This window comes from Lathyrus oleraceus, chromosome 7 (genome assembly GCF_024323335.1).
Source record: "Lathyrus oleraceus cultivar Zhongwan6 chromosome 7, CAAS_Psat_ZW6_1.0, whole genome shotgun sequence".
NCBI lineage: Eukaryota > Viridiplantae > Streptophyta > Magnoliopsida > Fabales > Fabaceae > Lathyrus > Lathyrus oleraceus.
Genome location: NC_066585.1, coordinates 253000298 through 253072386, shown reverse-complemented (window position 1 = coordinate 253072386; position 72089 = coordinate 253000298). Strand labels below are relative to the sequence as shown.

General features: G+C 37.4%; 2 protein-coding genes across 2 annotated transcripts; both read left to right on the top strand.

The window, feature by feature from the left end:
• The first annotated feature begins 26950 nt into the window (after positions 1-26950).
• LOC127105638 (protein ECERIFERUM 16) lies at positions 26951-33432 on the top strand. Its single transcript, XM_051042834.1, has 5 exons — positions 26951-27561; positions 27725-27837; positions 29869-29979; positions 32561-32774; positions 32865-33432. The coding sequence occupies exons 1-5, from the start codon at positions 27174-27176 to the stop codon at positions 33194-33196; spliced, it is 1158 nt and encodes a 385-aa protein (XP_050898791.1). The 5' UTR covers positions 26951-27173; the 3' UTR covers positions 33197-33432.
• A 2146-nt stretch (positions 33433-35578) lies between these two features.
• LOC127103272 (uncharacterized) lies at positions 35579-36189 on the top strand. The gene is made up of 2 exons (XM_051040544.1): positions 35579-36018; positions 36162-36189. Exons 1-2 carry the CDS (start codon positions 35579-35581, stop codon positions 36187-36189), a joined length of 468 nt encoding a protein of 155 aa, XP_050896501.1.
• Positions 36190-72089: the final 35900 nt, after the last annotated feature.

Sequence of the window (72089 nt, the reverse complement as noted above, 5' to 3'; positions counted from 1 at the left end):
CAACCTTTTTCTATCGTTAGAGCGTGGATCCCGTCGAGTACGATAGATGCGTAGGGGTGCTAATACCTTCCCTTCGCATAACCGACTCCCGATCCCATTCTCTTTGGTCGCGAGACCATGCTTTTCCCAGGTTTACTTCGAGCGTTTCCTTTCCCTCTTTGGGATAAATAACGCACGGTGGCGGCTCTGTGTTGTTTTTTTGTTTTAGCCCGCCGGTTGTTTTTCGCGGATGCGACAGTTAGCAAGTACAGCGGGAGGGTCTCGCGGAGTGATCAACTTTCTATTGATCAGGGATGGATAGAGTTCAGCATAAGTCATCAGAATTGGATCGAAAGTGACCTTCTTCCTCTCAAAGCTAGCACTGGCATTGTTGTTGTTGTTTCGAGGCTGGTAGGCCTGCTGTTGCGGACGCGGTTGTTGTTGATATTGCTGAGTTTGTGGTTGTTGATAATGTTGGGCTTCCCTGAAAACAGGTGCTATATGAGCCACCTGATGCTGATTGTTGACTGGGTGAGCAACCTTCCTCTTCATAGAGGGTCTTCTCTTGATATGGGAAGACACGGCATGCGCCTCTCCCTCCTTCTTCTTCGCAAAGCTTCCATATCTCTTTGCTGAAGAACCTTCATCTCTGGTTAAACGTACTTCACGGACCCCCTCTTCCAATCTCATCCCCATATTCACCATCTCGGTGAAGTCTGAGCGAGCACTGGTTATCATCCTCTCGTAGTAAAATGAGCTCAAGGTCTTCAAGAAGATCTTGTTCATCTCTTTCTCCTCAAGGGGAGGCACTATCTGAGCTGCCAATTCTCGCCACCTCCGGGCGTACTCTTTGAAGGTCTCTTTATCCTTCTGCGACATTGCTCTCAATTGATCTCTATCCGGAGCCATATCCACATTATACTTATACTGCTTGACGAAAGCCTCACCAAGATCGTTGAAAGATTGGATGTTCGAACTCTCCAAACCCATGTACCACCGGAGAGAGGCACCGGACAGATTGTCCTGGAAATAGTGGATGAGTAGTTGGTCATTATCAGTTTACGTTGACATCTTGCGAGCATACATCACAAGATGGCTGAGTGGGCAGGTGTTTCCCTTATATTTCTCAAAGTCAGGCACTTTGTATTTAATAGGGATCTTCATGTTGGGCACAAGGCACAACTCAGCAGCACTCTTACCAAAGAGGTCTTTCCCCCTTAGAGTCTTCAGTTCCTTGCGAAGCTCAAGGAATTGGTCTTTCATATTATCCATTTTCTCATAAACATCTGGGCCCTCAGATGGCTCAGAGTGATAAATGGTATCTTCAACCCTCGGTAACGTGTGCACAACGGGAGGTGGCACTGAAAGGACCGGGCTAGATTCCGGCAAGGAAGCAAGAGTAGGGGCGAAACCCTCTGGCATGAAATTAGCAGGCATTCCCCACGGGAACCCGGCTGGCATAGACGGCGCAAAATGAGCAGTTGCAGCAGGCACAATAGAAGTTATGATCTCAGAAATGACTGTCCTCTGGGGAGGAGTTGATGGCGTTGGAGAAGACTGGCTCTGAGCGACCAAGAATGACTCCATCAAGGCAGTCAACCTGGCTACCTCCTCTTTCAGCTCGCGGTTCTCTTGCTCTAGATGATCCATCAGTCTCGAAGAGTTGGCTCTGGTGTAGTACCGGTGAGTCAGCTTGTCTTTGAAATAAATGAAGAACACAGAGTTAGACCATAGGACAAGAAGCCTGGAACAAAACCTGCTTATGCACATGATGCATGCAATGCTTGTGCATATGATTTGTTTTTTATTTCAAAGGAACTTTTAGAGTTCTATTTGCAAATTCGGGAAATATTACACTTGTATCACATATGGAAATGTCTCAATCAATAATATCTGGAAAATAATTTTACACCAAAGAAGTACAACATTGGTATCCAGGTTACATGAGAAAAGGAAAATGATCATTCTATGGATCCCTAGAAACAATCATCTAAAGCTCGGGACACAGGAAGATAAGATGCACGAAGCCTCTTCACCTCCTCTTCGTAGGCTGCCTCCATACCTGCTTTCTCCTTGGCGAGTCGATCATACTTCCTCTTCCAGAACCTAGAAGACTGAGGAAGTAGAGAAGTCCATGCATCATAAGGATCATCAATAACTTGATGCTCGAGAAACTCAATCAAATCATCCTTCTCCTTAATCTACTAAAGCAACTCTTCTCGTTCACGGATCCAAGCACGTGAACGGTCTTCATCTCTCAACTCCCCTACTCCTTGATTAAGGAGGGTTAAAGGTCCAGCCATAATCATAGGTGTAGGTCTCGGATACTCGTAAGGAATGAGATACTCAGAAGCTCTCTTCCTAACCCAAGCAGTATAAGGCTCAAAAGCGATACAATTCTTAGGACCCAACTCCTTCCTTCCTTTCTTGTGAATCTTGCGCCAAGCGTAGACCATCCTAGATTTCAAGCCTTGGGGATCTTTACCCTCCTGAAAGAATACACCCTCTAACAGAATGTTATTGGGTTTATCCTTTAGGGGGAACCCAAGCTGACGACGTGCCAAAACAGGGTTGTAGTTAATCCCACCGTCTGTACCAAGAAGAGGTACATTGGAGAATTCACCACAAGAGTTGATAATCTGCACACCATCATACACACGGTTATACCAAAAGATATCATCATTAGTGAGAGACATAAGTCTCGTGGACCACCGTAGACATCCCTTGTTCTCCTTGAAAGCGACCGTCTGCGGTAAGTGAGAAATAAACCACTTATACAACAGAGGCAAATAGCACACAATGGCACCACCACCCTTTGTATTCCTCAGATGCAAGGAAAAATAAGTGTCACCCAACAGAGTCGGAACAGGATTAAGAGTAGAGAAGATCCTAATGGCGTTCACATCCACAAACTTGTCGATGTTGGGGAATAACACTAACCCATAGATGAGAAGTACAAATATGGCCTCAAAGGCGTCCACACTCATGGCCTTCCCATACATAGTAGCTTGAGTAATGAGGAACTCAGAAGGGAGACCCTGAATTCCACCTTTGGTAGTCATATAAGCACCAACCAGAGATTCATCCATATGCAATATATCAGCTATCTCTTGAGAAGTAGGAATACTCTCCAAGCCACTGAACGACAACTGATCCAGAATAGGTATACCCACAAGATAAGCATATTCCTCAAGCGTAGGCAAAAGCTGAAAGTCCAGAAAAGTGAAGCAACGATACAAAGGATCATAAAACTGCACCAATACGCTCATCAATCCTTCATCCACCTGAGTAGTCAGAAGAGGAAGAAGCTTCCCAAAACGAGCTTTGAAACCCAAGGGATCTAGTACATAGGATGTCAAATTCCTTAACTCTTTCAAGTTTGGTTGCCTGAAGTTGTACTTCTTTGTATTCCTTCTTTGTCTTTCCATGTCTGAAAATTTTGCAAATAGACCTCTTAAGTTCCTTGAAAATTTTCTTATTATTTTGATGATATGGATGCAAATGGGTGCATGAATGCATGAATACAACAATCACACTCAAGGATCAAGCAAAGCACACCAAACAAAGGTCATGGGATGGATCATATTATCCTTAATATCAATCATCCATTTTGGTGGATTATGGTTTACACCTTATCAACACCCAAGTTCCATTGATATTAAGGATACATGAACGGATCAACCATGAATCAAGGGTTTGTTATAAGTCACGAGCATGGAGTCTTGGTTAAGAACCACCCAAAGGGAATGTACTAGGGTTTAAACCTGGCAAATATGTTCTACAAGAGGTTCCCATAGTCATTATCCCATCTTTCGGATATTATCGGAGAAAAGACTACTCGTATTCCAAAAATATTCTCAAGAGAGACTCTATGAGTGTAGTATCGTGTAACAATCGTATCAAATCTTACACTTGAACGACTTTCACACTACATCCTAAGAATAGGCCAAGATGGGCTTGGTAAACTAAGGTCCTTGGCTTCTAAGGTCTATATTGGAAAGAGTAATGTTTAACCACAACTACTTGTGTGACATTATTGATCCCAACATGACCTCCACCAAGTGAATGGGCTTGCAAGTTAACTTGCTAAGGAATAACTCCACGCAAGTCAACAAGACTATGCCATTCTCCTATCCTAAGTGCACTCGAGTTCGGGTATAGAACTCATCTCACAAAGATCACCAAGCATACAAGGAATTAATATTCAAGTAATTCAATCATTACATACAATACAGTAATCCCAAATTGCACAAAAATATGTCACAAAAATAATATACAATACAATACAACAAACATGAAAAGTAGGCAAAACCCACTAGGCATTTATCCCCGGCAGAGTCGCCACTTTTTTGTAGCGGGGTATTCGTTACCATTAGAGATATTGACTAAATCCAAGGTAAACCATACAAGTCGAGTCGCCACCGCACTTCTATTTATCCAAAGGAATGGTTAGAAAGCGAACAAAAACCTAAAAGTTTTATCGAATCAAAAACTAGTAAAAATGTCAGAGATCTGGGTAAGGGGGTTGGTTATGCAATGGGAAGGTTTTAAGCACCCAAAACATCCTAGGTACTCCTAGGGAGCCCTTTTCACATTTGTTGTAAGGTTGGTATTTTGTGAAAATGTATTTGTGCAAACATGATTGAAGAGATGAGAAAATAGTATACAAGTTTATTTATATTTTGTGTTTGAATGGATGAACCCATTGCCTACGTACCATCTTAAAAAAGATTAGGATCAAAACCTCGTAGTTCGGGGTAAAAATCTCAAAATGAGTTGGTGAATTGATTGGTCCAAAAGCCTTAAAGGTCTTTTGTTATCCAAGGGAGAAAACTCAACCTAGAACCACAAATCCACCATGTGAGGATAACTTCAACATTCTAGGGAGGGGTTAACCCTATAATAAGCATGGAAGACTCATTGTCCATCACTAAGGATAAAGGTGAGTATTATATCTACCTCAAGGATAACTCAAACCTAATAGCTAAAGGTTATGAAAATTTTGATTAGGAGAGTGGTCATTGAAACCACAAAAAGACATTTGAATGGGTTATATTTACCAATGAAAAGTATTTACAAAAATGGTCAAAGTTGATTTAGATTCAATTCAAAATAAGTGTTATGAAAAGAAAGTTTGAAAATCAAAAGCCTAAGGCTTAGGTTTCTAATGTTGAAAACAAGTGTTAAATGTTTGCACAAAAGTTTTGGCTTGGGTTAGAGTGGAGAGAAGAAGAAGAATGGCTAAGATCCTAAGCATACAAGAGGTAAGGAATAAGAATCAAAACCACAAAAGGAGTTCCTCTCTTGAGATCATATTGATGATCCAAGTAGCTCTCATCCTTTGGAATAAGCAATCACAAGCATAACTCAAATAATCAACAATCAATAAATTCTTGGACAAGGCTCCTCAAGGTGTTTTGGATCTCTCTCTTAGAAGCTCATGGTAATGGTTCCTCAATTTGGCTCAAGTTAGAATTCCTAGCACAAAGAAACACACACATCAAAAAGTTCTATTAACAATCAAAGAATGGACAAGAGGGAGTTTAGAATATGGTCCTTTTAATGTTCATCCTTAAGCTTTAAGAATTCTAAAGGCATGAGGCCTAGTTGCTCTTTGACATTTAAGAACTCTAAAGGCATGAGGCCTAGTTGCTCTTCAAACTCCATTTTGCTTGGGTAAGGTCCTAAAGTCTAAGTCCATTTTGTCCAATTCTTTGCATTTGGTTTACAACAAACAGACAAACACAAGCACAAAAGATATATACACAATTATATGCTCAAGTGAGCAAAAGGCAAATGGCATTAGCATAAACATGTGCTCCAATGAGCAAAGGAAAAAGCAAATGAATAATATGTACAAAAATGATAAATTGCATAATAGTAAAGTGCAAAAAGTAAATGTTAATAGTTAGTGGTTAATAGTTAGTGTGCCATAAGGCAAATTTAGCGCTATGTTAAGCAATCGTAATTGGACTTATGTAGAAGTCACAACTATCTGAGGCCGGTCAATAATAATGTAGGCAACAAACACAAGTTAGAAGTCTTGATTAGTGAACCAAGTTCCAACAGCTTGCCATGCCAAAAGAAAAAGAGAATTGATCTTGTATTGGTTTAAGCCTTTTGCATGATTTAGGGAACAACCTATCCTTAATGCAAAGCCATTCACTTGATCAAATGATCAAGATGAATTAGATTTGGATCAAGGAAGATTAAGTCTCCCTAATCAATGCTAACTTATCAACCTTCAACTCATTGATCAAAAAGAAAAAAAGAAGAAGAAGAAGGAGATGAATGATGGAAAATGGAAATAAAAGGAATAAAGTGCATTAAATGAAATAGAATGTACCAATCCATGAATGTTGACCAATGATATTGAGGATCAAGGTCAAACTCTCAAAAACAGAAGTGAGATGAAGATTGGAAGTCAAGAAATAAACAAAATATTTTTTGGCATTTTTAATATTTAAAATTAAACTTGAATTAAAATAAAAAGAAAGGTCAAACTTCAAAATCACTTCAAATCAACTTTGAAAAGTCCAAGTGATTTATCCTAAGTTCACCAAGGTCAAACAAATCTTGACAAAAAATTTCAGCATTTTTAAAAAGTCAGAAACTATTTTTAAACAATTAAAAATGAATAAAAATAACCTAATTGAACTAAAATCTCAAATAAATCTCAAATCAATTAAAAAGTTGATGAGAATATTTTTCATAGATCCATCATCATTCAAATAGGTTAAGAAAATATTTTTGTATTTTTTGAATATCAAAAACTATTTAAAATGAATTAAAAATAACCAGAAAAGAGAAAATTCACAAAAAATATCAAATGAGAAAAAAAAATTAAAAATCATTTTTAGAAACTAGAAATTATTTGGAGAAGAATGCAATTGGTCCCATATTTTTTGGATTTAAAATGAAGAAGATATGAATTTTTGAAAATAATGGAAATAAAAGAAATTAAATCAGAAAATAGAAAATTCAAAAAAACAAGGAGCGTCTGATCAAGCCTCATTAATTGACGTGGCTGATCAGACGCTCCAGAAGCGCGCGCTCATGGTAGGCTTCAGTCCACGCGTAACACAATGAATTATTAAAAGTCATAAGATCCAAAGGCTGAGATACAAACTGGAGATCTGATCCAATGGTCCACAATCCATCTGGCAAAGGGACGGTGACCGGAGCCACCTTCTTCTCCGGTGAGCATGAAGATTCCGGCCAAAGTTGCAGGTAATAAAAACTTAACCAAATGAAGCGATCCTCATATCATTGGAAAGTTGGGATGATGTACATCATCCCTGTACCATTGGTTTCTCCTCTAGATCCTCATAGAGAGAGAAATCAGAGAGAGAAAATCATGGTGTTCATACTGAACTTCATGGATTTCAACAATTGAGCACTCAAAACAATTGCCTCTATGAAGAGGACTTCAGCCAACACAATATCCAAGCAAATAGATCAATAAATAGTGAGTTTCAAAGAAAAAACCAGTTGGAGAGAACCTTTGAATTCTGGTGATCTGAGCTTGCTTCCTTGCTTCCTTTGGCCAAACAGAAGATCAAGGGGCTATGAGAGAGAGGTCTAGGAACTTTAGATCTAGAAATTCAACCAGATTTAGTTGAATTTCAGATCTGAGAAATTTGAATGAAAATGAAATAGTTCCTTTGGTGAGAGGTTTGGATTTCAATTCAGCAGCATTTCAGGTTGATTCATGGATGGAAAATGAATGGAATGATGCTTCTATTTATAGCCAAGCATGAAGCAAGCAATGAGAAATCCGTGTGTGCATGGCAAGTGGATACTCTTTGCATGGGCTTGCATGATTATGTAGAAGGCCCAAATTCAATGCCAAATGCAATCTGAAGTATAATTGAGCTGAAATGGACGTGTAATTGGCAATGCATAGGCTTGTGTAATGAGTTTCAACATGTTATGCACAATTATGCCTAAAACTTCTTCTTTTCGAAAATTCCATTTGCCAAATCCAAACATGATCATGTGAGTAATGGTTGTAAAGGTCTTGATGCAAGGAACAAATGTTATGTTGGGAAAAAATCCATTTGAATTGTGGAAATTAGTGAATTTTGAGTTTAAAGTGTAAGGTGCAAAACATGTAAAGGCAAGGTTTCCAAAATTGGCCAATGTTCAAGCCCCTCTGTTTTAATGATGAAAGCTTCAAATTAAAAAACCTTCAACATCAAAGTTGTATATCTTTTCAAGAAAATCAAAATGGACTCAAATTTTGCATCATTTTGATTTTTTATGAAAGAGTTATGGGCACTTGAAGTTGGACTTTTTTGCCTTTCAATGCATTTGGTCCAAAGTGACCTATAATGTTTTGCATTATCACATGTATTTTCTTTGATATTTTGAAATTTTGTTCAACATAACATTTGAATTAGACATCTTAATATTTCCAATGCATTTTATCCCACCTCAAAATCATAAAAAATGAATGAGTTATGTCCTTGGGAAGATGACCTAAAATTAGGGTTTCAGTCAAAATGACCTATAATGTCTTGGAATGGATGATGACCTTCCAAGCTTCAAATAAATTTTTGATGAACATGAAAGTTGTTCATATTGTCCTTAAGAGAATATTTTCTTTTGGAATCATTTCCATTTGACCAACACATAAAAATTTAGGTCTCAGTGCATTTCAAAATAGTCAGATGAATTGACTGATCAGCTTCTCAAGTCCACAACTCATATCTTGATGAATTGATGATTGAGGACACTCAAACAAGTTCAAATATGCATGAAATTATGAATTAAAGGACTTCCCTTGATTGTATTTTATCATGGGCTGAGGTTGCTTCATGAGCAAGGCATTGTGGTGCACAGATGAATTAGGGTTTCCTTGAGGAACAACATTCAAACCCTTTGAGTTGCTTTGATCAAAAATGATGAATTGAGATACTTGAGAGGCATATTTGATGAATGAGAGCTTTGGGAACCATTACCATGCTTGCTTTCATCTTCTCTTGGCCATATTTCCACACAAAGGATCTCCTTGAAGCTCTTGACCTTGTGATTGCTCAAGCTACAAACAAGAAATGTTAGTGACATATTTTTGTGCTTTTGGTTAGTAAACAAAAATAAGAAAAGCAATGATATACAATTCAAGCATGCTTGGTGATCTCAAACCACTCACAAAGGAGTCCCACCCAAAGGCAAAGGGAAACAAGATGCTCATGATCCTTGAGGCTTTGCAAATGCAATGTTATGATGCCATGAGGGATCTTAGGGACAAAATTGGGGTCTTACAAGGTCAAAGATGAAAATCCATGGTATTTTGATATCAAGAGTTCCCTCCAAAGTCAGATTTACCCGCCTGGAGCATCTTTGAAATATAAGAAGACTTTGAGGAGATTAGCTGGCAATTTCTACCTAAATGGTGATGTGCTTTACAAGAGAAACTTCGATATGGTTTTGCTCAGATGCGTGGATAGACACGAAGCAAACTTATTGGTAACTGAAGTCCATGAAGGTTCCTTTGGTACTCATTCCAATGGACATGTTATGGCTAAGAAGATGTTGAGAGCAGGTTACTATTAGCTGACAATGGAATTCGACTGTTGCAAGTTTGTGAAGAAATGCCACAAGCGTCAAGTATATGCAGATAAAATTCATGTCCCTCCGAAACTATTGAATGTCATTTCCTCTCCATGGCCTTTCTCCATGTGGGGAATTGATATGATTGGTATGATTGAGCCAAAAGCGTCAAATGGACATCGTTTCATTCTAGTGGCTATTGACTACTTCACAAAGTAGGTTGAAGTGGCATCATATGCAAATGTAACCAAGCAAGTTGTTGTGAGGTTTATCAAGAACCATATTATATGTCGTTATGGTGTGCCAAGTAAGATCATTACTGATAATGGATCTAACTTGAACAATAATATGGTGGAAGCTTTTTGCAAAGACTTCAAGATTGCACATCATAATTCTTCTCCCTACAGACCTAAGATGAATGAGGCTGTTAAAGCTATAAATAAGAACATCAAGAAGATCATTCATAAAATGGTTGTAACCTACAAGGATTGGCATGAAATGTTCCAATTTGCTTTGCATGGGTATCGTACATTCGTCCGCACTTCAACAGGGGAAACCCATTTCTCTCTTGTATATGGCATGCAATACGTGCTCCTAGTAAAGGTTGAGATCCCATCATTGTGTGTCTTGATGGAAGCCAAGTTGACAGAAGCTGAATGGTGTCAGAACAAATATGATCAGCTGAATTTGATTGAAGAAAAGAGATTGACCGCCATATGTCATGGTCATCTCTATCAGCAGAGAATGAAGAAAGCATTTGATAAGAGGGTCAGACCTCGTGTATTTAGAGAAGGTGACCTTGTGCTCAAGAAGATTTTATCTTTCAAACCAGATGCCAGGGGAAAATGGACCCCTACCTATGAAGGCTCATATGTTGTTAAGAGAGCCTTTTCACGCGATTCTTTGATTCTTACAACTATGGATGGTGAAGAGTTCACTCGTCTTGTGAATGTCGATGTAGTCAAGAAATACTTCGCCTAAAAAAGAAAAGAACAATAAGTTGAAAACCCGAAAGGGCGACTTAGGCAAAAATGAGCGTCTCGGCGGATTGAAAACCCGAAAGGGCGATCCAGGAAAAAGTTAAAGACGTAAAATAGAAAATTCCTCCGGATGGGTTGAGTACCCCACCCTGCGGCAATCTATGCAAAAATTAAGGACTATGGCAACTAACTGCAGTCGATTGATTCCCCAGTTATGAGAGTAGTTTTGAGCTAGTTAGTCGTTCCTGATTCATCATTCTCAACTGTAGCGGGGTATTCGTTACCATTAGAGATATTGACTAAATCCAAGGTAAGCCATACAAGTCGAGTCGCCACCGCACTTCTATTTATCCAAAGGAATGGTTAGAAAGCGAACAAAAACCTAAAAGTTTTATCGAATCAAAAACTAGTAAAAATGTCAGAGATCTGGGTAAGGGGGTTGGTTATGCAATGGGAAGGTTTTAAGCACCCAAAACATCCTAGGTACTCCTAGGGAGCCCTTTTCATAAGTGTTGTTCTAGTCTAAAGGGTGTAGGTATATCTAAAGTACTATTTATCCATGCATTGTTTAAATGCTCCTCAACGTGGCCATCAATTCCTCCGTTCGCGCACTCGCGACGGCGACCTTAACATGAATGTGATTCCGGTCGTTCGCGTACTCGCCACGGCGACCCCAACGCAAACGCGACCCTGGCCGCATCCAATCTTCATCAATGTCAATGTTCACTCACAAAGTCACGACCTCAAACACAACGAAAATCGACATTGCTCAGATTCACTTGTGGAAAGATAACCAAGACAACCAGCAGACTACTCAATGAAACGACATCAATCACACACAGAGGTTAAAATAGATATATTATGAAGACACAGGGAAACTCACAAGTGGAAACCCGGGTAATCTGATTTCTCTTGCTTTCCATTGTTTCTGGATTTTGTATCAAACGTGTGAACCAACAACAACTTATGTTTTTTTTTGTGAAAAATGATGCTGTAAAAAATAAAATGGTTGTTGTGAATAAATTTTTTGCTGTGAAAAATTGTTAGTTCTGAAAAAATTATTCTTGTGGTTTTCAAAAAGTTTATGTTGATGTGAATATTTTGGTCTTAATTTCGATTGCTTCCCCCTATTTTTGAAAAATCAATTCCCTCTAATATTGATTTTTAGGGTTTGTGCCTTGCTGTATGTTAGTGAAAAGGGAAAGATGCAGAGGAATCAAATTTATGATGTACTGTTTATATGTTTTTTAATGAACAATCAGTGTTGTTGTGCTAAAGTTCCTGCTGTAGTAAGTGCAGAGTTGTCTGCACTATGCTACATTATCAAATGGCCATTTTAGTGTAATTTTCGAAAGTACTTGCAGCAACTTTTTTCAATAGAATTTTTTAACCCCTGTAACTTAAACATTTCTGAATTCTTGTCCTGATTTGGTTATTTGGTTCCAAAGTGCTTATATCCAATTGTACCTTTGTGTTGTTAACCAATCTTGAAGATTTTGAAATGATATGGTAAAAATTTGCTATGCACCTATTTTTTTAACATTTTCCTTGTTTATTGTTTGAACATAACAGGACAGAGCATGCTGCCATAAAATCCTAATAGCAATATCAATTTATTTTCTTATCCTTTTTTATTTTTGACACTATTTGATTTGTTTTTGTATAATATTACTCTAAAGTAGAATAAAAGAATGTAAAGATGTAATTTATTTGCACTTTTTATGTAAATATAATATTATTGTAAAGTAGAAAAAATGTAATTTATTTATACTTTTTCATGTAAATATAATATTACTGTAAAGCAGAAAAAAAAGTAATTTATTTGCACTTTTTAATGTAAATATAATGTTACTGTAAAGTAGAAAAAAAACCGTAATTTATCTGTATTTTTTAATGTAAATATAATATTAATGTAAAGTAGAGAAAAAAATTTGTAATTTTAATGTAAATATAATATTATGATTATGTGATACAATTTATTTAATCCAAATTAAGAACCTAATTTTTTATAACTCTATGTAGTGTACCATAGAAAACTTATGAAAAAACAAATGTATGAATGACATAGTAAATGAAGATCTTATTTTTTTTTATGTGAATTGGTAAATAAAAGAAAATTATAATAAAAATTAAATAAATGCCATTAAAACGAAATTAAAATGGAATAATTTATGAATATGAATGCAATGAAGATCTTATTTTTTTATGTGAATTGGTAAAAAAAAAACTTAATGAAAATTAAATAAATGTCATTCAAATGAAATTAAAAAATGGAATGATTTATGAATATGAATGCTTATGAATGAAGGTGTTTCTTATGTGAATTGATAAATAGAAAAAAATTCTAATGAAAATTAAATAAATTCCACTAAAATAAAATAAAAAAATGGAATGATTTATGAATATGAATGCTTATGAATGAAGGTCATGTTTTTTTATGTGAATTGGTAAATCAAAAAAATTGTAATGAAAATTAAATAAATGCCATTAAAATGAAATTAAAAAAATGGAATGATTTATGAATGCTTATGAATGAAGGTCATGTTTTTTATGTGAATTGGTAAATAGAAAAAATTCTAATGAAAATTAAATAAATGTCAGTGAAATAAAATTTTAAAAAAATGGAATAATTTATGTCAATTAGTGGATGCGAATTGATAAATACAAATGCTTGAAATGTAAATGAATGCCTTTAGGCGGGGCAAAATTTAGGGTATGACAGTCTTCATTGATATAATCTTAAAAATGCAAAGGTGGTCTTACAAAATAGTCTTATAACTTTGGGTATAACTATGGATTTTTGAAAACAACAAATTATTTTGACAAAGGAAACATCTATGGGATTTCAATCGCCTTCCAATTGTTCAAAGCCACATCACACCGGTACACCAGGTTGCTCAAATCTTCATCTTCAAGATCTTCATCAATAACATTGACTTGATATCCAACGCTGACAAACACTTATTGGATAGTCTTCAGACATTCTTTGATGGAGGTTGATGCTCCCTTCTTGGCATTAGTTGGTTTGTAACTCAACCGATAACAATCCAACTTTATTTTGATATCAATAACATCTCCCTAACCTTCGGGACTTCCTTCCTCAATGGTTGATCTTGCTTTCTTCCATGATGTAAAAGATGGAATACATTTCCCCTTTGGTTCTTCGACTTCCATAAGGACAACGTTGGCTATTTCAAGAGCTTGGAAAGAAGTTTCCAAAGCGTCCTCATCAACCTCAATGTAACTGACTGAAGAGAGGTGGCTTACCATAAGATCTTCCTCTCCGGACACAATCACCAGCTTATCATTAATAACAAATTTCCTTTTTTGGTGCAAGGTGGAAATCATTGCCCCAGCGGCATGAATCCACGACCTTCCAAGCAAACAACTATAATTTGGATTGATGTCCATAACCAGTAATTTCAAACACATGTGGATCAATTAAGATTGGCAGCTCTACTTCCCCTATGATGGTCCTCCTCGATCCATCAAATGCCTTGACAATTAATGTGTTTGGCCTCATCTCAGCCCCTTGATATGCCAACTTAGCGAGTGTCCTCTTAGGTACAACATTCAGAGAGGAGTCAGTGTCCACAAGGACTCTTGTTAGGGTATCTTCTTGGCATTTCACAGATATGTGTAAAGCACGGTTATGGTCTTGGCCATCCTTCGACAAATCTTATCTACTGAAGTTGAGATTGTTGCATGATGTAATGTTGGCAAATCAAATTGATCAATAGTAATGTCGTGAGTGACATGAGCCTAAGTTGACAATTTCTGTAAGGCACTCCTATGATTTGGAGAACTCGTGAGAAGAAACAAAATGAGTATCTTTGAAGGAGTTTGATGTAACTGATCAATAATCTTGTAATCACTTTTCTTGATAATCCTCAGAAATTCAGTTTCTTCATTAGTTGTGATCACCCATTTGCCTTTATCAGTACAGTGGTGATGGTTTCTTTCAGTGGAATTGGCGGAGCCAAGTTGAACTGAGGGGTATAAATGCGACCACTACGGGTCATTCTTCTTCCCCCTACTATATCAGTGCTTGCGATCTTTAGAACTTCTTTTTGACCTACTTTCTCAGACCTTTGGTTAACCACAGTCGTATCATACTTCCAAGAAACTGCTTTAGTATTCTAAAAAGGAAAAGGACTAGGCCTTTGGACAACCACTGGCTTAGGCCTATTGAAGACCGGTTCAACTGATTCTGGAATGTTCAAAATTGGTTGAACAACAATAGAATCCGGAATGTTGAATACCGGCTCTGGCATGTTAAAGACTGGTGTTATAGTACTTGAATCAGATAGATTGAAGATGGGTTCAATCACTGCTACCTCATCCTTTTTCATACGATTTTTTACTTGCAACAGACCTTGGTTAATCAATTATTGAATATCCTTTCGGACCATTTCACATCCTTTAGGACCAACAATACATTCTTCACAACTCTTGTGGCAATTGTTCAACAAACCTGCCTCCACTAAGTTTGCATGAAAATATCTTAGCGGGGTCTTGATTTTTGTTGCATCAAAAATCATACTTTCATCAGGCTCATCATCAATATCATCTACAGACCCATGAGCGGAAAAAGGATTATTTTTGACATTCGAACCGGTATCCCCAAATGAAAGAATCTTTTTCTCAATCAATTCCCTCACAATATGCTTTAAGGCATAACAACCTTCCAAATCATGCCATGGGGCGCCTTCATGGAACAGACAATGTGCATTGGGATTGTAATATGGTGGGAGAGGATCTGGTAGAGGTCCCAAAAGTCTTAGAACAACTAACCCTTTCTTCATTAATGACGAGTATAATTCAGTGTAAGACATAAGAAGCTGCGGAATTGGAGGTTTCCCACCATGTCTTCTTTTTTGAAATGGAGCATTTTGGTGCGTAGCTGGAGTCCTTTGTTAATAAGCTGGAGCATTGGGCGCTTGTTGATAAGTTGTAGCGTAGGGTGTTGTTTGAAAGATCATAACTGCTTGAGTCGACTGATACATTGGGACTTGTTGATTAAAAGTTAGTGTAATAGCATCTACATACGGCTGTTGAGCAAACTGTGGTTGTTGAACATACTGTTGTCGAGCCAAAGATTATTGCTTTTTCCAAGACTGATTCTTTCTTCTACTACCCATCACTACATTTGTTTCTCCTTCCTTTTTCTTATTGAAACTGCTAGAGAATTTCTTGGTATTGTTGTTGTTGTTGAAATTACTAGTTGCATTAATCATGTTGCCATTTTAAGCCAAGTTCCACTTTGACACCCACGGCCACCAAGTCAGAAAAACTTGTGGTCACGCTTCCTACAATCCTTTCAAAAAAATTTGGTCACACTGTGTCGACGAACCAATATGCCAATTCTTTTTCAATTAATGGAGGTCCCACTTGAGATGCAGTCTCTCTCCACCTTTGTCCATACTCTTTAAAGGATTCATAATCTTTTGGGGAGATGCTCAACAATTGCCTTCTATCAGGAGCTAGATACATGTTGTACTTGTATTGTTTGATGAAAGCATCAGATAGATCTTGGAAACAATGGATGCGAGTCTGATCAAGGGTCAAGTACCATTTGGAAAAGGCACATTTCAAATTATCTTGGAAATAGTTGATCATAAGTTTGTCATTGTCCACGTGAGTTGTCATCTTTCTATAGTACATGACAAGATGACTTTTGGGACAAGTAGCTCCTTCATATTGATTAAAGTTGGGTGTCTTGAATTTTTCAGGAATCACCAATCCAGACACAAGGCATATTTCTCTGCAGCAACACCAAAGATCTGATCACCTTCCATTGCTCTCAGCCTTTTCTAAATAGTTTCAACATGTTCTCTCAGATTTTCATGTCTTTCATCACCTTCTTCAGACATATCGGGTATATCATACACTTGTTGATGATCATCGAAGTACGGTTGAACTCGAGTGTGCACGACAGTGGTGCAAAAGTGGGAATCACTTGATTAACTTCAGTAGTTAGTGGAACTGTGTGCCGAGTAGATTATCTCTGAGGAGGAGGAACAAAACCATGAGGAAGACCAAAGGGAGGCCAAGTTGCTGGAGTAGTAACTGATGGCTAAGGATTAATCACCGGATTGATGATCTCAGAAACAATTGTGGGTTGAGTATCCATCTTTACACGTTTTACTTGCAACATCTCCATGATTTGACCTATATTCTAACGTAGATTTGTAAGCTCTTCATTGGCTCTTCCCATCTCTTGCTCTTATTCGGCCATTCTACGTTGGGCTTGAGCTCTGGTGTTGTACTGGTGTGAGGGACTCAGTGTGGAAACTGGAGAGGAGATGACGGGAATGAGTTTTTATTTTGAGAAAAAATGCAAGTGTGATGACATATGCATGAATGCAATGAAAATGAAAATTTTAAAAGTTTCAAGGAACTCAAGAGATAATTTCAACCATCAAAAAGCAAATAATAATGGCCAAAAGAAACTCATTTCATTAATCAAAGAGAGTTACAAAGTTTTAGTACACTTTCAAAAGTTCTAAACAAAGCTAAATAAAAGATAAAGAAATTCCTAAAACATTCCCTTAGTAGACTTAAGTCGAGCTTCTTAATTTGTTCTTCCATCTCAGCCTTCTCGAGCATAAGCTTGTCCATGATCAACTTCCAAGGAATATCTGACTGAACACCAGAGGAAAATAAATCCTCTTGCACCTTCCTTTTCTTGTTGGAAATCTCTTCTTCATCTTCAACCGCCTTTGAAGTTCTTCATCCTCATTGTTGATGACTTGATACCTGTTCTTCCAAGCTTCCATTTCTCGATGCGCTTTGGTCAAAGCAATCTTCAACTTCTTTGCATCAGTCATGAAGATATAGGTAGGTCCTTTGCCAGCTAAAGGCAAAGGCTCTTGGCGAGGATAAGGCATTTTCAAGCTGATGGCCCTATCTTGCACCCATTTAAGATAAGGTTCTAAGGAGACATAATTTGTCTTCCCTAAAACTCTCTTTTCTAGCTTATGAACATGGCGCCAAGCGTGCACAATCTTCTCTTTGAGCGCTTTGCAATCTTCACCTTCCTTAAAGAACAAACCCTCCAAGTGAATATTCTTTGGCTTATCTTTCATTGGATAACCGAGTTGATGACGAGTTAGGATTGGGTTGTAACTAATGCCTCCTTTTGTACCAAGAAGAGGTGCATTAGAAAACCATGCACAACTATCAATGATACTAACTCCATCATAGTCACGACTATACCAAACAATGTCTGAATGTGTGAGCGACATAATCTTCTGTGACCATAAAAGACCATCCTTAAGATCCCAAAAAGCATGAGACTAGGCAAGTGAGAAATAAGCCACTTGTACAACATAGGCATGCAACATGTAATCATTCATCCGTTATAAGAATTCCTCAGATGAACAGAATGATAGGCATCAACAAGCAAAGTAGGAACGTGATTCCTATTAAGAAGATCTTGATGGCATCCATGGCAACAAAGTCATCAAAACTAGGAAAGAGGAATAATCCATAGATAAGTAGAGCAAAAATAGTCTCAAACGCATCCACACTCCTTATTCTAGCAAAATACTGAGCTTTGTTCATTAGAGACTTAGCTGTCAAACCAAGCATTTTTCCTTTTGTGGTCATGTGATACCCGATCTCTGACATCTTCAAGTGAGTGGCCTTTGCAATGTCTTGATCTTTGGGATCTTCCTCCAAACCAGAAAATGGAGCTTGACTAGAAATAGGCACATCAAGAAAATGAGAGTATTCTTCAAGTGTTGGCATAAGCTAATAGTCGGGGAAAGTGAAACAGTGATACACGAGATCATAAAACTGAATCAAAGTAGAAACAAGTTCATGTTCCATGTTGATCTTCAAAAGAGATAGAAAATGTCCATATCTTTTGCTGAAAGCTTCAGTGTCAACAATCAAAGATCCCAATCTCCTTAGGTCTTCTAACTTAGGACTCTTGAAAGTGTACTTTTGAGTCTTTTTCCTTCCAAAATCCATGATAAACCTAATGTTTGCAACAAAAGTCCATAAGTTCCTTGAAAACTTTGTTAGAAAAATGATGTTTATGATGCACGAATGCGTGAATATGCAAACACACAAACAAGGGTCACACACAAATAGGGTTCAAAGGTTCGACGTCACGAGCATGAGGCCATGGGTCTAACCATCCTAAATAGGTATGTACTATTGGTTTATTTTGCACTTGTACAATGAGTTCTACAAAGGTTCCCAAAAATCATTAACCCATCTTTCGGATATTATCAACACGCCAATTACTCGAGAATTAATAATATTCTCAAGAGAATCTCATTTGAGTGTAGTATCGCGTATCAACTATTTCAGAGTTACACCCTCATAGTCATCACATTACATCCTAAAGGCCATGTGGGGTAAAGGGGTTACTAAGGCCCTCAGCTTCTCAGGTTACCCAAATCAATATAGTATGTGTTTTCACAATTGCTTGATCAAGAATACTAATTGTAAAGGGAACTTCCACATGAGTGGTGGATTCTCAAGTCAACTTGTTCGGGATTAAACTCCCTATAAGCCTTCTTGGCTATACCACATCCTATCTTATTTATGTACACTCAAGTCCAAGTTAGGACTTACCTCACCATACAATGGATCACCCAAAGCAAAGAATCCAAACAAACAAGGCAAACAACTAATAATAATAACACAAATGTAACCAAAATAGGCTTAACTCTCTTACAACGCTATCCCTAGTGACGTCGCCATTTCTGTCGCAGTGAGAATCGGATATCAAGCTATTGTATTAACTTGAATCATAAAATATTGAATGTTCACCATCAAACTTTAAATTATCCAAGGGAAAGGGAAAAGATAGAACAAAACCCTAATTATGAAATGTAAAAACAATGCGAAGAGATCTAAGGTTCGGGGGTTGGTTATATTAAGGGAAGGTATTACCATCCTAAGTATCTATAGTATCCTATAGGAACCTTTTAAAAGTATTGGTGTTATGTTATTGTTTGTTTTTATTGTTTGGAAATGTTTTACTAGGAAGGACCTAAAGGTTTTATTAAGTTTTCTCCCAAAAACTTCGCGGTCATGTGCCTACGTATCCTTATAAGGATGGAATTAGAACAACCGTAGTTCACCTAACTAAATGTGAAAGGACACTTGATAGTGATCAAGGTTCCAAAGGGGGGAGTAAGTGTTCATAACAAAAACACTTACAAGAGTTACAAACTCTTACTTAAATCTAAGTTGAAAGTGAAAATGACTCTAACAAGTTCAAAAGGGGACTAAGGATTGTTAAACTACCTATAACATTAAGTCAATAAAGAGTTCTTTCCCTTGGATTTGGTAAAAAAGATAAATAAAAGATAATCAAGATGTTCAAGCATGACATCCACAAAGGTAAGAAAATGATAAATAAATATGTTCAAGCATGACATCAAAGGTAAGCAAATGGTAAAGAAAGATGTTTAAGCATGGCATCCACAAAGTTAAGTAAATGAAGAAGATGTTCAAGCATGACATCAACAAAGATAAGCACAGGATAAAGAAGATGTTCAAGCATGACATTAAAGGTAAACAAATATGTTCAAGCATGACATCCACAAAATAATAAAATGAAGAAGATGTTCAAGCATGACATCATCAAAGATAAGCACATGATAAATAAGATGTTCAAGCATGACATCAACAAAGATAAACAAATGGTAAGGAAGATATTCAAGCATTACATCAACAAGGACAAACAAGGATGAAGAATATGTTCAAGCATGACATCCACAAAGGTAAACACATGATAAAGAAGATGTTCAAGCATGACATCTACAAAGATAAGCAAGTGGTAAAGAAGATGTTCAAGCATGACATCAACAAGCATAAATAAGGATGAAGAAGATGTTCAAGCATGACATCTACAAAGGTAAACACATGATAAAGAAGATGTTCAAGCATGAAGTCTACAAAGATAAACAAATGAAGAAGATGTTCATACATGACATAAATACAAAGATATGGAAGCATGATCATAACAATATCAAGCATGGTATGTAAACACATATGTACAAGATATGAAGATGAACAAAGATAAAACAACATCAATCAAAGATGTATAAAGTTAACATGAATATGAATGACATGGATATATCATCATGAAGAAATAAATATGAATGACATAACATTGCATGAACATGTATATGGATGTCATAATAAGTATGAATAAACATGTATATGCACGAAGTAAGACATGGTTTAGACATAACATCAACTTAATCATGAAAACAAGTTAAGGTATTCAAGACATGCATGTTAAGGTTTAATATGATCACAATCAAAGGTTCAACATCATACAAAAGATTTGAACATGTAAGCATACAAGTCATACAAAGACATATTATCACAAGTTTAAAGCATTTTCAAACACATAAACAAAGACAAACACAAGGGCATACATGCATACAAAGGTTCAACAAGACATGAAAGAAAAACATACGAATCATGGATGAATGGCAAATTAAACACACAAAAGTTAATGGCATAGTAACAAAGTTCAAAGTACATAAACATGTAAACATACATTAAAGTATGTCAAAACTAGGTCAAAAACCAAGAGGCATATATTAACAATATGATGCACAACATTCATACAAGTCATGGTGATCAAGAAAATTTAAATTAATAACCAAAGAAGGTCATATGAAACCCTAAAACACTCCTAAAAAGGTACCAACTTTGGACAAGCATAAGTATGTGAAAATAAATCAATTCTGGAATTTCTTTTCACCATCATAAAATAGACAAAATTATGAACACATAGCAAAAAGAGTGGCTCAAAAAGGCTTAGGGATCATTAAGTTATGAGCCTTTGAAGTTATGAAAAACAACAAAAATAAATAGGCAAAAAAATAAAATGAATAAAATGGGTCTGGGGCAAGGGGGATTCAAACCCCAAACCTTTGGCACACACAAAGGCTTAACATGCATGCTTCAGCCACTGGGGTGGTTATATATCTACTAATTTATTTGAAAATAATTAAATAAGTAATAAATCAAGTTCCAGAAATTTGAAAATGGCGCCATCATCATCTTCTTTAATCTCACGACCACACTTGCATGCCCAAAACTCAACTTGCTAATTTCTCAACCAAATGCAATGAAGTAAACATGAAAGTTTCTTAGACTTTTACCAGGAATTCAAACATGGGCTTATCATTAATTTATTTAAATTGTATCTCACAAATTTAAATCAAAACCAAAAGAACCCTAAAAATTCAAAATGAAATTAAATATCTATGAACAACAATCAATGCCCAAAATGTTAGGGCTTTCATTCCTCACATCCAAACAAGCATTGTGGTATCCAGAAATGTTCAAAAATGATGCATGAATATAGGAATTCGAATTTGTAGAAACCTTACCTATTGGAGAAGGTCCAATGCCTCTTCTACTAGTTAAATATGAGAACTAATGATCCGGTGACCTTGCTTGGACCCTAGGGAAGCCGTTTGAATGCTCACTTGTGCTTGAGAACCCCTGGATTCTTCTGACCAACTCAACTTGCAAGTGTGTAAAGTGAGAGTTGGAAAATGATGATGGAGGTGTTACAGTGATGAATCTTTGTATTGGTTAAGTTCTAATGGATGTATGGAAGTTGTTTGGATGGTTGGTTTGCAAAGAAATTGCAAGGAGAAGGGATTTTTGAAAAAAAAAGAGACTTTGAAGCTTTTATGGAGTTTCAAACTGCCACTATGAGTTTCTCTGAGCTTTGGGGTGAATTGAGGTGTTTTAATGGTTTGAAAAACTTCTATTTGATGTTTAGAAGGTGTTTAGATGGCTGGTTTGAAGAATGTTCAACAGAAATGGAATTTGGAAGTTTGAGGTTTGGAAGTTGCAACAATGGAGTTTTAGATGAAATTCTTGGTGTCTTGAGTTCGGAGTCTTGTCCCTATATTTATATAAGCTCTAAAGGGATCAAGTAACTTGCAGAAATTGATCTTAGTTCAATTTGAATGCTGGTTTGGATGTTTGGTTTCATTTTGCACAAAAATGCATCTTGGCTTCATGATGAAAAGGTGGAGTGAATCAAGGATCTTTGCCATGCTTTTCTGAAGTCTAGGAGGTTGATTCTAGCTTTAGAGGTTAAGAGTGATCATAGGAAACAATTTAGAGGCTTAATGCAAGAGTTGTTGGCAAAAGTGATCCTTTACGCAAATGGATATCAAGCTTTATGCAAAATGTTCCAAAAATGGCATGGTGAAATGGATAAAGGCTCAATTCTTTGTGTTATGCACCAAAGACTTATATAAATTTCTGATTATGGAGATATTTGTACACAAAAGGACTTGCAATCAATGGATTTGGATATTTGAAATAGTTTTCCTCTAAGAATTCATCATGAAGATGACTTGAAATTCAAGTTTGGAACCCTAACTTCCCATTTTCGAAACTCATAGCTCATGCATGGGAAAAAAATTACTTGTACTTTTTGGAAAGCCCAAGACATGCTCTGAAAATTTCATGTTTTGAGTTCTTGCTGAATCAAAGTAGATCATAATGAAAACTAGCTCCAAAGTTTATTATTTTTTAGGGAATAAAGTTGACTTGAAAATTTCCTAAGTGTTTCAACTTGAGACACCAACTTGATGACCTCATAACTCAAAATACGTGAACTTTTAGGGAATCAACCGACAAAGTTGAAGTATGGAACAAGAACTTTCATTTTTACTTTAGATAAAACAAAATGGATGCTTGGATTAGAAGTTATGGATTTGGGAAGTTTGCCACTTTTGACATGAAATTTGGATACCAGGTGAACTTTTCAATGTCTTCAAGATTTCCCTTTTTGAAAGTAACCTCAATTATCTTGAATTTTCTTGATTAAATTCATCAATTAAACATATCTTCATGAAATTTAACTTGGGAAGTTCATATTTGATCATAAATCTCAAAAGTCAAAGGTTTGACTTTGTAGTGCATTGGTTGTGTATCAAATGAATTTAAATTTCTTGATCATTAATGAATTCAAACTCTTGAGTCAATTGAACATAATGGATGGGCTCTAAGGATGTACTTGAGTGTGTTGAGTCATGTCTCAAGGCTTGAGATCATGTCTTGATCAAAATTCTCAGATGAAATTGAATATCGTTCAGAAGCCCTAATTGGTGAGCCAAATAAAAGTGAAGCTTAATGCACTTGTGATTAGGCCATAATACACTTATTTATTGATGGAGAGAGATCTCTTAAGTGTATGCGAACTTGGTTTATTGATGATCATCCCAAAACTTTGACTGATAAATCCTTTGAGCTATTTGAGGGAAACATTAATTCACAGATGAAACAAAACTAGGCATATCTTGATCTTGAGGTTAGCTATGCATGAATGATGTCTAGGATGCAAATGATTATGAAATATAGGGGTAAAATTTGATGTGTGACAGACGGTAACCAATATATGGTGTGGCCCTAGAGGAAAAAGAGTATGGCAGTAACCAAGAAGTGGTGTGGCTCTAGAGAAAAAAAGGTATGGCGATAACCAAGAAGTGGTGTGCCCATAGAGAAAAATAGGTATGACGATAACCAATAAGTGGTGTGGCCAACAGATTATGGTTCAGTGAGGTGATTAACCCCAAAAAAGCATGGAAGTCGAAAGAACGTATTGTTTGATCCAAACAGTAAGTGTATTGTTGATGTGTTGAAGAATATGAAGTTCAAAGATAGAGAAAATGGAGGAAGAGGAGGTGTGTCACCAACCTGCAGTATCGAGATTCGTCTTGGGAGATGTTGAAAAATCTGGAATTGAGTATGAAAGTGTAAATATAAGAGGAAAATGCTCCAGATAGATTTGAACTCCTTAGCTCTATTCATAATAGTTTCTTCTTCTTCTACTTCTTCAAAGACCTAGCCCGTAGGATCCTGTTATTGCTCTGTGATTGTTGATTGTGATTGTGAGTGTGTGGAGTATGCTTGATAGTTGCAGAGAGATTGAAAGGGAGAGGATTTTAAGAGGTGATTGTATGGTGAGTGATGAGTGTAATGATTGAAGATTGGTCAAATCTCCCCTTGAATATGAGAGTGATGAATGATTATATAAGCGCCTGAGCTTGTAACCGGTTAGGGCATCTCCAGTCAGGAACTTAGAAAATGTTGGGTAATTAAATTCTGTTAATCTTCACAATGTAAGTTGGTTAAATGCTAGAAACTCTGTTAGAAACTAGTTAAAATCTGTTATGAGTTCAGTTTAGTTTGTTGAGTTAGTTAGTTTGTTGTAACTTCAATTAAATTGGATTTTTGCCGATTAAAAACTATGTTATGTTAATTGGGTCCTTGAATTGAGTTAGTTAAAGTCTTCTATAATGTTGATTTATCTTGATTTAATTAGTTAGCAAGTGAAATAGTTGGTGTTTCTGTCAGTTTAGTCATGTTAAGGTAAATTAGGATGAAAATTGATTATGATGCTTGAACTAAAAATTAACTAAATGTTAACTATTATTTGCATTGTGGCTAAGAATTGGATGATGTTAGATACTTTTCATTGAAGATTCAGTTAATGAAATTAGCTCTTGTCAATTTCGGTTATGTACTTGAATTTGAAATTTAGTTATTTAGTTGCTTGCGCAATTTAGAATTAAGCTAGGTTATTAACCTGATTGATCCCTAGGGTTTTCAAGTCCTTATCTCCTTTGTGCATAAATTATCAACTAATTTTCCCCCAATTGATTTAGTTGATAAAAGTTTGCTTTGATCAATTAAATCCTTTGATTGTGCTCAATTCCCCAATCTTAGTCAAGTGATTAAAACACCCTTGATCACTTAATAAGGCAAGTCCCTTGTGTTCAAGATGTACTGGATATACTGGATCTCAAGATCTGTACAAGACCTCAAGATTCAAGAATTCAATTCAAGTCAGTACAAGGCAGACTAGACTACTGATCAAGCACAACAAAGGTGGATTCAACATTTATTAATCATAAGTCAAATTGTGTGCCATGAGCCTTAATCAATGGAGAAGGGGTGAGAGTGGAGAATTCCCTTTTGTTTCTTTCTCAATAAAACCAAAACCATTTTGTAAATAAACTCAAAAAATAATTAACAATACGATTAGAATTGTTCGCTACGAGCCTTAGGCAATGCAGAAGGGTGAGAGTGGAGAATTCCTATCCTCATTTTGAATATCTTTGGGTACGAGACGAGTGACCCAGTTGCTCACTGTATTCATCTCCATTCATAGACTTTAGTATGATTTAAATCAAGACTTCCTTTTTCAGAATATAAACAAACTCACCTCATCAAACTCAGTTTTTCCTTTGAGCTTCGTTTTCAGTTTAAAACTTTTTCAGAAAGGACGTGTTACTTTCGTTCTACCGTGAACGAAGCTTAAGCCTCCATGTGTGGGCAAACAATGTTTAACTACTAGAGTGAAATTCGAGTACATCCATTTTATCGCAAACAAACAGACGCTTAAGTCTCCCGTGCCCGAGCATACAAGCAAGTTGACAGTAGAATGCGAACGTTAATAATGTTCATTAAAAACAACTAACACACCCGTCTTAGTTCAACGAACTACAAAGCTCTAATTTCCTTATTGCACAATTGAGGATACGTAGGCACAAGGGTTCGAAGCCTTGGCGAGCACAACTATTTATTACTTCCGTTTTCACACTAATCATTAACCTTTCATCCTTTCGCGAGTAATCTTTAGATAGTAACACCCATTCTTGCAAAGAACATTCAAAACGGTTTAAGTTGAGTACAACGGATGTGATGGATGTTAATACCTCCCCCTTGCATAACCAACTTCCTCGCCCTTTTCTCATCTCCCGGGTTTTATCGATGTTTTCTCTTTCATTCGAGAATAAATAAAGTTCGATGATGACTCTGTTGTATTTTTGAGCGTGTGATGCGCTCAGGTATATTTTACGTAGCTTCAGTAGGTATTATGACCTTAATATCAATGTGGAAAAATATCATAAATAGATAATTGTTTCCGGTTGATAAAATATCTGAGATAAATAACATCAACATAAATCACACATTTGTCCACAAAAATGTACGTGTCAATCAAAACTAAGAGGCATGACCTCAATGTACACGCTCTGTGGTATGCAACTTGTGCATCATCACCACCAGCCTCCATAGCTGCAACCAAGTGGTGCTCATATAGATCCACTAAGAATGAAAATCTAACATGACATCCAAAGATGTCATCTAATTCTTGCTTAATTTTTTTACGAGCCAACTCTCGTATAAGTCACCATTATATCTAGTACCTCAGGTATATATTGATCCTTAATTAGTTTAATAAACAAAAATGGTCCAGATTTCAATCTCCGAATTAAATCTGAATTTTGGAATCTAAATCAATTTTAAAATTGTGTACTATTAATTTCAATATGGTTAGACACATCCAAATTTCAATACCCAGTGTTTTAAATATATTGAATATTAAAATTGGAGTTAAATGTTATTTTTAGAATTGCATAAGGTGGAGTGAGTATTGGGGAAGAATAACCCTTTAAACAAATACATACGGTGAAAGCCCAGTTTTTGAAACTGAAAGCACAGCAAAACGACAGCGTTCGAACTCCCGCGGCAACCTTTAAATTCTCGCCCTCTGTGTAACCTAACTCAGTTCAATTCAATTCCGATAAAGCTTCAAGCTATCACAATCAAACAAATCCCAAACACCTTTATCGAAATTCATCAATGGACGTAAAATCTTTAGCAAAATCAAAGCGAAATCACACACGACAACACAACAAAAAGTATCACGGAAATCAGAAGCTCAAAGTTCAATCACAATCTTCGGTTTCTTCTTCAGTCCCAAACCAAAACGACGACACAAAAGAGCCATTTGCAAAGCAACAAGTAGGTGAGAAGAAAACCAATCGCTCTCGTTCTCAGGGCTCTTCTTTACTTCCCGGAAATTGGGACCGATATGAAGAAGAGGATTCGGATTCTGTTCCTGAAAGTTCAAGCAAAACCCTAGATGTTGTTGTCCCCAGAAGTAAGGGCGCTGATTTTCGCCATCTTGTTGCTGAGGCTCAGTCTCATGCAGATAAAACCCTCGACGACTTCAACGAACTTCTTCCTTGTATGTGTTTATTGTTTGATTCACTGTTAATTATCTTTCATTAGCACCACTGTGATTTGTGTGATTAATGTTGGATTATGATGGTAATTGAGAATTTGTGATCAATTAATTCGTCAGTGATACTTTTTTTTAGGATTGATGTTGTTGAGATTATTTTTTGCAGGGGAGTTTGGTGTGGGATTAAGCTCTATACTTTCAGTTAGAGGAGAAGGCATTGTATCATGGGATGGAGATGATAATTTTGTTGTACAGGATAAGACTATTGGAAATCAGGAGGTAATTTGTTTATTTCATTAACTAGTATTGATATGATTATATGATAATATGATAAGATCACACATGTTTACCAATTCCTTTTGAATGTGGTAGAGATAGTTATCGTCGTGTATGGTTTTAAGCATACTACTAGAACTAGTACTGAGTGCTTCTTAGAACATAAGTATCTTTAATAAATCAATAGATATTGTCAATCTGTGAGGCTTGTGGCTATTTACTTTCCAATAGTTGTCACCTAATAAATTGTGTAGTTAATATATTTAGTAAGCCGTAATAATATTAGGAAGCACTTTTTTGGTTAGAAAAACAGATACTCCTTTCCAATACCAATAACCCTCAGGTGGCGGAGGATTGTGCTAAATTTGGTCAAACTCTCTCTCAGACACCTCCATGCCTCGGCAACTTTAGCAACTACATTACCCTACTCACTATTTTAGAAACCACTACATTTGTTTGAGATTGTGATTACTTTGTTGATGAATTAGCATCTTTGACTTTCAAGCTGGCGGCTTGTTAGAATAGAGATCAACTATTTCATCATCATTAATCTCATCCATCCACATAAGCAACATGTCCTCCTTCATTATCACTTTCTATAGCTTTAGAGACATCAATTTCATCTAAAATTGCAGCTGAATTAGCACTAGTACAGTCACTTTGATCAATATGCATCGATTCTTCATCTAGATTAATCATGTTTACATGGCTAACACTTGCATTTTCTTCCTCACCTACATACCACCAATCATCATCATGGTTAGATCTCGTTTTTTTCTTTCAACCTTCTTCTAAGTTAATCTTGTATACCATATCATACACAAGATGATTCGTAGTCTTTTGCTTCAATGAATTTCCTGTTTTTGGTATGGACGTAAAGAGATAAAATATTAAATTTAAATGTATAACACATAGTAACTATAAAAATTATATATGATGAATTTAAAAACATATCATCTCAAAGGCACTACAACTTCTCTAAGAGCCAGAAAAACTGTAAGTCAAGCTCAACATTCATACGGTGGATACACACCCAAAGTTGCAAAAATTTGTTATTCGCGATTTGTTATGGTTCCTCTAGTTGTGAGAGGAATTGAAGTGCATTTGAGATGATATGTTTTGAAATTCATCAAATATAATTTTTTATAACTAATATGTGTTATGCATTACAATTTAATAATTCATCTCTTTAGGTCTATAGCAAGAAAAGAAATTGGTTGAATCAAAAGACTGAACGATCTTGTGTATGTGATGATAAATACAAGACTGACCAAGAAGAAGGTTAAAAGGCATGTGTTAGCCATGTAAATGTGGTTGATCTATATGAAGATTTGATGTATATTGATTAAACTGGTGTTACTAGTGCTAAATTAGTTGCACCTTTTGATGAATTTGATGAAACTAGAGCAATAGAAAGTGACGATGAAGGAGGAAATGATGATGGAGGACATGTTGCTTCTATTGATGATGATGGAAGAGGCGATGAGATTAATGAAGATGAACGAGTTTATATTAGGGGGATGATTTAGATTATTGGGGCACTTGTGGACTTACGCACTATTTAATAATATTTAGTATTAAATATTTTATTTTTAGTCTTTTATTTTGTTTTGTGGACTAAGTTGTTTTATGTTTAAGATTTGAGACATGGTGGTTTTATGTTTAAGATGTGAACTTATGCTTTGGTAGAACCTTGTTACCCCATCTCGATCCTATTAATTGGGTAGGATCTTCTGATTTTAGTTACGATCTTGTTGTCCGCCTCCCGATCTTATGCAAGATCTCGATTCTGATAACCTTGGATCTAAAGGTTAGTAGTATAATCCCATGGTGTACCGTGGAGAGTCTATATGAGGAAAAGTAAGAGGAAGATAATGATGTGGCATAATATATTTCTGTAATTTTTACCATAATACTTTTATCCATATATGTTCCGTTCTCTTGCTAATTAATGATGTAGAGATTCTGGTTTCTAACGAGTTATATTCCAACTTTGTTATATTTTTCCTTACCATAAAATGGGTTTTCATGCAGATGCAGGCATCGTTGATTTCCTTGAATTTGCATGCTATTGCTCAAAAGCTTGCAAAAGTTGACTTATCTAAGAGATTATTCATTGAGCCTGACCTGTTGCCCTCTGAGTTGGTATGTCTATCCTCTAAATTGATCTTGAAAATTATGTGTCTTCTTCTTCTTCGCAAATCTCTTTACATTCAAGTTAAATCTTACTCGTATTTCATAATATTTCTTTTTTACATTCCTCATCTTTTCTTAATTTTGTCTTCCAATTTTTATCTGCTTGCACCACAGAGATTTTTTCCTTCATGTTTTGTTTACCTAAGAGTTTATTTCTATTATCTGATTGAAACCATACGGTGTTATAATACACACCGACACAAATGATAACTAAATTAGAGCAATAGAAAGATTTACTCAGGTCCACTTAAGTATGTTTTGTGCTCTGGTGTTTCCCTACACATGGGAAGTTTAGAATTCTAATATGCCTTTTCTTTGCAAATGTTTTGACTACTTTCACGAATAATTACAAAAACATTTCATTTTATTCATTTTTCTTGTACAAGTTTTTGAATTCTGTAAACAGAAGTAAAAACATTGCAGCATTTTAGTTATTATTATTATTAGTTTAATGGTCTTGCTAATGACTGTCCTAAGGACACTCTTTAAGGATTCCAAATAAAGAAGTTATTCTTTAAAAAAAACTTACTCTTATAAGCCCTTAAAGAGTGCTCTTAGGGCACTTGCTAGCATTTCCCTTAGTTTAAATGGAAAATGTTTTGGTTGTTGTACTTGTAACTGTTGTTTTTGATGAAATAAAATACTTGTGCAGAATAATTTATGCAAACCAAATTTAGCCTCAATGTTTTTCTAGTTTGAAAGACCATTTTTGTACAATCTGTGATACAAAGCGCTACATATGAAACGTTGTTCCTCTGTAACATGAAAATACAATTGTGAATTGGAGTTATCTGTTGATAAGGGATAAATCAGTGTAGTACACCTAGTGTATGTAGAATCTTATAGAAACCGGTACCAAATTACAAATTAATGGTAGAAACTGACTTTTATTTATGGCAGAATATGTTTACAATAGACACATAATTACAAACACTATAGTGAATACATAGTGCACACATAAACTAATCCAAGAAATTCGAGAATCTTGGTCTCTCCCTCCAAGAAATTCGAGAGTCTTGGTCTCTCCCTCCAAGAATTAGAGAGCTTGGTCTCTCCTTCCAAGAATTAGAGAGCTTGTTCTCTCCCACCCAAAACCATTCAATAACTATACCATAATCTGTTTCTCCTATCCTTTCCCTATTTATTTCTAAAATTAAATAATATAATTACCATAATAACTTCTCATAACCGCCCATAACTGCAACTGGCCATAACTGCAAGTCTAACAGAATCATGAGTGAAGGTGTAGGATTTCACGATCTTACGTTTCAAACCCAGGCTTCTGTGGTACGATGTGAATTGGATTGGAGAAAACTCTAATCTTGTTTGCTGAATTGTTTAGTGTTTTGCTGAATTAGGTTGGTTATTTGGAAGAAAAAAGCCCTATTTTTTTAATAAAATGGATCTGGGTCTTTTTTTGAAAGGTTCTTGAGGCTTCTCAATTCTGCTATGTTTCTTCTCCTCTTCTCTTGACCTTATCGTTCCCAAACGGCAACCATTTACGAAGGATGTCAATTCTCTCCTGACAACTGCCTTTGTGACACCACGCCTTTGCTTCTCGCCGCCTGTGACACAGCATCCTCCTTCCTTTTTCTGCTTCTGACCATTCATCTTTTCTCTACCGTACAGCTTGGTTTGGTTAATTTCACCTCAATTGGGATTTAGGGTTTAAGTAAGAATTGCTCCAAATGGACCCTGAAGTTTTTTCCCCCTTTTTTCTTTTGTTAAACCTAGTCTTTGTATCATCAATTCACCTTGTTTTTTTAACTGCCATTTTATCTTATTTAACTAATGTAAAAAACACTTACCAAACTACACACACACTAATGTAAAAAACTAAATAATAACAATATAACTAAACTACACATACACACACACACTAATGTAAAAAACTAAATAATAATAACAATATAATGAAACTACACACACAAATTGTAATTTAATATCTCTTTTGATTATTATTTTTTTAGTTTAGTTTGATGCTATGATTAGAGATCTATTTTTCTCAGCTATATGATTTTCATGCATATATAGATATATAATTTGTAATTTAGGTAGGGTCATACGATCCATGTTACGATCATTGAATTATGATCTTTTAACCTCATCCCGATCTTGCATAGATCTCGGTTTTTAAAATATTGATTACACCTCATTTCTCTGTCATCTATATACTGAAACATGACCATATGTGCTTTTATAAGACTGACTATATGATCTTCTATCTGTTGATATTGGTGCACGCATGACTATGTTCATGCAGGGCTATAATGGTAAAAGCAACCATGTTTTATGAAGTCAAATATTTCACTTTCCTTCTGGGTAGAAATAGCTATGATGTCGATGGAGCACTAATACTAATAAGAGTGGCATGTAACTGTTGACATTTGGAATTTTAAGTTAAGAACCATTTTACAAATTCAATAAATTGCCCCGTAAAGTCCCTAATAAGTTGGAGGATAGATTTATTTTTATTTTTAATGTAGTCTTCAAATTTATATTTGCTGTATTAATGTAGTCGTTTTTACAGCGTGTGGAAGACTTGGCAGTAGGCAGCAATGAAGAACCTGAACCCGACAAACAGGAAACTGCAGTAGACCATGAACTAGCTAAGAGGGTGTCAAAAGAATTAACCTTAGATGATTCTGCAGCAGATCAGTTTACATCATCTAGTTCATGTAGTAGCAGCCATACTGCTTATATATCTGCCTTGTCCGATGACACTCTCACTCCTGTGAACAACGGTAATTTTGATTTTCAGCATGTTGGCAGTTGTGTTAAAAATAAAGAGTTGCAGAGTGCAGAAACTAACTTACATTCATTGAAATATACAGTAGGGAAACACACAACATTTGAGGCAGCTGCTGAATTAGAACTGGATATGCTTCTAGATACGCTTGATGAGTCCAAGTCCAATGCTTCATTTACTGCTCCATTCGGAGTCTCTTCAATTAAAGAACCAGTTTCAACCAGAATTGCATCAATTACTGCTAGTCTAGATGATGCACTTGACGACTTGCTAGAGGAAACATCCACTTTGATGAAGCCAAATGTTTTACCAAGGCCACAAGAAGAAAAGACTGTCAACCCCAGTATGCCCTCTTCACCATCCCAAAACATGTCAAAAGTTGCAGATGATTTTGATTCATGGTTTGATACACTTTGATTAGTCAAGTGCCATAATTCTTGCTGATGTATAATGTGATGTGTTCATTGCTGGTTTTGAGAGTGGCCTGGTGAATGAAAAATGGCTTTCGTTTTTACCTTCTACTCTGAAATCTGATCCAATTTGGTAGAGGATTAAAACAGAACGCACTTGCAACTCTAACCATCGTGTACAGAATTTAATGCATGAAACCCTTCAACTCTTTTGTCAAATTTATTTATTCATTGTTCAGTCTAGTCAACAATATCTTCATGCAAAGAAAGGATTCCCTGACGATCACACTTTTACAATACAGCCTACCATCGGCTTTAAAACCCTTGTTAGGCATATAGTTGTTACTTAGCCAGAAATGAGGAAGATATTCAAAGTTCAAACTTTCTGATGGCTAGAGTCATGTTAGGATATAGTTTCAAATCATGGTTTGTTTTGACAGAAAAATATTCTTACTTTTGCTTTAATGTGATTTTGTCAAATACATTATGTGGTAGAAAGAAATCCAATTTATACGGTTTATACTATACTATGATTTGGGAGGAGCAAATCACAATTTAAGCATGGCATAGTTAATGATATGTTGCTGACTTAGTAACTGATACCTTTATTTTAGCTAACTTATTAAGGTTATTGATAATTTGATAGTCAATAAGTTTACAAATTAAAACATCTATATTCACACCATATATATATATATATATTAGGGGTGTTCAAAAATTTGGTTAACTGATCCAAATACCTAATCTGAACTGAATTGAACTATAAAAAACTTAAACCATTTAAATGGTTAATAAATTGAATTGTTTATTTTAACCAATTCAATTAATCTAATTGAATTTAAAAACCAGTTTAAACTCTTATAAACTCTTTCCACAATTTTATCTAAAATATAAATATTATTTCACAAATTCAATAAATTTAATAAATCATTATATTAAAATAATAAATATTTTAATTATAATTTTTTAATATTTTTTAATCAGTTATTATTATCATGACATTTTCATTTTCACATTACGTGTTCTTCCCCAAATATGAAATATGAACCCTAAATCATCTTCTCTCCAATTCAAACTCAACATCAATTTCAATTTCACCTTCTATTTGTTTTGAATCGATTTCGATTTCAATTGATTTCAAATTTCACTCGATTTCATTTTCGATATGTTCCATTTTCACTGGGTTTCGATTTAACTCGGTTTCGATTTCACCAGATTTCACCTTCTCTACTCGGATCTTGTTCGTAGAAACTCTTGTCTCGACTCTTTTTGAGGTAAACCTGTTATTTTCTGCTCTCAATTTCACTTTGAATTGAAATAATATCTGAAAATTGCTTTTAGTCTTGAGAGAATTTTATTTGAATTTTAATCTACTGGTTGATTTGTGTTCTCCTGAAAATGATGGTTCGGTTCCAGTAATTTTAGTCTTGATAGGATTTTTTTAATCTGTGTTCTCCTGAAACTGCCCTAATCCTGAAGATGCGATAGTCATACATAATTGCAAAACCAATCCTAACCAGCACACATTGTTTAATCAAAATATATCATGGTTGTAAGTCTCATTTGATTGGATATATGCTAGTCTTAGATAGGAAAACCATTCATAACCAGCACACACAATATTTTACCAGAATATAGCAGGGTTGTAAGTCTTAAATCATTGTTTGTATATATGCTAGTCTTAATCCTTCTGAGAATTTATTTTTATTTTAAATTCTGTAGAGTTAGAATGATAAATCATGAAACTTCAGAATCTTGTAATCCTCCTACAATTCAATTCAATTTATCTTACAACAATAAGTATTTTACTTTAAAAAGCTATATTAGGCCTCAGTTACTATAATCCGAACATAAACATGGTATGTAAAAATGTCCTGATATGATTCATTATTAGTACATTCTGTTATACACTTATAGTATATGATACTACTTTAACATTATTAATACATTCTGTTATACACTTATAGTATATGATACCCATGATTGTTGATATGATCCAAACTTTGTCAATTGGTGCACAAATTATGCCACTAATTGAACCATGCCATTTTTCATTTCCTGTTTCTATAGATATGAATTAATGTTAAAGTAGTATCATATACTATACGTGTATAACAGAATGTACTAATAATGAATCATATCAGGACATTTTTACATACCATGTTTATGTTTGGATTATAGTAACTGAGGCCTAATATAGCTTTTTAAAGTAAAATACTTATTGTTGGAAAAAACCATGCTGGAAATTGCTTCTAATTTACATAACAAAAGAAGATTATTGTAAGAATATAAGTGAATAACAATTTATCTTATGGCTTTTGCAGCTAGCTTCTCCTTATAGATCGGACGAATGCTTAAAACTTTTCAGCAAAATTCTAGCAACTTCGATATGGATGGTCATGACAGTGTTATGGACTTTGAGACAGAAGAACATATTGGTTCTACACCTCCAGTTTCTAATAATGCTGGTTTGTTGCCTCAAAAGCGTAAAAATCGGTCAGAATCATGGAATCATTTTACACCGATGCCGTCGAACACAAAAATGTCAAAGTCAGCAAAATGCAAGCATTGTGGCTCCTTAGTCAAGTATAATGGTGGAACAAGTGCTATGCTAGCTCATTTGAGAAGATGTAGTGATAATCCAGATAATGCGGTGAATGTGACGATGCATGAACCATCTTCAAGTTCAATGGAAAATAGGGAAGCAATTGTTAATTCATCTCCTTCGGCTCCCAAATTTGACCAAGAAGTTAGCCGAATGGACTTGACAAAAATGTTTGTAGCCATGGAACTTCCGTTTCAAAAGGTAGAGCATCCATATTTACATAGGTTCATTTATGGCTTACAACCAAAATTTAAGTTCCCATCACGCAATACACTAGCACGTGATATTTTGAAGAATTGGGACGTGGAGAAAGCGAAGATGAAGACTATTTTGTCACAAAATTGTTGCCGAGTTTGTATCACTACAGACACATGGACATCTACCCAAGACTCTAATTACATGTGTCTCACAGGGCATTACATTGATAACAATTGGAAGCTACAAAAAAATATTTTGAATTTTACTCAAGTCACAGACTACACAGGAGAGATTATGGCCAAAACAGTTAAGAAGTGCTTAAATGGTTGGGAACTAAATCGTGTGCTTAGTGTTACCGTGGACAATGCATCTTCAAATGACGTTGGAATTCAACATCTCAAAAGATGGCTTCACTCTCAGAATGACATAGTTTTGAATGGAGAATATCTTCATACACGTTGTTGTGCCCACATATTAAACCTTATTGTAAAGGATAGGATGAAAGAATTTGATGATTCTATTGTAAGAATTCGTGCAGCGGTGAGGCATGTGAGGCGTACTCCTTCGAGGTTTCAGAGATTTAAGAAATGTATTGATCATGAAACAATTGGATATAAAGGTTATGTTGGGAGAGATTGTGAGACTCGGTGGAACTCAACATATCTAATGTTAAAGGGTGCATTAAAACATAATAAGACCTTTACAGAGTTAGAATTCAGAGATCGGAAATATTTTAATGAAATGAGTAAGGACAAAGGAGTGCCTAGACCGGAAGATTGGGAGCATGTTGAGTTAATCCTTCCATTTCTACAGATATTTCATGAAGCTACAGAGCGTATTTCAGGATCTTCTTATGTGACAAGCAACATGTATATGCTTGATGTTAAAGTAGTATCATATACTATAAGTACATAACGAAATGTACTAATAATGAATCATATCAGGACATTTTTACATACCATGTTTATGTTCGGATTATAGTAACTGAGGCCTAATATAGCTTTTTAAAGTAAAATACTTATTGTTGTAAGATAAATTGAATTGAATTGTAGGAGGATTACAAGATTCTGAAGTTTCAGGATTTATCATTCTAACTCTACAGAATTTAAAATAAAAACAAATTCTAAGAAGGATTAAGACTAGCATATATACAAACAATGATTTAAGACTTACAACCCTGCTATATTCTGGTAAAATATTGTGTGTGCTGGTTAGGAATGGTTTTCCTATCTAAGACTAGCATGTATCTAATCAATTGAGACTTACAACCATGATATATTTTGATTAAATACTGTGTGTTGGTTAGGATTGGTTTTGCAATTATGTATGACTATCGCATCTTCAGGATTAGGGCAGTTTCAGGAGAACACAGATTAAAAAAATCCTATCAAGACTAAAATTATTGGAACCGAACCATCATTTTCAGGAGAACACAAATCAACCCGTAGATTAAAATTCAAATAAAATTCTCTCAAGACTAAAAGCAATTTTCAGATATTATTTCAATTCAAAGTGAAATTGAGAGCAGAAAATAACAGGTTTACCTCAAAAAGAGTCGAGACAAGAGTTTCTACGAACAAAATCCGAGTAGAGAAGGTGAAATCTGGTTAAATCGAAACCGAGTTAAATCGAAACCCAGTGAAAATGGAACATATCGAAAATAAAATCGAGTGAAATTTGAAATCAATTGAAATCGAAATCGATTCAAAACAAATAGAAGGTGAAATTGAAATTGATGTTGAGTTTGAATTGGAGAGAAGATGATTTAGGGTTCATATTTCATATTTGGGGAAGAACACGTAATGTGAAAATGAAAATGTCATGATAATAGTAACTGACTAAAAAATATTAAAAGATTATAATTAAAATATTTATCATTTTAATATAATGATTTATTAAGTTTATTGAATTTGTGAAATAATATTTAGATTTTAGATAAAATTGTGGAAGAGTTTATAAGAGTTTAAACTGGTTTTTAAATTCAATTAGATTAATTGAATTGGTTAAAATAAACAATTCAATTTATTAACCATTTAAATGGTTTAAGTTTTTTATGGTTCAATTCAGTTCAGATTAGGTATTTGGATCGGTTAACCAAATTTTTGAACAACCCTAGTAATAGGCACATGGACTGACATTTGAGTTGCTTGTGGCGCCGAAGTTCACGTAGGACCGCTATCAGTTATATGATTCCAACAAAAAAACTTGGCACGTTTTAAATTGTTTAAGAAATTATTATTATTACTTTTGAAAATATAAGTTAAAATTAAAAGGTTAAAATAGTATGTTGATCTAGGTAAGTTAATGAGTTTTTTTATTTTGGTTTTTGTAGTTTTTTTTTTGTCTGAGTTCTTATATTTATTTTTGTGTTGATTTTAGCCCTAAAATCAAAAGTCGTAAGAAAATCAGCTAGGAAATAAAATCAGTGCAAAAGTGAGATATATGGACTCAGAAAAAAAAATGATAGGAACCAAAATAAAAAATTCGTTAATTTATTAGGACCAAGAAATTATTTAAGCTTAATTAAAAAAATATAATTTTATATGCAAAATTTATCTCTTTTTGATTACATAAAGATAATTTCAAATTTTATTTATTTATTTATTTTCGATTTACTACACAGATAGACAAATATAATAAAACTCATTTATTAAAATTACATCTCAATTCAGGGAGATTAATTCCTACCCTGACTAAAGCATCAACACAATAAAATTGACCTCATAAATATGTCTCCACAAAAGTTATATATAACGCTTGTTAATTACTCCCTCCGTTCCTTTATAAGTGTCATTTTTATATAAAAAATTTGTTTCTTTTTAATTGTCACTTGCAAAGTTCAAGGTAGTATTAAGTGTAATTTTGTCAAAATTACCCCTAGATAATGATTGGAGAGAGAAAAAAAGTAAAGTGAATGTAATAAATAATTAAGGGTATTATAGGTAAAAGAAGAATTAGTGTTTGAAAAGTAACAATAATGATTAACTTCCTTGGTATATGTAAAAAGTCAAAAATGACATTTAAAAAGAAACGGAGGGAGTAGTAATCTATCATAGCATTAGAGCCAAGTAAAACAACGAATCCTCTTAGGAACTTGGAGTTGCCAAACTTTCTTCCACAAAATTGCATTAAAAAGTTGTAGGCTCTTCTAACTAAGTACCTGACATATTTCTTTTTTCCTCATTTAAACTTCTTTTAATTTTTTAACAAACATTATGAGGGATTCGCTCTATTAATAAACTAACATGACTTATTTTAATAAGTAAATTTTATTATCATGTCTATCGCTTTAGTAAGTAGAAAATAAACGAAAAGTTAAATATTTTGTTGTCCCACCAAATGAAAAGAAAAATATTTTATAAATTAATTAATCATTCATTAACACGTGATACAATTAATTATTTAATAAATATTGTTTAATTTTTTAATTATTAATATATTAAATAATATTATAAAATTAATTTTGTTAAATTTTTTAAGAGAGAGAGAGAGAGATTTGCATCTTATACATTTATACAAAAGTTACATTAAGATTGGGAGCCAAAATAACCAAATGAAATAACAAAAAAGTACAAAAATCGGGTTCGTAACCGATTACACATTTGGTTAACCTATTACAGCTGACATGAATTACATTGCCATTCAATGGTAATCAGTTAATGCCACATGTTAACCGGTTACAACTGCAGAGTCTTCACTTTTCTACTACTTGGAAGTGCTACTGACCTTGTCATCAAGCTTCTTTCTAAGTTGTCCTGGAATAACTCAAAATCATCGACTTAGTTGTCTAAGAACAACTCAAAATCTTAGAGTCTTTGAGGAAAACCTCTTTGCCTTGTTGACCTTCTAACCTCTCCTTCATTTCGGGCTTCGACGATGGGTTGTTCTGCATTTCCCATCTATGCAGAACTTCAAATTTTGAAGTTGTAACCGATTACAACTTTCTGATAACCGATTAATGTATGCTTGTAACCGGTTAATGATTGCTCATAATTGATTAGCAACTTCTTTGCTTGCTTCATTCATCGAACACAATGTCCTGACTAATCATTGTCCTCCTAGTTACAACATCAAAAAGTTTGTAACCACTGGTAGAGTGATACCTTACAAGTATCATCACTTCTCCCTTGTTATAAAGCTTATTTCTAAGTTGTCCCGGAACATGTCGGTATGCAACGGAACCAAAAACTCTCAAATGGTTTAGATTTGATTTGAATCCCAACCATGTTTCCTCCGGTGTTACTTTCTCAAGCTTATTTGTGGGACACCTATTCGACAAATAGGCAGTTGTGGATACCGCTTCTCCCCATAAATCTTTCGACAAGTTGTTCCACTTTAACATGTTTCTCACTATGTTCATGATCGATTGATTCTTCCTTTCGGCTATACCATTTTGTTGTGGTCTATATGGTGGTACTACCTCATGTACAATCCCTTCTTGATCACAAAACCTCCCAAAGTCATTTGAGACATATTCGCCTCCACAATCCGTTTTGAGCACTTTGAGTTTTTGACCATTTTGCCTCTCAACCATGGACTTGAACTTCTTAAAAATTTCAAATACCTCATCATTTTTCTTGATTAGATATGTCCATAGCTTTCTACTATGATCGTCGATAAATGTGACAAAGCACCTATTGCCACCAATGGAATCTACTTGCATCGGTCCACACATATCCGAATACACCATCTCAAGGTGATTCTTGGTTCTACAACCTGCATCCTTGATGAGTTTACCCTTATGTTTCTTCGCTTGCACACATTCTTCACAAATTTCAGCCGGTATGTTGATCAATGACATCTCTGTTACCATTTCGTTCTTTTGCAAATCTTTGAGATCTCTAAAATTGAGATGCCCAAGACGATAGTTCCATATCCACTCTTCTTTACTTGTTGCAGTAGCAAGACATCTATGCTCCATAACCTTTAGCTCAACCTTAAAGGTTCTATTGGAAGCCATAAGCGCTTTAAGGACCAAAGCTCATTTTGCATCCATAACACGTAACCCCTTATTTTCCATGTGAATCTTGTAACCCTTCTCAAGTAATTGGCAAATACTTAGAAGGTAACATTTGATTCCTGGAATGTGCAAGACATATTTGATCAAGTAATGTCCATCATCCCTTCTCATGATCAAAACATCACCGATCCCATTGGCCACTAGAGTGGTGTCATTCGCGAACTTCACTTTGTTCTTCATGGCACGATTGATTTTAACAAACCAATCCTTCTTCATCGTCATATGAGTTGAACAAACCGAGTCCGACTACCATCCTCTTTGCATTGAACTCCTTTCATACTCATCATGGCGTTTTCTTCTGCATGTAACCGGTTAACCGTATCATTCAACCGATCACAACTCAATTTTAAAGAATTCCCAAAATTGTTGTTGTTGATGTCCTACAACTTGCTGTTGTATTTTCCTTCCATGATCATGACCAAGAATGTATTCTCTTTATCAAACTCTTGTCTTGCAACCTTGGATTCATCCCCTCAAGGTTCCTTCTTGTTCGTATTTCACTCTCTTTCAAAATGACCAAACCTTTGACACTTATAGCATTGCTCCTTGCTCTTGTCAAACCTCTTCTTTTCACCTCTAAAGTTGCACTGACCATCATTTTTGTTGCAGCTTCTCTCACCCCTTTGACAAGTCGAATTCTTTGAATTTTGAGGCTCTTTTCCACCAAAAATTTGAAAACTCCCTTTGTAAAGGCAAAGAGTCAGACAACATACGATCGCTAGTTTCGATGATGACAAATGACCACCATGCACGTCTACAAACAAATGCAACATATTACCTATCATATCCTTTCCTATGCTTATCTAAATCTGTTATAATTCTTAAAAACATATGTGGACAAAGTGTGATCATGACGAAATGCATGAAAATCACAAAACACAAATTTTTGCAGATTTGAAGACTTTGAGTCGACCATAAGGGTCGGCGCATAGCTCACGGGTCAACGCATAGTTCAGACAAATTGGAGATTGGTCAGGCATGCGTGCTTGAGTCGACCATAAGGGTCGGCACATAGCTCACGGGTCAGCGTATAAAACCCTTGAGTCGACCACAGGTCGGCGCATGGCATAGTGATGCTATCCATAGGTCTGCGCATGAAACCTTTGTGTCGACCATAGGGGTCGGCGCATTACCCACGGCTCAGCGCACGCCGACCTATGGTCGACCGCTCGTGCGTAAACTCAGTTTTCTGAGTACTTTCCACTGTTTGAAAAGCTGTTATTTTTGGTTGGTTTGCTAGTTACTATAAATAGAAGTCAAAACACTTTTATCAACTAACATTTGTCAAATTGAATTCAAGTGTTCAAGGAAACAAGAAAGAGTGAAAAAGGTGTCCAAGATTCATCATCTTCATCTTCAACATCTCACAACACATCAACTACACACAACCATTTTTGATGTGCTTCGTGTTAGGTTAAAGGTGATAAGGTTCAAAGCTGTGATTGGAGAATCCGGTTCGGGTTGAAGCTTGTGGCAGGTTCTTTCTTGAATAAAACCATTAGGGTTTTGTCCTCCAATACCAGGTTTGTGTTTGGGGTTTTTTGGACGAATTGCTTCATCAATATTCAGCTGAGCGAAGGTGATTGAGAAGAGGAAGTCTTCATCAGTCTAGTAGCGGATTCGGTGATATTGAAGTGAAGGATTCGGGTTCGATTCATTGTGTTTGAGATCAGCCGGGCCGAGGGTTTGAAGAACGGAAGATTCTTCAACAAAGGGGCTGGAATCGGAGGTCTAGCAACAACGATCGAAGGTCTTGATTCATCTTGAATCAAGGAGCAAGGATAGGAAGCATCATTCAACACATTGGAAGTTCTGTTGTTTACTTGCTTTGCAATCCTTGTATAAACGGTTAAATTTCACAGGTGATATCTAATTAATCATCTCAATTCTAATTCTAGAATTGAGGGCAGACGTACCCCGAAGCGAGGACGGCGGGGGACTGCCTCATCAAATCTCTGTCTTCTTTAATTTTCTGCATAAGTGTTTTTCAGCTTAAAAATTAAGTGATTTTAGTTTAAGCAATTTTACCAAACATTGATATAAGTTGAGTAAGAGATTAAAACTCCTGTTTGAATAACAAAGTACAATAGTATATTGTACTAGGTCAATTTGAATTACTTACTCAACTCAAATATCACTTGGAGTGTTTATGCACACCAAGTGTTTGTTAATTTGCATAAGCCAAAGTTGTCTTAAGTTTGCATCCAGTTTAATTCGGTACTTTGGATCATTGGAACTAGGCTTGCTAGTAAGTGAAACATATCATTGATTGTGCAAATATTGTAGTGATTTGTATTTCACTTTATCTTTAATCCATTCGCTTAACGCATATCCGGTTTTCCAATAACGGTTCATTTTAGACTAAAATTTTCCTCGGCAGCTTCCGCACTTAAAACAAATTTTCAAAACCAATTTTCTTTTAAATTGGTAGCGCCGACTCAAGTTTTTAATTGGGATCTATTCAACCCCCCCCCCCCCCCTTCTAGATCCGTGCCATAGTCTAACAAGTGGTATCAGGAGCTCCGGTTCACTCCGTGCTTCAAAATACAACTTTGATAGAAAATGGCTAACGAACCTAAAGGGGCTTATAATAGAGCTCCCGTTTTTAATGGTGAAAATTATAGTTATTGGAAAGACTGTATGCGGGTGCACATAAATTCCATAGATAGAAAAATATGGAATGTTATTCTCAATGGTCCAATTCAAATAACCATGACCAATGAGAACAACGAAGTGGTGCCTAAGCCCGAAGCACAATGGACCGATGATGATGAAAAGAAATACAATTATGATTGGAAAGCCAAAAATATCCTAATCTCCTCATTAGGTGTAGATGAATACTATCGTGTATCCCATTGTCCTACTGCTAAGGCTATGTGAGATTCACTACAAATTGCCCATGAGGGGACGAATGATGTTAAATTGGCTAGAATCAATACACTAACACAAGAGTTTGATATCTTTTTCATGGAGCAAGGGGAAACCATTGCTGACATGCAAAAGAGATTTACTCATCTTATCAATCGATTACATTCACTTGGTAGGCCTGTTTCCAATGATATTGCTACTAATAAGATCTTGAGATGTCTTAACAGGGAATGGCAGCCGAAAGTGACCGCCATCAAAGAGGCAAATGATCTTACCACATTGGACTTGACAACATTGTTTGGTAAAATACAAGAGCACGAACAAGTTCTCTTGAGCCTGGAACAACACGAAAAGAAAGATAAGAAGGACAAAGCAAAGGTGAGTGAAAAGAAATCAATAGCTCTAAAGACTTCCTCCTCAAAGTCTCAAGCAAAAGAGCAAAGTGATTATTCATCGAGCGACGAAGAAGAAGAGGACAAGAGTGAAGATATGGGGTTGTTCGTTAAACGCTACAACCGTTACATGAGAAAGAACGGCATCCAACATTCCGAGAAGAACTTGATAAACTTCCGGAAACAATCTAGGTACTCTAAAAATGATGACTCAAAAGCAAAAATGACTAGAGGGTCGTGCTACAAGTGTGGAAAGCCGGATCATTACAAACCGGACTGTCCGATGAACAAGAAGACAAAAGAAAAAGACTCATACAAATCACACAAGAAACCATCAAAGCCAAGGAGAGCATACATAGCTTGGGAAAGCGATAGCGACTCCTCTGATGATGAAAGTTCTAGTGATGAAGATGAAAATGCAAACCTATGTCTCTCTGCTCATCAAAAGAACAAAAAGAAACAGGTACGACATGCTAAATATGAAAAATCCTCTAGTATGTCTCATCATGAATTGCAAAATGCTTTTGATACTTTACACTGTGAAGCGAAAGAGGCCTTTAAAAGGCTTGCCTCAAATAAGAATTTTTTTTCTCATTTGGAACATAAAATTCAACAATCCGAAAGGAAACTTGAGGCACTTAAAGCTTCTATAGTGGAAAGCACAAAAACAAGTTATGAGGACCTTAGAAGTAGAATGATGAATTTTGGGTGTGATACTTGCTACATTTGGCAAGGTGAAGTAAGAGACCTAAAGGCCAAACTTGACAAGGCTCTTGAGCCCAAGATTACTTTTGCTATCGACAAATCAAACTTTCGAAAAAGTATGGTTAATCCATATCAAAAATATAAATATGTTATAAAGGATGAAGATAGCAAAAGCAATCAAAATGTAAATTTCTCTTGTCTCTATTGTTGCAAGAAAGGTCACTCCATTGCTAAATGTAGGTTTAGGAGATTTTTAGTTCCTAAAGGCATTTATCAATGGATGCCCAAATGCAACCATTTCGTTCCTCACCATTCAGGACCCAATAAGCCATTGGGTACCTTCTTTTGTTAATTATCTTGTCACAGGTACAATGCCTTGAGACTACTGAGAGAAGATGGGTTCTCGACAGTGGATGCTCAAGGCACATGTCAGGTGACATATCTCTCTTCATTGACTTTGTGGCTAAGAAGAGGGGATATGTAACTTATGGTGACAACAACCGTGGAGCAATACTTGGTAAAGGTAGTGTAGGTAACCCTTCTTCCACCACTATTTCTGATGCATTGCTTGTCGAAGGTCTTAAACACAATCTACTTAGCATCAGTCAATTATGTGACAAAGGATACAATGTATCGTTTTCAAAAGATTGTTGCAAAATTGTACATAATGATGATAAGAAGAGTATGTTTAATGGCCTGCGTGTGAACAATGTCTATATGCTTGACTTAAATGAAGTATCGTTAACAAGTGACAAATGCCTTGTAACAATGAGTGAAGATTCATGGTTATGGCATAGGCGTTTAGCACATGTTAATTTCGATTTACTGAATAAAGTAGTCTCAAAAGATCTAGTCCTAGGTCTCCCCAAAATAAAATTCACCAAGGATCATCTTTGTGATGCTTGTCAAAAAGGGAAGCAAACGAGGATCTCATTTAAATCCAAAAACATCATTTCAACAACGAGACCTCTCGAGCTTCTTCATATGGATTTATTTGGGCCATCTAGGATTAAAAGTTTAGGAGGAAACTATTACGGTTTCGTAATAGTGGACGACTTTTCTCGATTTTGTTGGACTATTTTCTTAGTAAGCAAGAGCGATACGTTCGCCGCCTTTGAAAGATTTGCTAAGCTTTCCCAAAATAAACTAAATACAAACATTGTTTCAATTAGAAGCGATCATGGGGGTGAGTTTGAAAATCACTTATTTGAAGAATATTGCGGTAACCATGGTATTGATCATAACTTCTCCGCTCCACGTACTCCTCAACAAAATGGGGTTGTGGAGCGTAAAAATCGAATTTTGGAAGAATTGGGAAGAACAATGATCAACGAAAGTGGCTTACCGAAATATTTTTGGGCCGACGCCATTAGTACGGCTTGTTATGTTCTGAATAGGGTGCTCATTCGCCCCATTCTAAACAAAACACCGTATGAACTTTTAAAAGGGCGGAAGCCAAATGTTTCTCACTTACATGTTTTTGGTTGCAAATGTTTTGTATTGAACAATGGAAAGGAAAACTTGGGAAAATTCGATTCCAAGGCTGACGAAGGTATCTTCCTCGGATACTCTCAATCTAGTAAAGCATATAGAATTTACAACAAACAATTACTTGCTGTAGAAGAGTCTGTACGTGTTACTTTTGATGAATCCAATCCGAGAAACGTCGGAAAGGGTAGTGTTTTTCATGGTGCAGGTACATCTACCGAAGACATACTCAAGGGTGGCGAGCCGGGGATTGATCAACCCGACATAGTCAAAATTGAGGAGGACAAAGATGTACACCATAAGGAAACCGAGGTAGCTCATCCGCCCTCAAACGATGATCTCCCTCAAGCTTGGAAGTCTTCCAAAGACCATTCAATCGACAACATTCTCAGAGATATCTCAAAGGGTGTAACAACTCGATCTAAGCTAAGTAATTTCTGTTATCACTTCGCTTTCGTTTCGCAGATGGAACCTAAAAACCCTAAAGAAGCCCTACTCGATGAACACTGGTTCTTATCAATGCAGGAGGAACTTAATCAGTTCACCAGAAATGAGGTTTGGGACCTTGTCCCTCCTCCGCGAGATCATCGAGTAATCGGCACCCGATGGGTGTTTAGGAACAAGCTGGACGAAAACGGGGTAATAACCCGTAATAAGGCGCGTTTAGTCGCGCAAGGGTATAACCAAGAGGAAGGCATCGACTATGAGGAAACTTATGCGCCGGTTGCCCGACTCGAGGCTATACGCCTTCTCCTTGCCTTCGCTTGTGCAAAGGACTTTAAGCTATTCCAAATGGATGTCAAGAGCGCATTCTTTAACGGTCACATAAATGAAGAGGTTTACGTCGCACAACCTCCGGGTTTCGAATCCCATGAGTATCCTGATCATGTTTATAAACTGAAAAGGGCTTTGTATAGCCTCAAACAAGCTCCTAGAGCTTGGTATGAGAGACTAAGCAAGTTCTTACTCGATCAAGGTTACTCAAGAGGAAAGGTTGACACAACCCTCTTCATTAAACGTCAAGGAAAGCACTTGATATTAGTGCAAATTTATGTAGATGATATCATTTTTGGGTTTACTAACATGAATCTTGTAAGAGAATTTTCAGACCTTATGCAGGGCGAATTCGAGATGAGTATGATGGGGGAGCTCACATACTTTCTCGGTTTGCAAATTAAACAGCTCAAAGAAGGAACTTTCGTGAGCCAGACAAAGTACTGTTTGGACCTTATCAAGAGGTTTGACATGGCAAAAGCTAAAGCCATAGACACCCCCATGCCTACTTGTACAAACTTACCGCCGAACGCATGTACCTCGTAGAAATCATGTCTCTGCTACAGCATCAAGGCATTGTCAAATTCTTGGAGTGCAATGCTAAATACAGCGAAGACTTAGTCCGGGTGTTCTACGCCGGCATTCATGATAAGTTTCGCGGGCACAAGTTTCATTCCAGAATCGGCACAACAAAGGTATCACTTAAGTCAAATGTCTGGAACCAGTATTTTGATATGTCATTAGATGATGCTGAAAATTCTCTAACTGAGGTAACTGACTCTCACCAAATAGAAGGTTACGAGTTTAAGAGTGCATTGAATGATATGCTGAAACGACCATACCCTGATCAGTTTGTGAACAGTTGTAACACCTCAAAATTTGCCCTCCTCTTGGGACTAGCTTAACATATTACATATCATTTTTTAGGTCATTAGGCATTGCATATTGCATATCATGTGGTTACATTGTGCAAGTCATTCTCCCAAGTCTTGTTCAGAAGATGAGGAAGTCAAAGTGCAAAGCTAGGGTTTTATTGATTGATCATTGGCCATCTGAGGATTGGGCTATGAATTAGGGTTTCATGATTCTCAAGGGATATTGGTCTTCATCTTGTTTGAAGTGATACATCATCATCATCATGGTTTGTTATCATCAGCAGAATCAAGTGTTGGATCAGGATTCCTTGAGATTAGGGTTTTGACCACTGGTCAACCCTAATCAGTTGCATTGGGCCAATCAGGGCATGATCAGGAGATGGGGTCTATGATGGCTATGGGGTTCATTATATGATTATATGGAGATTATTGAGGCTAGGGTTTCACCCTTGAGCCATTTCGGTTGGAGATTGGGGCTTAATTTGATCTATGCATTGCCAATTTCATCTGTCAGTTGAAAAAGTCAACTGTGGTCAACTGTACATGATCCGATGGATTTGGAGGTGAAAATGAGTTGGATACACTTCATTCATGTTGGAACAAGTGTTATTTGACTTTTCAAAGCTTAAGAATGGAGAAAATCAAGTCAGAACAGAAACTGCCAAAAATAGAAAGTGACTTGTAATTGAAGTTTCCAAAAATGGAAAGTTTTTGACCTCAAAACCACGTGTCCAAGGAAGCTTCAAATGGAAAATTGTTCAACATGAAAGTTGTAGATCTTGTTCTCACCTTTCCAAAATGTCCAAGAACTTGAAAATCCCATGTATGGTTGGAAAATTATGGCTCAGTGAATTTCAAAAATGACCCATAATCAGGAGGCCATAACTTCCACATGGATTGTCCAAATTGGATGTTCTTTATATGCACAAACTCCATTTGACATGTACTTTCATGGTGCATAATTGGATTTCTTCAAAAATGGTCAATGCAAAAAGTCAAATTTCAACTGGACAGTTAAATGGATCAGGGGCAAAATTGTCCAACTTGTGAAATAATTGGAATTTTTGAGTGGGGATTTTTGCAACACCTCACAAATGGTATTTGAAACTTGTTGGAATCATCATAACATGCCAAGGCTTCATGGTTTGGAAATTGGCCATTGAAATGAAATTGCAAAAATGGACAAAGTGCAATCACATAGTGAAAATGAGAAATACACAACCAATGAGAGTGAAACAAGTTGCAACAGCTCACACATGTCATTTAGAGAGTGTGTGAGCTGTCCATGAGGTGGCAATGAGCTGGCAAGGGAAATTCCAATTTTGCCCTTACTTGAAATTAACACTTATGCTAATCATTTCCAATTGGTTAATTAGTGTGATTAAGTGGTAATTAAGCTTGAGTATATAATCCTAATCATCATCTAATCATAACAGAAAATCACAATTCCCAAAATCACATCTCAAATTCTCCAAATTCTCTCAAAAACTCAAGAACTCATCAAGAGCAAATTGGATCGAAACTCTCTCATTTCTTCACCAAATCGTGTGATTTTTGTTGCTTCAATCTCTATTCACCTTCCTCTAGTACTGTTTTGGTAAATTGGATTGAGAAAAGCATCAAATCGTGACTGTACAAGTAAGGTCCATCAATGGTGAATTGAAGAATTCGTGCATTGGAAGCAACTTCAACCGAACCTGAGCACTGCATCCAACTTCTTGAAGCTTATTCCTCATCTGTTTTGGATTTTTACACGCAAAGGACACAAGAATCAACACTGCCATCTCACAAGGTGCAAAATTCGAACATCATGTTTTCTTAAATTATTATATGTGTTTGAAAGATCGTTGCATGTAGATCAACATGATATAGCTAGTTTTCGATTTGATGAACTGTAGATTGAGTTATCGTGTTTTTAAGCTTTGAATGTGAAACTTTAATTGATCGATCCGTGAGATGTGTTAGGAATTAGGTGAAATTAGTTACATATTTGAGATCCTGACATCGTGACCTTTCCAACGGTTATCCATTTGTGAGATTTGGTTGTGAAATGAGCAAAGTCGAAGCTGTCGTTGATGAACGTGTTAATACCGCGCGGTGAAGAAGATGAAGTCTGGGAATGTTTCCTGTTTGATTCACGTTTCAGGCCTTTTCCAAATTCAAAATGTGTTTACCGCGCCTGGGAAGAAAATTACAAAACTGCCATTGAAAACTTAATTAAATTAATTTAATTCCAAATAATTATTAAAAATTCATATAAACTTTAGAAAATTCATAAAAAATTCATAAAAAATCAGAAAAATATGTGGATTTTTGTGTTGACTTCCTAATTGACTGTAGAATTTTATTGACCTATTGATTGAAGTTGTGCATGGTGGAAATTTAGCTTGACCTAGGGTTATTTGGCATGTGTGCAATTTTGATACCTTTGGCCATTTTGATTGTGAAATCCTCATGCTTACAAATAAATGCTTGAAAATTTTTGTGGTAATTGTAGACTGGCTAATGTTTATTTACATGTAAATTCATGAATTTTGGATTCCTGGTGTTTGAGTTATGAATTTTGGAACCTAGGTGTGACAATTTGTGTCACACCTCATTATGTCAACTTGCTGGATTTATTTTCATGACCTAGGCTTGTTAGAATGATGTGAAATTTTGCATGGATGTTCATTAACATGTTAAGATGCTATGTGTATTTTTCTGGATTTTTCCATTGCATTTTCAAATTGATTGGTATTTTTCATCTCTGTTGGTCAAATGTGCAAGTTCATGTGATATATGTTGGTAGATCTTGTGTGAAATGCTCATATGGTATTGAATGAACATGAAATTTGGCTTGCTGGTTATAGACACATGATAGAACATGATGCTTTTGGTCCCAGTCATTTCTTTATTGTTTTCATTGACTTATGAATTTTTGAAGTGAATGCATGTGTTGATGTTGTGATTTGGAGCATGTAATTGTGTCTGTTTTTGTTGATTTTCATTGACATGGTTCCCTTTTCCCAAATGAGCTAAAATTTGACATGATAGACCTAGGATATGTCCTGTTTAGGTGTAATTTATTTGAGATTTTTTGGATTTGTTTTGATATGGATTTGAATGCAATAGTTCTGTTTGGGTGTTTGGTGTTCCATTTGAACTAGTTTGGATTGTTTTGTGCATAAAATGAACATGATGAATGATATGAACATGGGACTAATTGTGTTGGCTCTTGTTTGACATTAATTTGAGTTTGGTTAGAGATCCCTTGCTGTTTAGGAATTTTTCTTGCCTTTGGACCCTAGGCTTGGCCTAGTGGTCTAGTTTCTAACATTTGATTGATTTTTCAGGATGAAAAGGTGCAATGCTTATGGAGAATGATCCAAGTCAATTCAATTGATGTTGTTTGATGTTTGTACACTAACATAACTTTGTTTTGTAGGTTGTGAAGTTTGGGCTTGAGCTCATAGCTTGCCTTTGTTGTGCATTAGTTTGTATAGTCTGACTGATTAATACTTGCTGTTTATTTTTGCCTGTCTGAGTACTAACTATGTTTGACTGTTTCCAGGTACTTTTAGTTGCTCAGTTCCTTGTGAACTTTTGCTTTGCTTTGCTTAAGCAACTTGCATTGAGGTATAACTTCCTAACTTCATGTAGTCTGGAGACCCGGTCTGTTATTTGACCGGGCAAACTGTCTGAAGTCCTCCTTAAGAGGCAATGGTTGTGATTGTTTAAAATTGTGCCTAAGCAGGTAAAGTCCTTAATCAAGGCAATTGGTGGAAGGTAGGGATATGCAATCTATCCCCCACTATTCAGTTGAGTCTTCTCCTTGCTCCCATTACATGGTTGTAGCATTGAGATCACAAGCCCAAGATCTTGTGCAGTGCACATTGTGTCAGAGTCTCTGAGTATAGAAGGGTTCCCCCATTCTGGACCCATGCTCATTTGTCTGAAGCTCTCCCTGGTCAGGGATAAGAGCTGTGAGGTCTGATCCTCACTTCACCTTTCATCTGCTTCACCTTAGCCTCGTAATGGCAAGGTTAAGAGCAAACACAGCCCGTACAGATGACTTGCTGAGGCAGTCAAACCTATTGTGTGAGCCCCTTGTTTGGTTATAGTGCGTGCTATGTGGATATCTGTTTGAGATGCTTGTTCTCATTTGATGTATGCTTGAATTATTTTTGTATGCTTGTATGCTTGCTTCTTTCCTGGATAGGAGTAGTTTGCTTATGCAAGTAGGATAGAAAACTGAACTTAGGGTAACGATGCATGACAACACTAGGCTCGAGTCCAGCTCCCTAGTAGTGTGTCTTTCCCTGGTTTCTGGCTAGTAATTCAGTCCCTTTCGGGGGAACTACATCGCCCTGATCCTTGTTCCAGATGAGGTATGTAGGCAGGTGGTCGTGCGAGACCACTCCGGGCAACCTTTTTCTTTTTTGTGTGTGTTTACTTGTTATCTGACTGTGTGTTTTGGTTCGGATGCCGACGTAATTCCATCAAGTGGTTGTCGGGCTCCACGTTTGCCATCTGTTGGTGCGTTTTGTGTTGTTTGGCGTGCGTAAGCCGAACTACAGTGGCTCTGATTCTCGTTCCAGACGAGATATGTAGGCATAGGATGCGATGTCCTATCGAGCTCCCTTCTCTTAACCCCACCTGCGTTCCCTGTGTGTGTGTGTGATGTTTAGCAACCTTTTCTTTTCTTAGAACGTGGATCCCGTCGAGTACGACGGACGTGAGGGGTGCTAATACCTTCCCCTTGCGTAACCGACTCCCTTACCCTTTCTCTTTGGTCGCAAGACCATTTCCTTTCCAGGTTTCTCTGAGCGTTTCCTTTCCCTATCTTGGGATAAATAACGCGCAGTGGCGGCTCTGTGTTGTATTTTTATTTGAGTCCCGCCGGTTGATTTTTCGCAGGATGCGACAGCTGGAGACTCTGTTGGGGATTATCAGATGTAGACCTGTGCTGGTCCATCTTCCCTAAGCGAGTCCTTCCTAGCGTTTTAGGATTGGTTTGGGTTGCTTATTGTGTTTTATTTATTGCATTTATTATTCTAACCAGTGTGTATATATATTTGCATTAATGTCTGCATGCATCATACTATCATGTTGTTGCCGTCCTCTGTGCAGGTGGTTCCTCTGTTTGGGGTGGGTGTTCTGAGTGGGGCTAAAACCCAGGCCCGAGTATACACCTAGGATTAGTGTGGTCTCGCGTTCCTCATTTGCTTTATCAGCATATTGTTGCAACGTGACATACCACAATCCGGACGAGGCTCATTTGGTAGTGCTCATCTCTGTGGATATTCCGCTTTGTTTGAGTTACTCCATCTGAGTTATTGACTCTGGTGACCGATCGTTTCCCGGATTTTTGGTTTAGACGATCTCAGGAGAGCTACAATGGCACACCCGAAAGGGCAAACCCATTGAGTATCTCTGCCCGATTGTCGAGACTATTATCCGCCTTAGGATGACCTGTTTAGAATTTACCTGTGAGGGGAGGGTGATTCTTACCGATGCATGTTCAGATGGATTCAGATGGTGACTTTTGTTCTGTGGGTCCTATTTATAAGTCGGATTTATGGCTATTTATTGCCGAGACGCCGGAGTGCTGTCCGAGTTATTTATCAGTGGGGATCCGTTTATTTCAGGATTCCCCGGGCCGATTTTATCAGTGGGGATCCGTTTATTTCAGGATTCCCCGGGCCGTTTCAGATGGTTGTGGTTATCTGTTCAGTGGATCTCTGATGGTGATGATGATGATGGTGTATCTTGCAGTTCTGTTTATTTCGGAACCCTTGAGTTGGATTTGTGATTACATATTCCCTCAGATGGTTGTGATCAGTTCAAAGGTCAGAGGCTTCTGTACAGTTGATGATCAGATGACTTGGAGGATGGCACAGTGCATTGCATACATCTGCATCATTCTCATTTTGCATTCATCTGCATCAAACCTACGTCTAGCCATATGGGGAGTATTATTGATTGAGAATCTGGTTGAGAGACATCTTGGATTTCGGAATGCGGATGTCAAAATATTATCTGTCTCGATGAAACCAGGATCAAAAGACAGAAGCTTCCTCATATGGATAGACGTCGCATTCATGCATATTAACCTGTTTGCTGTTTTGCAGGAATCATTGCTCGCGCTCGTAGAGTTGTGCCTTTGCATTCAACCCGTCCTCACAGATACTTCACCAGACGCAATACTCCTCGACTGATGGATCTTCCCAATGCCGACATCCTTGAGTTGAAAGAGATGGTGAGGGATTTGGTCAGTGTTGTGCAAGGGCTTGCCTTGGGGCAGAAACCCATGGCCGAGAGATTAGAAAGGATTGAGGGCTGGATGATTAAGGAAAAAGTTCAGGGAAAGGCTCCGTCATCCGAGGTAACAAATCCCTCTGGCTCTGTGGGGAAGAAATCCCTTGGCAATGGTCAACTTGAGAAGGAAGTTGAATCAGGTGATGTGCAGACTAAAAGAGAATGCGGTAAGGATCGTTACCACCCTTATGCTGCCACCGTAACCATTCCTGTTGGTGATTCATCTGCACAACAGCGGCAATCACCATCTCAACAGAGGACACAAAGAGCTGGGGGCCCAGTGAGAAGAAGGACGGCAGATCGTCATTTCAATAAGCCGCCCGTGACTTACACCTCTCTGTTTAAGAGGTTGAGGGATCTTGGATTGGTGCAGCCGAGGATGTTGACTCTGTTAAAACCTGATCAGAGGTCTGCCGGTTACAATGAGAATGTCAGGTGCGAGTTCCATGCTGGGGCACCCGGACATCATGTTGAGGATTGCAAAGCTTTTTAGCATGTGGTCCAGGACTTGGTGGATTCTAAGACAATCAGCTTTGCACCGATGGCAGATGATAGTGTTAACCCCGTGCCAAGGCACGGTCCTGTAAAAGCAAAAATGATGTCGAAAGACAAGAAAGGGATAGAGGTGACTGAGAAGGATCAGTTAAGAATGCTCATGTCCGTGGTCCCAAAACGCCCGACGAAAAATGAAGCTTTCCCTCGTGTTGATGATTGTTGTGCAGCCATCGCTACAAAAGAGTGTGTAGTAATTGGGGAAACGGTCCAGAGAATGAGGAAAGCAGAAATGGGCGATGTGAGATGTAAAGCACCTAGTCTGGCAGTTGAAACCGTCAAGGTGGAAAAGGCCATTGGTGTTGAGAAAGAGAAAAAGCCGTCCATTTCTTCTTACAAACAGGCGGTGGAAGTGGTGAGAAATGGAGGGATCCCAGGCTGGGGACAGATCGTAGGCATTGTGGTAAAGGCGGATATGTTTGGGATTGGTTATCATCCAGGTCAAGACTCGTCTGAGCAGAACAGGGGACGTCGTCCGTCGTTCACCTTTGTCAGTGCCGGAATGCTAGATTCAGATCACGCCTATACGGTGGATGGAGAGACTGACAATGACTGGGAGATTGATCAATGGATAAAATCGTGCGTACCAGGAAGCTGGAAGGCCTAAGAAAGATCATCACTGTTACTCATTCGGAAGAGTAATGATTTCTGTTTTGATTTTATCTGCATGAAAGCCATACGTGTTGCCCGACACGTAATGGTCCATTGTAAGGGCCACCTCATGTTTAAATTTGCATTTTCTGCATCATTAATAAATGGATGTTTTTCAGTCAAAAAGCGGTGTTCCCTGTTTTTCATTTATTTTTGCAGTTTTAAAAACAAATAAAAATGGCAATGTTTGTTTTCATTTTTCCTTTTTGATTTGTCTCGTTCCGAATTCAAAAATAATTCTCCGGATCTCGTTGATAACAATTTGGTTACCCCTCATATGACTTCGACAATCCGAGCAATCAGGCTGAAGAAGAAGGCGAAGAAGATTGTGATTTGCTGGAAATTAGCCAGGTTGTTGAAACAAGAGGAGAAGGTGATTCAGCCGCATGCGGAGCGGATTAAGATCGTTATTCTAAGCGCCGCCGAGGTCAGGAAGGAAAATAGGAAAATTAGAGCCGCTTCAGAGGCGAGTTGAGGGCAGAATGATAGCCCTGTTGAAAGAGCATGTGGATACCTTCGCCTGGTCATGTCAGGATATGCCAGGGTCGGATACCGATGTTGTTGCTCACAAGCTACCATGGAGAGAAGACAGTCCTCTGGAGAAGCAGAACGCCAGTGCCTGTATCAGAGAGCCATGGTGACTTTGTTCTATGATGTGATTCATCATGAGATTGAATGCTATGCTATGACATGATAGCAAAGTCCCAGACAGAGGTGGGGCATCTGGCAGACTGGGGCAAGTCGGTTGACTGGTGGAGATAATTCAGACTGAGGTTGAATTCAAGTAAGTGCACTATCAGAGTGCGATCCGGTAAGATGTTGGGGTTCATTGTAAGGGAGGAATCGAGGTTCATCCTGCTAAAAAAAAATGCCTGAACCGGGAACAGAAAAAGAGGTTCGTGGTCTTAGGTGAATTGAGCTACCTGTCATGGTTCACATCTTATCTAACAGCCACGTGGCAACCCATTAAAAAAAAAAAAGAAGAAAAAAAAAGAGATCAAACGGTCAGGTGAAATAATGATTGCCAAGGGGCAGTGAAAAATAAATAAAAGGATAAGTTGCAGGAACCTCTGATTCCGATGTCTCCTGTGGAAGGAGCAATTGTTAATCTGTGCTTGACGGCCTTCGAGGGGTCTACGAGGTGTATTGGGTCAGCATGACGCGTCTTGTCGAAAAGAGCATGCAATTTACCTTAGCAAAAAGTTTACCGACTGTGAAACAATACATTCACTGTTCGAGAAAACTTGCTGTACTTTGGCATAGGCTGCTCGTCGACTGAGACAGTGTATGCAGGTTCATAACACTTTGTGGATTTCCAAGATGGATCCGATCAAGTATGGGTGTGAGAATCCAGCATTGACCGGACGGGTTGCGAGGTGGCAAATGATTTTGATTGAATACGATATTCGATACCCTCTCAGAAAGCGATCAAGGGGTGTATTGTATGATTACATCTCTCCGCAACCCATTGAGGATTATCAACCGATGAAGTTTGAGTTCCCTGATGAGGACATCTCGCGGTGCTCCAATCGAAAGATTGAGAGTGACCGATCCCGGAGGAGGGGCCTGACCCTGAATCCGAACGGATTCTGATGTCTGATGGGGAGGTTAAGGTTAAGGTGGATGAGCTTTTGTTGCCCGGATAACGTTTGAATGCACCGACGGTGTGATTGTGCAGAAAATGGTGGTAACCTACAGAGACTGGCATGAGATGCTGCCGTTTGCGTTGCATGGGTATCGAACGTCGGTACGCGTTTACTGGGGCAACTCCTTTCTCGTTGGTATATGGAATGGAGGCTGTGTTACCTGTTGAGGTTCAGATTCCCTCTTTGAGAGTCCTGATGGACGTGAAGTTGCAAGAGGCTGAATGGGTAAGAACCCGGTATGAAGAGTTGAGCCTGATAGAGGAAAAAAGGCTAGCGGCCATCTGTCATGGGCAGTTATACCAGCAGCGGATGAAGCGTGCTTTTGACAGAAAGGTACGACCTCGGGTATATCACGTAGGTGATATGGTGCTGAAAAGGATCCTTCCTCCTCAAAACGATCGTAGGGGCAAATGGACACCAAATTATGAAGGTCCATTCGTGGTCAAGAAGGTTTTCTCCGACAAGAGCCTTGTTGTTAACGACCATGGATGGCGAGGATTTTCCATCCCCTGTGAATGCAGACGCAGTTAAAAAATACTTCGTATAAGAGACCCGCTGGACGAAAAGAAGAAAATAGTCCAGGCAAAAATGGGCATCCCGGCGAACCAAAACAGCAAGAAAGGTTCGGGCAAAAATTAGGGATAAAATGAAAAAATGTACACCCGGCAAGTCGAAAACCTGAAAAGGCGACTTGGGCAAAAATGGGTATCCCGGTGGACTGAAAACCCGAAAGGGCGGTCCAGGCAAAAGAGGGATTGAAACGAATAACTGCGTCTGGCATGATCGTTTGCGCTTTGGTTAAAGCATCATGGATAATACCCGGTAGGGATCAGTCGGAATCGTCTTGTTCAGAAGGCAGAAAGCATGGAGAGTCTGAGGACATATGGGGTGTAACCGAGTTGGAACTCGATGAGATCACGGGTTTCACATTGCCATTAGGATAGATTTTTCCTTTTGTGCGCAATTACCTCTTTTCAGGAATTGCTTCCTTTGTATTGCTCATTTGAGCCACACACTTTTCTAATCAATAAAATGCATATTCAGTCAAATAATTTTGTTTTTGTTTTTCATAACCGCTTTGATTGCAAAAACATCCAGATATTTTTGATAAAGAATCTTGCATTTTAAGACATACAGGTCCCTTCCAATGCATGCTTATAAGATTGAAACTGGAAATCTTATTTGGAAGGTTGAGTGACCCAAGTGTTGAAATCTTGACACGCCTGGGGCACGGTTTTATCTGACGATCTGTTTTGCAGGAACTGTTAGATATTTTCACTCACTTGCAGGTTGTGATGTGGAAGCTTTGTAATAGATCCCCAGAGAGTTCGCTCTGGAACGAATGAATTTGGAGGGACGATGCTGAGGACGTTGAGACGTACGGCGATCCTTGATGATAATCAAGAAGACTCTTCAAAGTCGGAAGACTGGAAAGTTTGTAGAAATTCCCCGTAGAGTCTGATCAGGGACGAGTAAGTTGGAAGACGATGAAGAGACGACGAGAGACGTCCGACGACCTTTGGAATTAATCAAGAAGACTCTTCAAAGTCGGAAGACTGGAAAGTTTGTAGAAATTCCCCGTAGAGTCTGATCAGGGACGAGTAAGTTGGAAGACGATGAAGAGACGACGAGAGACGTCCGACGACCTTTGGAATTAATCAAGAAGACTCTTCAAAGTCGGAAAATTGAGATTTCTATATGATTCCCGGGAATACGTTTCTCGTCGAGCGCCGAGCGATTGGGAGTACAAGATGATGGAGCAGAAAAGGTCTAGACGAGTCTGGGAGTTCTCAAAAGTGGAAAGCTGATACGAGATTGGGGGGTAGATACCGTGGTTCGACGAGTCGACGGGTGTTCTGTACCAACTTTTCTCATTTTTCCAGCTAAGTCCCCAAGCAGAATCATGGGACTAGCTAGCTCCCCAGCGGATCCAAGGTCTGTAACTTCTCCAGCCGAGTCAGGATGGTTATTCCCGGCAGGTTTACAACGGTGTTTCCTCAGCAGCCAGGCCAGAAGGTTGCTATTCCCCGAGTGGAGCGGGTTTCAATGAAATATATCTCCAGCAGTGTTCATCCTACCAGTGGATTGGACAAGTTCCCGTAGCGGACGAATTTTTGCATCCCCAGCTGAGTTGATTCTACCTATGGGTTGCATGGGTTGTTCCCAGCGGAGTAGCATTCGCTTCCCTAGCAGGGTCAGGATGGTTATCCCCAGCAGGTGTCAGACCGATGCTTCCCCAGTTGCCAGACCTGGAGGTGGCTGTTTCCCAGCAGAGTATCTGTGAGCATTTCCCCCAGTGAAGTCGTCAGGTATCTGTGAGGGTTTCCCGGAGCAGAGTCAGGATTGATATCCCCAGCAAGTCAAAAACTGTTGTATCCCCACAGGGTGTTGGTGGTGCTTATCCCCAGCGGTTTCCCGAGCGGATTGGGTGCAAAGGAGGTTCTTCCCCAGCAAGGGTGGCCTTTTCCCAACAGCAGTGCTATTCCCCAGCAGGGTGGAGTTGGAGCAATGGCGAGTTCCTCAGCAGAGTGTCTCGTGCTTCCCAGAAGAGTCCCTTGAGGGGGATATTTTTTATGCATTCATCATGTAAATAAGCATAGCATATTGCATAGAAAAAATAATAAATTGCGTAGCATTTCCATAATTATGGAGCATTACGCAGAAAAAGTCATGCATCATTGCAAGCATAAGCTAGTCTCAAGCTGTGGTTATTGTTTGAGAGGTGGTTTCGATAGAAGTTGGAAGATGTTACTCTGATGGGTTCAGCATCACGACGTCAGATCAACAATGTTCCCCCAGTAGTGCGATATTGGAGGAAATGTTTCCGTCGGACAGAGATGGAAATAAAATCAAAGGACGTTACGCGATCAGCGCGATTCAAGCCGTGGTTACCGCTTGAGGATTGGTTTTGCCAGACAGTGAAGACGATACTCCGAGGAGTTCAGCAGCGGGATTTTGGAGCAGCAGTATTTCCCAGTCATCAGTAAGTGTCTGGTCGAGTTTTCTTTGATGTCCTGTAAAACATCATCGTTCGATGTCCAGTCAACGTCAAGTTATTTCCCAGTCATTGTTTAATGTCTGGTCGATCATTTTTGATGCCTGTCAACATCATTGTTTGATGCCTGTAAACATCCTTATTTGATGCCTGTCCACATCATTGTTCGATGTCCTGTCAACATCATTGTTAGATGCCTGTAAACATCCTTATTTGATGCCTGTAAACATCATAGTTCGATGTCCTGTCAACATCATTGTTCGATGTCCTGTCAACATCATTGTTTGATGCCTGTAAACATCATTGTCCGATGCCTGTAAACATCGAGTTTTCTCCCAGTCATTGTTTAATGTTTGGTCGAGTTTTCTTTGGTGTCCTGTAAAACATCATCGTTCGATGTCCAGTAAACATCGAGTTTCTTCCCGGTCATCAGTCAGTGTCTAGTTGAAGATGTACCCTTTGATATGTCGCCATCAGAGTAATGATTGGTGTTATTTCCGACGATTGCCAGCGGAGTTATCACAAGGAAAGAAGATTTCGGGGTTCAAATACGGTGATTTGAGGATCATTTGCGCGAAAGAAAATTCGAGGTTCAAGAAAAGCATAAAAAAGGAAAGAAATGATAAATCCCCAGCGGATATGTGGTGATCAGGCCATGGTTATCCCTGCGTTACCATTTATTTTGGTATCCAGGTCGACAGTGTTGTTTCGGTATTCAAGCCGACTTTCTCCGTTCCAGACGGATTTTTCTTCAAGATGGTGTTCTTCGCCGATTCTGACAGGCGTTGTTAATTATTATCCCATCAGAGTGCAAATTGTTCGTTTGTTCTTGGTATTCAATCACTCTTCATCCTGATCATCTGAAAGCCGAGGCTAGCTTAACATATTTACATATCATTTTTATCATTTTTGCCCTCCTCTTGGGACTAGCTTAACATATTACATATCATTTTTTAGGTCATTAGGCATTGCATATTGCATATCATGTGGTTACATTGTGCAAGTCATTCTCCCAAGTCTTGTTCAGAAGATGAGGAAGTCAAAGTGCAAAGCTAGGGTTTTATTGATTGATCATTGGCCATCTGAGGATTGGGCTATGAATTAGGGTTTCATGATTCTCAAGGGATATTGGTCTTCATCTTGTTTGAAGTGATACATCATCATCATCATGGTTTGTTATCATCAGCAGAATCAAGTGTTGGATCAGGATTCCTTGAGATTAGGGTTTTGACCACTGGTCAACCCTAATCAGTTGCATTGGGCCAATCAGGGCATGATCAGGAGATGGGGTCTATGATGGCTATGGGGTTCATTATATGATTATATGGAGATTATTGAGGCTAGGGTTTCACCCTTGAGCCATTTCGGTTGGAGATTGGGGCTTAATTTGATCTATGCATTGCCAATTTCATCTGTCAGTTGAAAAAGTCAACTGTGGTCAACTGTACATGATCCGATGGATTTGGAGGTGAAAATGAGTTGGATACACTTCATTCATGTTGGAACAAGTGTTATTTGACTTTTCAAAGCTTAAGAATGGAGAAAATCAAGTCAGAACAGAAACTGCCAAAAATAGAAAGTGACTTGTAATTGAAGTTTCCAAAAATGGAAAGTTTTTGACCTCAAAACCATGTGTCCAAGGAAGCTTCAAATGGAAAATTGTTCAACATGAAAGTTGTAGATCTTGTTCTCACCTTTCCAAAATGTCCAAGAACTTGAAAATCCCATGTATGGTTGGAAAATTATGGCTCAGTGAATTTCAAAAATGACCCATAATCAGGAGGCCATAACTTCCACATGGATTGTCCAAATTGGATGTTCTTTATATGCACAAACTCCATTTGACATGTACTTTCATGGTGCATAATTGGATTTCTTCAAAAATGGTCAATGCAAAAAGTCAAATTTCAACTGGACAGTTAAATGGATCAGGGGCAAAATTGTCCAACTTGTGAAATAATTGGAATTTTTGAGTGGGGATTTTTGCAACACCTCACAAATGGTATTTGAAACTTGTTGGAATCATCATAACATGCCAAGGCTTCATGGTTTGGAAATTGGCCATTGAAATGAAATTGCAAAAATGGACAAAGTGCAATCACATAGTGAAAATGAGAAATACACAACCAATGAGAGTGAAACAAGTTGCAACAGCTCACACATGTCATTTAGAGAGTGTGTGAGCTGTCCATGAGGTGGCAATGAGCTGGCAAGGGAAATTCCAATTTTGCCCTTACTTGAAATTAACACTTATGCTAATCATTTCCAATTGGTTAATTAGTGTGATTAAGTGGTAATTAAGCTTGAGTATATAATCCTAATCATCATCTAATCATAACAGAAAATCACAATTCCCAAAATCACATCTCAAATTCTCCAAATTCTCTCAAAAACTCAAGAACTCATCAAGAGCAAATTGGATCGAAACTCTCTCATTTCTTCACCAAATCGTGTGATTTTTGTTGCTTCAATCTCTATTCACCTTCCTCTAGTACTGTTTTGGTAAATTGGATTGAGAAAAGCATCAAATCGTGACTGTACAAGTAAGGTCCATCAATGGTGAATTGAAGAATTCGTGCATTGGAAGCAACTTCAACCGAACCTGAGCACTGCATCCAACTTCTTGAAGCTTATTCCTCATCTGTTTTGGATTTTTACACGCAAAGGACACAAGAATCAACACTGCCATCTCACAAGGTGCAAAATTCGAACATCATGTTTTCTTAAATTATTATATGTGTTTGAAAGATCGTTGCATGTAGATCAACATGATATAGCTAGTTTTCGATTTGATGAACTGTAGATTGAGTTATCGTGTTTTTAAGCTTTGAATGTGAAACTTTAATTGATCGATCCGTGAGATGTGTTAGGAATTAGGTGAAATTAGTTACATATTTGAGATCCTGACATCGTGACCTTTCCAACGGTTATCCATTTGTGAGATTTGGTTGTGAAATGAGCAAAGTCGAAGCTGTCGTTGATGAACGTGTTAATACCGCGCGGTGAAGAAGATGAAGTCTGGGAATGTTTCCTGTTTGATTCACGTTTCAGGCCTTTTCCAAATTCAAAATGTGTTTACCGCGCCTGGGAAGAAAATTACAAAACTGCCATTGAAAACTTAATTAAATTAATTTAATTCCAAATAATTATTAAAAATTCATATAAACTTTAGAAAATTCATAAAAAATTCATAAAAAATCAGAAAAATATGTGGATTTTTGTGTTGACTTCCTAATTGACTGTAGAATTTTATTGACCTATTGATTGAAGTTGTGCATGGTGGAAATTTAGCTTGACCTAGGGTTATTTGGCATGTGTGCAATTTTGATACCTTTGGCCATTTTGATTGTGAAATCCTCATGCTTACAAATAAATGCTTGAAAATTTTTGTGGTAATTGTAGACTGGCTAATGTTTATTTACATGTAAATTTCATGAATTTTGGATTTCTGGTGTTTGAGTTATGAATTTTGGAACCTAGGTGTGACAATTTGTGTCACACCTCATTATGTCAACTTGCTGGATTTATTTTCATGACCTAGGCTTGTTAGAATGATGTGAAATTTTGCATGGATGTTCATTAACATGATAAGATGCTATGTGTATTTTTCTGGATTTTTTCATTGCATTTTCAAATTGATTGGTATTTTTCATCTCTGTTGGTCAAATGTGCAAGTTCATGTGATATATGTTGGTAGATCTTGTGTGAAATGCTCATATGGTATTGAATGAACATGAAATTTGGCTTGCTGGTTATAGACACATGATAGAACATGATGCTTTTGGTCCCAGTCATTTCTTTATTGTTTTCATTGACTTATGAATTTTTGAAGTGAATGCATGTGTTGATGTTGTGATTTGGAGCATGTAATTGTGTCTGTTTTTGTTGATTTTCATTGACATGGTTCCCTTTTCCCAAATGAGCTAAAATTTGACATGATAGACCTAGGATATGTCCTGTTTAGGTGTAATTTATTTGAGATTTTTTGGATTTGTTTTGATATGGATTTGAATGCAATAGTTCTGTTTGGATGTTTGGTGTTCCATTTGAACTAGTTTGGATTGTTTTGTGCATAAAATGAACATGATGAATGATATGAACATGGGACTAATTGTGTTGGCTCTTGTTTGACATTAATTTGAGTTTGGTTAGAGATCCCTTGCTGTTTAGGAATTTTTCTTGCCTTTGGACCCTAGGCTTGGCCTAGTGGTCTAGTTTCTAACATTTGATTGATTTTTCAGGATGAAAAGGTGCAATGCTTATGGAGAATGATCCAAGTCAATTCAATTGATGTTGTTTGATGTTTGTACACTAACATAACTTTGTTTTGTAGGTTGTGAAGTTTGGGCTTGAGCTCATAGCTTGCCTTTGTTGTGCATTAGTTTGTATAGTCTGACTGATTAATACTTGCTGTTTATTTTTGCTTGTCTGAGTACTAACTGTGTTTGACTGTTTCCAGGTACTTTTAGTTGCTCAGTTCCTTGTGAACTTTTGCTTTGCTTTGCTTAAGCAACTTGCATTGAGGTATAACTTCCTAACTTCATGTAGTCTGGAGACCCGGTCTGTTATTTGACCGGGCAAACTGTCTGAAGTCCTCCTTAAGAGGCAATGGTTGTGATTGTTTAAAATTGTGCCTAAGCAGGTAAAGTCCTTAATCAAGGCAATTGGTGGAAGGTAGGGATATGCAATCTATCCCCCACTATTCAGTTGAGTCTTCTCCTTGCTCCCATTACATGGTTGTAGCATTGAGATCACAAGCCCAAGATCTTGTGCAGTGCACATTGTGTCAGAGTCTCTGAGTATAGAAGGGTTCCCCCATTCTGGACCCATGCTCATTTGTCTGAAGCTCTCCCTGGTCAGGGATAAGAGCTGTGAGGTCTGATCCTCACTTCACCTTTCATCTGCTTCACCTTAGCCTCGTAATGGCAAGGTTAAGAGCAAACACAGCCCGTACAGATGACTTGCTGAGGCAGTCAAACCTATTGTGTGAGCCCCTTGTTTGGTTATAGTGCGTGCTATGTGGATATCTGTTTGAGATGCTTGTTCTCATTTGATGTATGCTTGAATTATTTTTGTATGCTTGTATGCTTGCTTCTTTCCTGGATAGGAGTAGTTTGCTTATGCAAGTAGGATAGAAAACTGAACTTAGGGTAACGATGCATGACAACACTAGGCTCGAGTCCAGCTCCCTAGTAGTGTGTCTTTCCCTGGTTTCTGGCTAGTAATTCAGTCCCTTTCGGGGGAACTACATCGCCCTGATCCTTGTTCCAGACGAGGTATGTAGGCAGGTGGTCGTGCGAGACCACTCCGGGCAACCTTTTTCTTTTTTGTGTGTGTTTACTTGTTATCTGACTGTGTGTTTTGGTTCGGATGCCGACGTAATTCTATCAAGTGGTTGTCGGGCTCCACGTTTGCCATCTGTTGGTGCGTTTTGTGTTGTTTGGCGTGCGTAAGCCGAACTACAGTGGCTCTGATTCTCGTTCCAGACGAGATATGTAGGCATAGGATGCGATGTCCTATCGAGCTCCCTTCTCTTAACCCCACCTGCGTTCCCTGTGTGTGTGTGTGATGTTTAGCAACCTTTTCTTTTCTTAGAACGTGGATCCCGTCGAGTACGACGGACGTGAGGGGTGCTAATACCTTCCCCTTGCGTAACCGACTCCCTTACCCTTTCTCTTTGGTCGCAAGACCATTTCCTTTCCAGGTTTCTCTGAGCGTTTCCTTTCCCTATCTTGGGATAAATAACGCGCAGTGGCGGCTCTGTGTTGTATTTTTATTTGAGTCCCGCCGGTTGATTTTTCGCAGGATGCGACAACAGTGACGCGTTCCCACGAACTGTCACTGCCGGCAAGCTGAAAGCCGGAGAACGGATTCTTCAGTGGATTGTCTCACGCATCCTGCGACCAAAGAAGGGCGGTCTCTCCCGAGTTGAACAGGCTGAGGTTCATCTCATTTACATTCTGAAAAATAAGAAGAAAATCAACTGGCCCTACTACATTGCCAGTAGGATGTTCAGTCTACGTGATTCCGGACGAGGAACGGCTCTTGCCTACGGATCCTTCATTCAAGAAATCCTTACTGCAGCCGATGTCAATCATCCGTCCTTCTCGTACACTTCCATCTCATCTGACATAGAGTTCAGCCCAAAAACTCTGTCTATGATGGGATATTTTTGGTGCAATGAGCGGAGAACGTATAAGTTTGTTCGAAGAGGAAACGTTCTGGCACCTGTTGCAGCAGATGATGACAGTGATGAAAGTGAAGAAGAAGAAGATGAAGAGGAAAATGAAGAAGAGGATGCAGGGCAAGCCTTTGATCACCATGGTGGAGATAATAGTCCTCCACGTGTTGACACTCACGACTACTCCGACTCCGCTTGGGTTCAGCAGTCACACTCAACTGATGAAGATGTTCCCGTCTGGGGTGGCTGGGGTGAATGGCAACATACGGGCTGGTCAACTCAACGTCAATTCTACCAGCCGTATCACCAGGACAATGAAGAATCTCCTCCGTCTCCTCCACAGCACGCAAACTCTTCAGAATTGTTGGATATGATGCGAAACATGCAGCTAGCTCAACAATCCTTCATGCAAACCCAGGATGAGCGCTTTGCTCATATTAACGAGCAACTTCAAGCCCAAAATGAGCGTCTCGACACCTTCTCTACAAGCATGAATGACCGGTATGCAGACTTTTCGGCATCATTTGAACGTCAAGAACGGTCGATCGACGAGAGTCTCAAGCATCTGAACGGTGTTACCGAATACCTATCATCTCTGGCTGATCCCTACAAAAACCCGGGCATTTGTTACCATCCAGGACACCGCCATTAGGACATAGACATTCACATGCACTTTGTAGTTTGATTGTTATTTTGGATGTATTCAGTTCTCTGTTTTACTTGTTTATCTTCATGTGTTGTTCTTAATTAACGACTATTGCTCAGAAATGATATTGGTGTGATATTATTATCTGTTTGTGTTATTTCCTGTGAAATTTCCTTGTTATGTTGTTTAATCATTATGTGTCTCTTTTTGATGTTGTCAAAGGGGGAGAAAAGTGTACAAAGCAGGCATAGTGTACAAAGCAGGCATGTCCACAACTAACAGTCGCTGTCTGCAGATAGCCTTAGATTACAAAAGAAAGGGGGAGTGTGCAAAATGTTTCAATACCGCATGCTGTTTGTCTCGTTGGTTTATACAGGTTGTCATCATCAAAAAGGGGGAGTATGTAAAGGCAAAGAGTCAGACAACATACGATCGCTAGTTTCAATGATGACAAATGACCACCATGCACGTCTACAAACAAATGCAACATATTACCTATCATATCCTTTCCTATGCTTATCTAAATATGTTATAATTCTTAAAAACATATGTGGACAAAGTGTGATCATGACGAAATGCATGAAAATCACAAAACACAAATTTTTGCAGATTTGAAGACTTTGAGTCGACCATAAGGGTCGGCGCATAGCTCACGGGTCAGCGCATAGTTCAGACAAATTGGAGATTGGTCAGCGCATGCGTGTTTGAGTCGACCATAAGGGTCGGCGCATAGCTCACAGGTCAGCGCATAAAACCCTTGAGTCGACCACAGGTCGGCGCATGGCATAGTGATGCTATCCATAGGTCTGCGCATGAAACCTTTGTGTCGACCATAGGGGTGGGCGCATTACCCACGGCTCAGCGCACGCCGACCTATGGTCGACCGCTCGTGCGTAAACTCAGTTTTCTGAGTACTTTCCACTGTTTGAAAAGCTGTTATTTTTGGTTGGTTTGCTAGTTACTATAAATAGAAGTCAAAACACTTTTATCAACTAACATTTGTCAAATTGAATTCAAGTGTTCAAGGAAACAAGAAAGAGTGAAAAAGGTGTCCAAGATTCATCATCTTCATCTTCAACATCTCACAACACATCAACTACACACAACCATTTTTGATGTGCTTCGTGTTCGGTTAAAGGTGATAAGGTTCGAAGCTGTGATTGGAGAATCCGGTTCGGGTTGAAGCTTGTGGCAGGTTCTTTCTTGAATAAAACCATTAGGGTTTTGTCCTCCAATACCAGGTTTGTGTTTGGGGGTTTTTGGACGAATTGCTTCATTAATATTCAGCTGAGCGAAGGTGATTGAGAAGAGGAAGTCTTCATCAGTCTAGTAGCGGATTCGGTGATATTGAAGTGAAGGATTCGGGTTCGATTCGTTGTGTTTGAGATCAGTCGGGCCGAGGGTTTGAAGAACGGAAGATTCTTCAACAAAGGGGTTGGAATCGGAGGTCTAGCAACAACGATCGAAGGTCTTGATTCATCTTGAATCAAGGAGCAAGGATAGGAAGCATCATTCAACACATTGGAAGTTCTGTTGTTTACTTGCTTTGCAATCCTTGTATAAACGGTTAAATTTCACAGGTGATATCTAATTAATCATCTCAATTCTAATTCTAGAATTGAGGGCAGACGTACCCCGAAGCGAGGACGGCGGGGGAACCGCCTCATTAAATCTCTGTCTTCTTTAATTTTCTGCATAAGTGTTTTTCAGCTTAAAAATTAAGTGATTTTAGTTTAAGCAATTTTACCAAACATTGATATAAGTTGAGTAAGAGATTAAAACTCCTGTTTGAATAACAAAGTACAATAGTATATTGTACTAGGTCAATTTGAATTACTTACTCAACTCAAATATCACTTGGAGTGTTTATGCACACCAAGTGTTTGTTAATTTGCATAAGCCAAAGTTGTCTTAAGTTTGCATCCAGTTTAATTCGGTACTTTGGATCATAGGAACTAGGCTTGCTAGTAAGTGAAACATATCATTGATTGTGCAAATATTGTAGTGATTTGTATTTCACTTTATCTTTAATCCATTCGCTTAACGCATATCCGGTTTTCCAATAACGGTTCGTTTTAGACTAAAATTTTCCTCGGCAGCTTCCGCACTTAAAATAAATTTTCAAAACCAATTTTCTTTTAAATTGGTAGCGCCGACTCAAGTTTTTAATTGGGATCTATTCAACCCCCCCTTTCTAGATCCGTGCCATAGTCTAACACCCTTTACTCTTCATGGCCCATTTTCCTTTCGATCTTTTGTCCTTCTCGTTGAAGCGGGCTTGCAAAATGATCTCCGCCTTTGCCTTATCAGAATTTCTCTCATCCATCATTTTCTCATGGGCCTCAAGAGAGATTTGCAGCCCCTCTTTGTTCATCATTGCAAGATCCTTCGATTCCTCAATCGTCACAACTACATTGTCAAATCTTGGTCTTAAAGACATCATGATTTTCGCAACAACATACTGCTACGTAAATGTTTCTCCGCATGCATTGACCTGATTCACCGACCGAGTGATTCTCGTTGTGAAATTGTTGATTTTCTCCTCTTCTTCCATTTGAATAAATTTGAGCTGACGCTTGTGAGTTTGTAACCTCCCCACCTTCACCCTGTCATCCCCTGCATATGTTTTCTCTAAGATCTCCCACGCTTGCTTTGACGATTTATAATCACCAACTTTCTCAAAGTTATCACCATTAACACATTGATAGATAAAAATAACACTTTGAAATCTTTCTTCTTCTCTTCCTTATGTGTTGCTTGTTGTGCATCGGTTACACTCGCGTCAAGAGGAGTAACCTCATTCTTGATCACTTCAAGAACATCTTAGCAACCAAACAACACCTTCATTTGCATGCACCATTTATCATAATTCTTTGCATCAAGGATATGTAGGTGTACAGGGATTCTTTCATTGGAAACATAATTTATGTTGCACACTTGGTATTTGTGGATCAGAGCCAGACTCTTGATGTCAAATGTTGAAACTTTGAACCACAAGATTGGTTAACAATGATGGAGAGAATTAAAATATGGAGAGTGAAAGAGGAAAATTGAGGGAGAGAGAGAGAGAGAGAGAGAGAGAGAGAGAGAGAGAGAGAGAGAGAGAATTGACGGTGAGAATGAATATTGCATTAGCCTAGGATGAGAATGCATCCTATACATTTATACAAAAGTTACATTATGATTGGGAACCAAAACAACCAAATGAAATAAAAGAAAAGTATAAAAATCAGGCTCGTAATCGATTACACCATTTGGTTAACCGGTTACGGCTGACATGAATTAAATTCTCATTCAGTGGTAATCGGTGAACACCACAGGTTAACCGGTTACAACTGCAAAATCTTCACTTTTCAGCTACTTGGAAGTGCTACTAACCTTACTATAACCTATTACAACCCCGTGTCAACTGGTTACAACACTTGAATTACTTGAGATACATTCAACAAATTTTATATTTAAAAATATGATGTGACAGAAATGTGTAATCTAGTGCCACATAGACAATGTCACGTCCACATACACAATTGGAGTGTTGGAGGAGTTTTTTTTACTAGGAAGAATTGAATATTATATGACTTCTTTTTAGAGTAACACCTTTATGAGAGACACACCATATATTCACCAAAAACCTTAAGGTGATAGGAGAGGGAATTCTCTCACTTATAAATGCCGAAGTCTCCACATTTCCAACCAATATGGGACACTACACACACTTGCTACATTATCAATATTCTCCCTCAAATGTGAGTACACAATGCTCTCCCTCAAGTGGAAGTTCTTATTACTTCCACAAACTCTTTTACCGCACAAAACGTTTTTTACTCACCACCCTTGTGGCGCCGTTGACTTTTTGATACAAGTAAGTCGGTCCATTTCTCGAACCAAAGGCTCGTGATACAATGTCATGGGAGAGTTTTTCACTATGGAACATTGGACATTGGTGGACTTCTTTTTAGAGCAACACCTTTATGAAAGACACATCACGTATTCATCCAAAATTTTAAAATGATAGATGAGTGAATTCTTTTACTTATAAATATTAATGTCTCCACATTTTCAACTAATGTGCAATTATTATCCACACTATTTATATTTACTCCATTCTCAACACAAGGAGCTTAAAAAATTAAAAATGGAGACAAATTGCTGAAGTTTTTTTCAAAGAGAATTAAATTTTTTAAAAATTAAAAGAGAAGAATTTGAAAATACATTTAAAACTTTTTATTTTTAAAACTCATCATTTAAGAAATCAACCACTATAAATATCAAACAAAAAGAATTGTTAAAATTTAAATCTAAAATCTTAAAATATAAACACACTTTCAGATCTCAAACTTTTATCAAAATATCAATACCTACGTCAATATTTAAATTAATTATTTTGGGCCAATTTATTATAGTTTTATTTTTTTGTGAAATTATTATTTCAAAATACAAATAAATTTATCTTATTTGTTGCAACATTTGTTTAAATAGTAATCTAAAGATTATTTTAAATAAGATGTTGTCGGTGATCCTAAGTTTCTCTGCAATTTGCAAATAAAATAAACACATATTAAACTACGTGATTTTGAAAGAAAAATAAAAACTTGTGATATATTTAATTTCCTAATCTACAAAAATCAAATTGGCTTAGATCATCAAATAATCCCAAATCATGTTTCCTACGTGAGCACTGACATCTTAGACAACATGGCACTAAATGTAACACATCACCATGAATAACTCTCACAAATATAAAGTTAATTAACGGCAAATATGAGACAAATTTCTATCCATTTCAACTAAAGTAACGTAATTTAGATTATTTGGTAGGTGTAGAATAGAAGGGGTGGATAAATTTGAACTCTTCCATTGTAATTGATGGATTTATTATCTTTTTTTCAACTAATATTAAATGATATCTAAAACATTATCATCTAATAATAATTTTTTTAATAATAAAAAGGTAAAAATTTTAATGAATATTTTAAAATTTTGATAGTTTTTTTTTAAAGAAAA

Coding starts and splice junctions, on each gene's coding strand:
- LOC127105638 (XM_051042834.1), top strand. CDS start 27,174: ATGGACGTAAAATCTTTAGCAAAATCAAAGCGAAATCACACACGACAA. Junction 27,562..27,724: donor CTTCAACGAACTTCTTCCTT/GTATGTGTTTAT, acceptor TATTTTTTGCAG/GGGAGTTTGGTGTGGGATTA. Junction 27,838..29,868: donor AGACTATTGGAAATCAGGAG/GTAATTTGTTTA, acceptor GTTTTCATGCAG/ATGCAGGCATCGTTGATTTC.
- LOC127103272 (XM_051040544.1), top strand. CDS start 35,579: ATGGATGGTCATGACAGTGTTATGGACTTTGAGACAGAAGAACATATT. Junction 36,019..36,161: donor GAGCATCCATATTTACATAG/GTTCATTTATGG, acceptor GTATCACTACAG/ACACATGGACATCTACCCAA.